The sequence below is a fragment of the Euphorbia lathyris genome, chromosome 5 (assembly GCF_963576675.1).
Source record: "Euphorbia lathyris chromosome 5, ddEupLath1.1, whole genome shotgun sequence".
NCBI classification, from domain to species: Eukaryota; Viridiplantae; Streptophyta; class Magnoliopsida; order Malpighiales; family Euphorbiaceae; genus Euphorbia; species Euphorbia lathyris.
The window spans coordinates 25,019,621-25,091,709 of record NC_088914.1 but is presented as its reverse complement, the minus strand read 5'-3'; the positions used below and the strand labels follow the sequence as shown (position 1 = coordinate 25,091,709).

Below are 72,089 nucleotides of genomic sequence, written 5' to 3'. Positions count from 1 at the left end.
CAAGGCTCTGAAACCCAAAGTCATAGACTTATTGGATGAATCTCCGCTGAGGGACCCAATCACTGATCTCACTGGGCTTCAATTCCAGTTCTTCACAGACATCATTGAACCCACTCCCGACCAAATGAAGGAAAAACAAGCCTCTGTTTCTCGACCTGAGGAACAAGCCGACCCAAAAGCTACTAAGGGTCCAATCTCTGCCGACACTTCTGATCATCCTTCCACTGAGCAAGTGCTCGAAGTCCATACTGCTCAACCCAATGAGTTAGCAAAGGAAACTCCTCCTGCTCAAGCCAGCTCTGAGTTGCCTCAACCTCAAAACTCTACTCAACCTCAGACTGACACTGTGCAGGTTAATAACTCTACTGATCAAACTCTTCCTACTCCTATCAAGCAGACAGAAAACCAGTCAGCTCATGTTGTTGGTGTAAATAAAAGTGCAGCTGCTGACCAAGCTGGCACCTCCACTTCCGGACAGCACCAAACACCTCCTCCATCCAGTGCTGACAATAATACGACCCCTAAGCATAACACTGATGAATCCTACACTTATCTGAATGCTTCTGAGTCTGGAAGGAAAATCATGTACTCAGCTCATGCTCTACTTCAAGATATTCATCAGTCTCACGCCGATGCTGCTGGGTCTATTCCTGCTGAGCCAACCCAATTCTCCTCTGTCACTCAACTTCTGACTGAACTTAAGGGTCTCAAAGAACTGATGAGTGTCATGACGTTTTTAGTCTCTCAGCAGGCCAAGCAAGAATTTATAATGAAGCTGGCTGAACTCCAGCTGATGATGGTGAATCACATGAACTCCATCCAAGGACAACTTAATGCCTTATCAGCTACGAACTCAACATCTGCAACCTCTGCTGAGGTCAATCAACTTTTCTCCCAGCTGTCCTCTGAGCTGACCGGAGCTCGTGACCTTATCTCCTCCTCTTCTCAATGCTCCATAGAATAGATTGGTGAAGCCATTCACCTACTCAACCTGAGCAAAGAGGAAATGGACACTGACCAAGCCAAGACCAACGAGATTCTGCAATGCACTCAATCAACACTTGCGCATGTCCGGCATATAAATGTTCAACGTCAGTCATATGATACTGCATTCCTCAGGATGTATCATCAATCCTATGCACGGATGACGGACTCAATCAGTTGGATTGGGAAGTCAATTGAGTACCTACTCAGCATGTTCAGCGCCAATATCAAGATCCCTGCTTCAAGTATGGCTGATGGCATGCAAGTGTTTAAAGGTCTTAGGGAAAGTACGGGTCATATGCAATACTATTCATCCATACTGACTCGTGCTGTTCAATAAGGGCAGTTCCTTGCTCCTCCCCTTCACTCTCCTGATGCTGGCAAAATGGGGGAGAAAAATCAAGCTAAGCAAGCTGCTGGAACTCAGTAGAAGCCGGGGGAGAATGACAAAACTAACTAGCCAGCTGCCAGAACTCAGCTAGTTCAACCTCTGTTGTCCCGGGTAATTAAAGTCAGCAACAAAGATCAGCCAAGGGCAAAGGCAAATCCAACCAAGTTCAAGTCAACATAAAGAGATATATTAGCAATAGTCTTAGCTTATGACTTGTGATTTTGTATCTGGCATATCTTTGTTAAACTGACTACCTATATATGCATCCTTTATCCAAACTGACTATATTTATGTGATGCTTACTTGCTGTGTTCATATGCTGAACTGTCTGATATAATTATCCATTGAACAACAATCAAACAAAGCTTGTGAACTCAAAAATTAAACAAGTTAATATACTCAGCACACTTCCAACTCTGATATCTATATTTGAAACTGAGTAATGACTAAATATTCCAAGCATTGACCTACTTCTGAAAACTGACCTTGGGCTCATCTGAATTAGATCTTAGAGGTCTATAATTGAACTAAGTCAGTAAAGGCATGCCTTAGTTTCACTCGATTAGATCTTAGAAGGTTTAGAGTTGAATTAAGTCAATAGATGCAACCCTTACGGAGGAGTAATTTCAGAAGAATAAGAAAGGTAAACTATCATGGGGAACCTCAACGCTGAGTTCCATAATTAAATACTTTTGCCAACATCAAAATGGGGGGGGGGGTTGTTGAAACACCTTTCCACATGATTTTGATTTAACAAAATTATTTAAGTTAATCCTATGATTAAGACAATTAAATTTAAGTGCTTTGATTTAATTGTACTATTGAGTTTGTTCAATGTTGAGTAAGTTTACTAACGAGAATAGGAACTAAGTGATAAATAAAAAGAAAGACAGAATGAAGTCAGCATGAGCAAAGACACACAACAGAAGCTGAGTAAAATATAACTCAGCCTAGTTGAAAGAAAAGTCTTCGCCAGAATAACGCTTGAAGGCGAAGCCGATCGAAGAAGCTGAGTAGAATGTAACTCAGCATAGATAAAGAAAAAGATTGAAGGCAAAGCCGATCAAGTCAAGCTGAGTAGTCGTCTGGACAGCACCAATGATACGTTGACCAGAAGACAAATTCCGACACAGGTCTGCAACAATTCAGAAGCCTGAAAAATCCGCCTAGAGACCTTTTCGAGATGCATGGATCAACTGGCATTTGGCAAGAAGACAAAACTGGCGCTAGAAGACGAACCTGACGAAAGAAGACGAAACTGGCAAGCCTGACGCCTGCTAAAATCAGACGACAGGATTGACCTGCGATTCTAGAAGCTGACCAATGAATGACGATAGAAGACTGTTACTCCCAACGGATATGTCGGAATTCAAATGATTTGAAGCTTCAGAATTCACTATAAAAGGACAAGTTCATCACTTGGATCCTGATGGCACATACAAGCAAATACAGACAGAAAAGCAAATCTTCACAAGAGTGAAAATCCAAAATAGAAGCTGTCTGAAAAGAAAGCAAGTTCTTACACCCAATTTCCAATCTTTGTGTAAAAGTCTAGAGTGAATTTGTATTCATCTAAAGTGTTCTTCGTTTTGAGAGAAAATTTTTGTATCAATTGTAAAGGTTAGAAGAGTGAAGCCGAGTACTCGGTTTTAGTACTCAGCGGTAGAGAAAATCTGAGTGTTCGGTTATAGCGCTCAGTAGGATTGAGTAGACGAATAGAGGACGGTACTCTTGCATACTCAATTGCTTTGTAAATGGTTTATGCTCTACCTTTAAAGAGCTCAGTAGTGGATTGAAAAATCCCGGAGGGATTCTGGGGACTAGACGTAGGCGGTGAGGCCGAACCAGGATAAGACTGTTGAGTAATCTCTAACCCTTTCTCTTGATATATATGTATGTGTTGCTTGCTTAAATTACTCAAAATATAATTTGTACAAGCCGACGCTGAGTAATCAGAGTGCTGAGTTGGAAGCTGATCCAAAGTGTTATTTCCCAACTCACAATTGAAACAGCTCCAGTCAGCATCTGATTAAAGCTGTCTCACACTTCACTCAGCCTTGTTGACCTAAAGCTGAGTTAAATTATCAAACATTTAAATAAGTCAGCATTATTAAGTGAAAAAGTTATATTAGTTCCTAACCCCCCTTTGGAACTAATCATATCAAGTTACACGGGACCAACAACTTTTCTATCTCAAAAATTTCCCGGACAATGGATGCCTAATACTCAAGAAACTGACCATCAGGTAATGATATGTGTTCCTCATATGGTTTTAAAACTGTATTCTATTACTTTATCTTTCTTTTCAATAGGTTTGTGGTGCTAGAATTAGAGGGAATACACCTTCATTTTATCAAGTGCCATCACATAACTCATCAAATTCAAGCCATGATCCATACTTTAGTTGAAATAAGTATGTTCTTAATTATTTTAGTACTAATTTGTTTGTTTCAACTTTTAATGTGGAATTAATAGTCATGATCCCTACAAAAGATACAATTACCTTGCTAATAGCAAAAAAGCTAACTAAATTGAGATTTACCACATAAAAAAACATAGTAGACAGTTAAGGTATGTCTATTTTATTTCTTAGTTATGAAAAAAAACAATGACAACCACAAAGTATGGTAAAACTAAGTAGGCTTTACATTGATTAGTCTGCATAATGCATGTCTAGTGTGCAAATTATTGAATTATGGAATTGCTGCACTGTTCTCTTGCCTTTTTCAGATTTACATATGAATTATTGTAGAGTTACTCATTGTATTAAAGGTCTAAAAGTCAATTTGTGGCTTGAACTTATCTATATCCAAATACTAGTAATGGATTGAAGCCAGTTATGTGCAAGTCCGGGGTGGACTTGATTGTCTATGGAGTTACTCTACTTTTTGACATTACTTTTAGGTATGATTATTGCGATAAGAATTATGATTTATTAATGGGGTGTGTATATATATGATTCCTTGGATTTGAATTAGATATACTAATTATGCTACACTACTCTTTTTTTTTTATTCTTTTTAGAATGAGGAAGCAAATGGGATTCCAGATTTCTCAATTCAACTTGTAGTTTTGCAAATCCTCTTAATCTCTTGGCGCTAATGATTTCTTACATATCATGGTTGTACTTTATTTCCACATGCAGAGTGGGACTGGATTTTCTTTAATGTTGTTGACACTTTTTTTTAAGTTGCATCAGATTGAGCTTCAGTTGAACTAAATCTGCATTGAATATATTCTTGCCATTTTATAATGTTTCTGGGTTGGAAATGGCATCAACAAGAATGAATCAGTATGGGCACTAAATGGTTATTGAAGAGTCGAGATGTGAGCGGATGAGGCGAAGTATCTTAGAAAGAATAGGAAATCTCAAGTTATATTTTTTGATATTGAATTGAAATGATCAATATAAAACTAATGATATTGAAATGGCATGTTCCATTAAGTTTAGTTTCTTTTTTGAATTTTAAAATCTTATATTGAATTATAATGTATCAAAATTTAAATATTTTGATATTATATGTTTTTTTATGAGTTCTTTATCTAAAATTAATCATAATTATTATTAGGTACCAATTGGAATATAAAACCTGTATATAAATAATAATAAAAATAAATAAATCACAAATAGAGGCGGTTAAAACCGTCCTTAAGATAAAAAGTAGACATTTTAAAATAAGGTGTAGGGGCGGTTTAAAACCGCCCCTATAAGTCCGTCGGTAAAAAAATCTACCCCGAATGAGACTATTTTCGTCGGTAATCTATAGCTCTGTACCTCTTTGGAGATGGATTTGGGGCAGTTAATAAGACCGCCCCTAGAGTTTGTAGGGGCGGTTAAAACCGCCCCCAGAGTGAAAAAAATGCCTCTATAGACACATTTTGTTGTAGTGAGTACTTTCCATTAATGTTATTCATTTCTGTTTCTTTTTAATTTTTGTTGGGAAAGTGATATTGTTGATATTAAACATAATGTTTGCAAAGGAAAGAAAGTTGAAGAATATTGTTTTGGAGGAATTAATGAATTTTCTTTTCAATATCAATTTTGGTTTATCTGCAATTTGTTTTCTTTTTAAGGCATGGAGAATTATTAGAAGATATACGTATTGGATGATTAACTGGATTGATGGCCTGGTATGTCATTGAGCAAGTGTGTTAGTGATTGGATTTTGAAGAATCCATTAAAAAGAATGAATAGATAATATTTTGTCATTATTATTATTATTATTTTAATTATTGTATGGTTTCAACAAAAATAATTTAATGTGTGTAGAGAAAAAAATGGTATAACCAAGTAATGGATTGGTATGGTGTATTTGTTAGAAATTGTGGCCTAGACCAATAATCGATTTTGTCATGTTGGTTATTTAAGTTTATAATAATATATATGAATGATAGTTCTAAATGTATCTAGCACTTGTTATTTTAGGAATGATAATAAATTAAGATTATTGTGACGGTTTATTGATGTTCATACGATGAACATAGTGTATAGAGATACAAATCAAACATACAAGTTTATACTGAAGAACATAATATTAGACTGACCCATTATAAGATTTAGTATTATTGAATCCTTAGATCTGAGGTTATTATAGATTCCTACACGAAGAGTAATATGTTTTGACACAATCTAACATTGTCTTTAATCGAACAACTATAAAGGTTGTGATTGGACATTGTATGATTCATGTAGAGAAAGATGAGTGACAAATATGAGATTTGTACCTTTCGATATGAGATTAATATCAATGGCCCCTCGATCAATGAGACTGGAAAATACATGGGCGTGCTTAAATAAATTAATAAGTGTATTAGTTAATTTGTTTTACAGCCTATTTGAAGATCGATAAACTATATAATTGAATAAGATAAAGATGACAAACACCGTGCCTTATGTATTTGTCTTGCTGCCAACATTATATGAAGGCCAATTAAGATGTATAAGAAAGGTATGAACTCATAATATTTGAATTTTGACCGGGTTCGATAATATTAGATATCCGCAATATTATAAGACTCAAAATTAAATCAGATATAAGATATTTTATTTAATAACTTTCAAATTTAAATAAACTCTATTCAGGTTAAAATTTTGAAATAATTATAATTAAATAATTAATATTTAATTATGATTATTTCTTGCATATAAATACACGATTAAGTGTGCCGTTGGAGTTGGATAATCACTTTTTCTGAATGCATTAATGTTCGAAAATCCTAGTATTCAAATTTAGGGGCTCTCATCGACATTCGATGTCGTGCTAGCATGTCATCATGTATGTCATTTTCATTCATATGGATACTAATAGAGGGTGTTCAATGCTATCTTTCCTATCGATTTAATTAAACGTATGGATCTTGTGTTTGGTTTTTAATTGCACCGAGAGTATTATAGATTTTTTCCCGGTTTCTTTCCAATTGGATCTTCACGTCTCCAAGAACATGGTAAGTGCATTAGAACATCTTCATCTCGTTGCATATTCAATCGTAAGGGAATTGTTAATACTTACATGGAGAGAGAAACGATTTAAACAATCTCATTTTAAATTTGTTTGTACTTGGAGGGAGAAATTGTCTCTCAAGTTTCAATTTTCTATATTATTTCTAAATAACGTTTTTCAGTGTTCGTTTTTCTATTACCGTTTCAGTCGAATATCGATGAATTATAATTAGGGTCTGGCCGACTATGTAGGCAAACTCAAAACAATATCATTATTTCCCACTACTTTACCATAATCATATTTCTGTCTAGTTATCAATTGAATAGAAAATAACAAAAAAAAAAAACCCTCAACTAGTATCATTTGAGAAAGAATAAATGGATATTTCAACTAAAATATAAAATATAAAATGTTAGCAGTACATTTCACGGTATGACACAAAATCAAGAATTAATGTTTTGTTAAATATGGATTGACATGAAATAGAAATTTTTAAATTGAATTAGTGTTAATTTATTAATTCGCAGGATTAAAAGTTTACTAAATGAATTCTGGATAAACTTTCGGATTATCACTAATATTCTTTATATTTTTTAACATCATAATTAAAAATGGGGAAAAGTTCAAAAAAAAAAAAAAAAATTACGTATTTTAATTCTTGGAGTTTTAAAGGTAGTTAATAGTTATTTTTATAGTGAAATTAAACAATCCTTGTTTAAAACGAAAATCGCAGTCCTTGTTTGAACCAATTTAATTTTTCAGGTCAGTTTGACAAAAAATGACAAGCAAATGTTTTTTTTTTTTTTTGGACTTTACCTTACTAAGCAAGGAAGGGATTGTAATAAAACAAAAAAAAAAAAATAGCAAGAATAATCAGAGATTGAGACAAATGAAATAATATTGTTGCCAAACAAAGCTATACAATTACAAACAAACAAATCATGAGTTTTCTCTTTCCAACCAACAAAACTAACCAATGTAATCTTCCTATCTCATCCTTCTGTTTTTTCAGGATGTAAAGTTGACTCTAACTACAGTATATTGGTATTTTCAGGATGGCAGTCCCTCAAGTGAAAAAGAACCAAGGGCTAGCCTGTGTGTGTGTGACCCTATTACAAAAATGTTAGCCACCATCTACACTCATCAACACAAAAAATGACTTTATTATCCTAGCATCCCAGAATGAATGCACGTATCTCAGCCCAACTGGAGACTGTATATAGCGTACCTGGCTTCCTGTTCCACGTAGGACAGCCGCCTTCAATGACTTCCTTCTGCTTCCGCACTGCACCAGAGAATAACGGAACGAAAGAGATGCCGAAGTGATCACCCAGTCTCCTCAGGCTTGGGCTTGAACCAATCACAATTCCTATATCTGCTTTCAGCAGGCAAAGTAAGTCACCCACTGAACCTCCAATGTACACACTTAACTGCTGCTTCTCGGTATTGTGGTTCTCTACAATGTCACTGAAAACTTGAACCTTTTCCGTTGGGCACTCAACTGTGCGAACCATTTCGCCAGTTGAAATAGATCCTTCATAAGCTAACTCATTTGAATGTACTTTCAGTGAATCAAATTCCGCTGTTCATAGAGAAAAACATCAAGATTACCTTATGTGCTGTTAAAAAAGATGCTGTGTTCTTATAAGGTTCTTATTTACGAACAAATTCTTGATTCAACCCTCAGTAGAATGTGACCAGGTGATAGGCAAGCTAAGACACGATTAAGGTATGACTAAAACCTTCTAAAAGAAAACTCAGATAGGAACACCCTACTGCTCTATATGTTGATTTTTTATCTACAGATATGGGATGGAAATTCATGATATGCGGTGTCTGTATTCAGGATTATTATGAGATTAGCACACATTTACGGAACGATCAAAAAAATAAATTGTTTATTTTCACTTTTCAACAACAGCTGAGAATGCATGTGAACTGATGATTAGTTGATACCTGGTGAAAAGGCCGATCTGATGAGATCACCGGACCAACAGTATGAAACGATATGCATATCAGTTTTTATATTTTCATCTCCTGCAATCTTCCGGAAAAACTCTTTACAGCCATCTTGAAAAACAAGTTGTTGACCAGCTCGTTCTATATCAGCAAGATTTAAACCCTTCAGAACTCCCGACTGAACCACTCTGGAATTTGCCTTTTTCTCGAAATCTGCAAGTTGTGCGAGAGCTTTACTCAGATCTTCATAACTAAAACTTTCCACTGCAACCATAGTAAAATTTTCATGTCAGTAACGGCTGCATCATTGCCAATATAAACGAACAACGCAAAATGATAATTCAATCACACAATAAACTAACCTTTTTCACTAGGTATGATGCTCTCTATGCATTGATCATGTTCCTCCACATACTGAGCTGAAATAACACCCCATGTGTGCCTCAAGTCAACTGATGACATTCTAGTGAGTTGGGTTCCAGATTCACTGGAATCCACCTTTGGTGCTGTGATTATTGCAATCTCAGCTAAAATGGAAGAGGAATCAACAGCAGTGCATGTCATGTCAAAATCACAAAACAAGGTGAGGTGAAGGTCGGAAGGGCTTTGCATCCGAGAAACAGGAACTATAGTTCGTTGCACAATTGGTTGACTGCAGAAAAATTCTACTTCATGTTTCAATGCTTGAAGATATAGCTTTTCTAAGACCTCAAGTTCTTCACCGGTTAGAGAGATACTTAGTTGACCGAGCAATTCCTCTATTTGCGTTGTTGATTCCTGAATACAGTAAAAGGACAGAAAAATAGGTAACTAGCATGAAAAACTCCCAATTAGCCAGAGGAAGTAACTTTCATTTTTCAGGAAGTAGTACAGAAAATCCAAGAAGAAATATAAATGCAAAATATTCTGACAAACCTCGAAGTTTTCAGAGCAATAATAACCAACCCACTTCCTGTATATATGATTGCTATCAAGAAACCGATGTATCTCTTTACATATAGTGGCAGTTAGTCTCATGCAAGGTGCCATCGCACCAAGCGTGTATGCAGCGAGTTTTATCCTCTCAAAAGGAGTTGCAATTTTACTAGGAACCTTTTCTCCTTCAACTTTCCCTGAGGCTGTAGCTAGCAAAAATTCCGTATATTTAGCAGTAGCAGCGAGAGGAGTGCTCCCTGCTGGAAGTTCAAATCCCCATTCCTGTAGAGTAACTTTTGCTTGAGAAAATAAAATATAATTCAAATGATCACTAATATGTACAAAGATCAGAATTCAGGGAAACTAGAACAGAATAATTACAGAAATAGTTTAGTATCTATCTTATCCTAGTAACATAAGCTTTCTGTTTTATCAAATGACACTGAAAACCGCTATTCCTTCATAAATTGAAAAAGCTTTACTGTCCCGCAACATGAACAGATTGGGGACTTCATAATAGATATCATAAATACAATCAATAACTGCACTTTTACAATTTGAATGAACTCAAATCTCAAGTAAGAAACGTTCATAAACAGTCAAAGAATCTCCGATATTAATGTTTTGGAAATGCAAAACAATAATAATAATTAGAACTAATTTACAAACTGATAGCTTCCATATTGAGATGTGATCAATTGTGAACTTGACATCTATGTTCCACTGACACGTTAACGGATACACACTGATACGGAAACAGACACAGGGAAAAGTTAGTGCTAAAACATAACCTTCCTAAAATAGCCTTCAAATAGAAATAGACACGTACCCGAACAGGCACAGACACCGACAATCGCAGAAAAGTGTCCGTGCAACCTAGCTTGACATATTTAACCACCCAATTTAGTAGTTCCACATACCAATTCCATATTGAGATGTTGACATTATGTTCCAGTGACGCGTTAATGGATGCACACTGACACGGAACCAAACACTGGGAAAAGTTATTGCTAAAACATAACCATCCTAAAATAGCCTTCAAATAGAAATAGACACGTACTCAAACGGGCACAGACACCGACAAGCGCAGAAAAGTGTCCGTGCAACATAGCTTAACATATTTTACCACCAATTTAATAGTGCCACATACCAATTAAATAACTACTTCATAATTTTTTACTCAAAACATAACAAACAAGCGAAATTTCACGATGATAATCCAAGAAAAGGCCCCAATGATTGATTTTCCGAAAGAAAATTATATAACTTATGATTCTTGCTCTTTATATAAAAAAGATCACATTAAACTAAGCGGATTTACGGTCAGACCTAAAGACGAAAAGTTAAAAGAAGATAAGTCGCAATTTGAATATGATCCAAAAGAAAAACAGGAAATAGTAAAACATACGCGAACAAGAGCGTCGTAATCCTTAAGCTTGGTGTTGACGCGTTTTCTCAATTTGCGTATTGAGCTCTTGTCTTCATCATCACCTGCGCATTCTTCTGCCAATTTATATCTGAAATTCACAACAACAATATTAATCATAGAAATTAAGCCATAAAAAAGGAAAGAAGAAAAGAAAGAGGAAAAGACTTACGCCTGAGCAAATGCAGAGAGAAAATGGACTTCTTGAGAGATAGAATGAAGGAAAGATTGAGAGTCCAAATTACCAGCAGCCAAGCTAACAAAGAAAGGACTGTAGATAGCGAAAAAGAAGTCAGTCTTGTACTTGATCAAAAACTTCGTTGCCATGTCTTCTTGAAGTGCATTCATCGCTGGCATTAGTGTTTGGTTCAAGTAGAAGAAACGATTTCCGAGCTCCGATGAAGATCAAAGGGAAGAAAGTAAAAAAGGAAGGAGAGTTGGTGAATGAAGGAAGGGATTGAATGGAGAGAATTTAGGCTTTGGATTCAAGAGAGGGAAATGTATATATAAAAAATGTATCTGAAAAAAGGGGGTCCAACTTTGCGGGAAATTGAGAATTTTGAGAGAGAGAGAGAGAGAAAGATGGGCCGGCGGTCAACGCAAAGGAAGAGAATGAAAGACGTGAGTCATGACGGTTGAGCAAGTAATATACTGAGTTGATTACTTGGAATCGTTCGAGTCGGAAATGTGAAACTCTACTACCTTTGGATCCATCTATCTTAAATAAATTTATAAAAAACGTCAAATTAATTTATTTTTAAAATTGTCCACTTGATATTACATAGAAATATGAAGTACTAAAATAATAATTTAATAAATGTTAACTAATTTTATCAGAATGAAATGATATACTATTTTATTTTAAATAATTCTTGCCGCATGATGGAAAATATATTCCAAAGTACCAAAAAATTATTGTTTTATTTTATTAAAAATTTAAGTGCAAAGATATATTAGCCATTAGCCAATTGTAACTTTCTTTAAAAACACATGAGCTAATGTATTTTTGGAAATCGCATAATAGGGTTCGGGTGTTCTGGAATCACCTGAGACATATTTTAATATAAGCTAAGGAGAAATATTTGTATATTGTTAGACGTTTGACAAAGATACAAAGATCAACTAGCATACGATCATCTGAATGTTTTATGTCGATGTATCTAGAATTTGGACGAGTCGTCGTGGATGAAAGTCATGCGATATGCTTTTAAGGGAGTTTAGTGTGAGTGCAACAAAAAAAATGATACACTTTGAGGTTTCCTATTGTCTAATAGGAAAATTACATCCTAAAACTCTAATAAAGACTAAGAGAATACTATAAATACATGATTAAATGAATCATCTAGGTATGCTCTATACTCAAGTCTCCATTGTTTTCCCATTTCTTAAGTGAAATATTGACTATGGTATTGGAGTGTCTACATTGGACAGTTTCAGACGGAAAAGAGCTTTGGGGATACATTAGAGATCTACGCAGAATATCATTGATGCGATGAGCATGGAGCTGAGATTTTCAGCTTTAATGACGACACATGTTGATGGTAGTTTCGAGAAGGAGACAGAGGAGGTTCTCATCGAAGACATTACAAATGGGGATGACTGTGATGTTCCTTCATGGACCACCCCTTTTCTATGGAATCAATTGATACATTCCTTCAAATGATCCAACCGGACATGAGGGAAGAAGATGCAAACACCTTCTCTATGGTGGTGGCCAAAATATCTTAACTAGGAAAGACAATGGAAATCCCTCATATGTCCACCAGTTTGATAGCTAGAGCGTAAGTGAGCAACGTGCTCCTAACCCCATTTGTTGGCAACACCCTAAGATTAGGTTACACCCTAGAATCTTATTCCCCTAACACCACTATGGGATAAATCCTTACCATGGGTAGAGAGCTAATGATTTATTTCCCTAGTTCAATGATCGGAGAACAGTTAAACACATCAATTCTCCCAACTTCTAAAATGACTATTGTGATCATTGGACCAAGGTTCAACATTCCATGAGAGACTCATCACAGATGAGAAGTCAATTCCAAGCATTCCTATATGTGAATTCGTACATGTAACATCCATTTGCTTTTTTTATATATAGTTCACTTCCTCGTCAGATAGTATCCCTCATATTCCTTGTTTACCTATATGTATGATTCGAACCTAGGATGGTGTAGGGAACCGTCACTTCCCAAGGGATCGTTTCATCCCCCACTACATGCACATCCACATAAGTTGGTATTCCCTAAGACACAACTAGACCAATCGGTATAACAAATGCATATCCTAATACTTGGATAGAAGGATTGGACAATGTCATTATTGCTAGCATAAAGAGATATGGAATGGTCATGAATCAACCACCATTAACAAGCCATTATTCACCCCATAGCTGCCCACATCCTTAGTTGGAAAATGGACCAGATGTCCAAGCCACCTAGTTTGCCAAAGTATAAAGGGGATGCGGATCCCATGGCCCATTTGAGAAATTATAAGAAGTTAATGGATGTGCGTGGAGATAATGAGGCGTCCATGTGTCAGATCTTTTCAATCACTTTGATAATGGTTCCAAGCTTTGTATGGGGGATCCATCCATAGTTTGGAACAACTAAAGAATGAGTTATGTACTAAGTTTTTGGCCTTCATTCCATCAGCAACAACTTGTCCAATGTTGTACAGCCTTCGTTAGAGGCTTGGTGAATTTTTGAGAGATTACGTGGATGTGTTTAATAAAACAAGTTTGAGCATTTAGAATGTTGATTTGGTGACTCCTCTCGAGTCTATAACTTAAAACACGGTTTGTGATCAACTTAGGGAGGATTTAGTCTTGAGCAAGCCTACAGACTTGGCCTAAAAAAGCAAAGATGTTTCTCGAGCTGTATAAGATTAGGGCAGAGGATAATCAGCCGAAAAATAATGATAAAGAGGGTCGAAACTACAGTTCTCGTAATGAATCCTTAAAAAGATCCATCAGAAAGCTAGAGAAGGAGTGGTAGTCACTATGGGCACTTGTCAACACAACAAAGAATGATGTGTTGATGTGGATTGAAAATAGTTTTGGCAAACAGGATATCAAATATCCCATTCAAATAACCGAGGAACAATATGAAAATAACATAAAAGCACATTGTCACATTCATAGGATGAACAACCATGATCCCGAGAACTGTAAGGAGTGGGGAAAGGAGATTGAAAAGTTGATAAATAAAAGGGCAAGTGATACTATTTTTGTTAAAAAAATCGGACCAAAAGGACCGATCCAAATGAGATACAGATCAACTAAAGTCTATGAAGTTGAAAGGGGTAATTAATATGATAGGCAAGGGCGGATTTTGAGTCTCACAATGAGAAGGCATGCCACTCGTGATCTAGCTTTCCGAATACCAAGAGGTATGATATCATGAATTACTCATTCTCTTTAGGTAACCCTATATCCAATCAACACGGAGATGCCTTAGTCCTTACGAAGGTGATAGAGGGATACTAGGTCAAACAGATCCTGGTAGATATGGGGAGCTCTATAAACATGATCATATGTAGCACTTTTAACAATATGTAAGTAGATTCCATCAAGGTTGGACCAATTTACATTTCATTTATATTCCTAACAGGACATTTGGCCCCCAAAGAGGGTCCATATGATGTTGGGTTGTCAGGTTGGCGATGGAGATGCAGTTTGGAGAGGTGAGTGTGAATTCGCCATAATGGACAAGCCCTTAGCATATAATATTATCATATGGAGTCCATTCCTATTCGATTCGGTGGTGGTAATTTCAATAAGGAATTTGACATTGCAGATCCTCATAGATAAGGGGACATCCATAGTAAGAGGAAATCAAAAGATGGTACAAGAAACATCCCTAGTGTCTTTACGCAATATGACATATGAGGACGGGGAGGATGAGGTTAGCATCGAGCTATGGATGAAATGGAATTGCTAGTCATAACATTTTGCATGGAGTTATGTATTACAAAAGACTTGTAGTTCTCGGTAAAGGAAGATCCTAAGAAGTTCCTAGTTGAGGAGAAAAATATATTTGTAAGGAAAACATAATAGGTAAAAGAGGATTAGTCTCGATGTCATAACACAAAAGTTGAACGTTGATCTATTAGCCAAGTGAGTGGCTAAGAAAGAGAGAAATTTTACACATGAAAGTCAGAAAAATGCAAAGTAGGAAATGAAAAAAATGTTTGGAAACTAATTTTACAAGAGAAATGGATTACCTAAAGTGGTTGGAGAATGTGATAGTGATGAAAAATTTCGAGGGCATGTATTGGATGTGTGTAGGCTTCACGGCGTTGGAAAGAATCATCTCATGTTCTACAAAAAGATGAATGTCTTTCTATGAAGCCACTAAAAAGGAAAAAAATATTTAAATGGAATGAGAAGTGACAAGTATCAGTCGAGAGTATCGAGAAGTTCCTCTTTGCTTTCTCATTGATGAATTGGATAAGAAAGGATGATACACTACATCTGCATCAACTCGCGGATGATACCGCATGAGTGTGACAGTGAGAGAAGGACTAGGCCACTAGTTCCTAATATATTACTCATCAAAGCATTCAAGGATAAAGAGTTGAAGTATTAAAAAATAGATAAGAGGACTTTGAAAATTATATCAACACCCATCAAGGTTTCATACTTCCAAGTACATGTAGTAGTGGTTCACACGAACGTGCCTCTGTGAAAATTTTTTAGGGAACAAAATATTTCTAAAATTTAGAAGGGACCGTCAAACTTGGGAGAAAGCCTCAGGTGCATAGAGAGGTCGAAAGCAGGGAAATGCATACTAACAACGCTTCTTAAATCAAAGGAGCCAAACTAAGAGTTATGATCGAGGGTCCAACTAAAATCTGGATCATATATGCAGTAAAGATTTCATTACCTTATACCAATGATGAAATATTATACGAGGATATAATTCAAGGGTCACCAAGTGATATGGTAGTCTTACACAATGAAGCCTAGAGCAACATAAGCTTAAGACATCATTTTTATGATATAGAATCCAATTAGGATAAGGTTTACATGATGAAGGTGACCTAAAAACAAAAGGTTTTACTTAGTTGATAGATCTGAACAATGAGGATCTGGTCTTGAGAAAAAACTGAATCCTCATAGTAAAACAAAATAGGAAAGATAAGTCTGGTACCAACTGGGATAACCTTATAAGATGATGAAGAAGATAGACCCAGAAATTCACAATATGGAAGATGATAAAGGAAAAGTATTTCCTCGAACATAGAATGTGCAAGAATCTTAAGAAACACCACCTCAAAGAGTGTTAGCACTCAAAATAAATTTGGTGTGTTTTTATGATTGGTCGCACTTTATGTTTTTTTAATTTCTAATGTAGTGTTTTATTTTTTAATGAAGGAGACTTTGTCCCATTTAAAAACTTAATGAAATCTCCAATAGAGAAATTTATAGCCATATTAAAGTTGTTTCGATTTTACTTAGTTGAATGTACAAATTATAAGCTAACTTGAAAATTGTAAAAACTTTAAGGTTGTTAAACGGACCTTGATATAGGAAGGCTAACCCTGTAAAGGGATGCCTGATGAGAGGAAGCATAGGACTTGAGAAAGCTCCTAGGCCCAAGGACGCGGTAGGGAGTCCAATGTCGAATTCCTCTTGCGAATAGAGGCAATATAGATTCTGTACATTGGCATACAAAGCCATAGTCCTGATGTTAAAGAATCGCAAACCTACATGAGAGAGTCTAGATTAGCATGATGAGATATTGTCCAACCTAGAGAAATAAACAAAATCCACCGAAAGTGTGGAAATAAGTTGTCCACAATGTTGAAAAGCCCAATGTGTGGACTTCACATCACGTCGTACGGTATCACGAACTATAACCTGAGCCACATTTACAGGTAAAACTAGTTTTTTCTTCAATGGTGTAGTCGATCGGCTACAAGTGGTGGCCGATATGCCACCATTTTAGAAAAGCACAAATCTGCCCCATTTACCTGTCTATGGTCGATCGGCCACAGGGTGTCGGCTACCACGATGGTTTTTCAAAAAATGATCCACTCTATCTCTCGAGATATGCTCTAAATCCTAGACTCCATTTTTTTTTTCATTTCTTCAGTAAAATACCAACTTTGACATTAGAGTGTCTACGTCGGACAGTCGACACTTCCCCTATTTTGTAGGAAATCGTTGAAACGACAATGAGCTTTAGGGATCCGTACATCGGAGATATACACAAAATATCACTAAGCTTATTATATAATTATACACCTAAACTTGTCACATTTTGTTGTTTATTACTCAGAACTTATACTTAGATCTATTACACATATATCTAAACTATCAATTTTGAATCTCAAATACCCTTATTTTCTAATTTGGTATATTTCAAAGTTAATATGATATCTCTAAGTCAAAGTTTGATCTAAACATTTTGTGTCTCATGTATAATATGTTCAAATATAATTTCAGAAAGCCAAATAACAAAATTGACAAATTTAGTTCGTTATGTATTAATCCTAAAAGAACAAACTAATAAATCATTTACCAAAAGAATATGATAAATTTAAATTCGAAAAGTTAGGTAGTTAATAGAATATTTGTATGTTAATAAAATAGTTATTATGATATGTTAAGGTTGGGGATGAGGGGACCCTAAGCCGTTTAATGATGATAAGTAGAGAATGCATGAATCCTGACTTTATAAAATCAAATACTACATTTCTAATTTTTAATGTTTGGTTTTGGTCTCCTTCAAACCACGCCAACATTTTCATTTTAATAATAATATAGTCAAGAATGTCATAATCTTTAATTTTAGCCAATTCTTTATGTTGTACTTCAATTCAATTCCTAATTGGCTTGCTTTTTTATGGAAATATTCCACCTCCAACAACATTTTCCAATTCAATTTTATCCAAAACAAATTAATATAAACACATGGGATAAAATATAAAAGTATCCTATAGTTTGTTTCCGTTTTATCCTTAACGTTATAAATAGTATAAGTTACAAACCTAACATTAACAGGGCAGTCTCCAGCATTTTGAAGGCCCTAAACGTATTGTATATTTTTTTTTCATATCTAAATCTAATACTATTTTAGAAATAATAAATATTAAATAGTAAAATCAATAAATTATTAACTACAATTCAAGTCGTATAATAATAACATAAAGCTAAGAAATTATTATTCTTTTTGCTTTTGTACATGTAAAATCGAGTTTTCTTTTATATATTTAAAAAAAAGTTTCTTCTCACCAGTCATGCGAGAAGCAAGCAGACGACAAAGTATTAATTTCTGGAAATTAATCTTGGACGGCTGAACTCGAACCTAATCGCAAGATTCTATGGAAAGAAAGATAAGAATTATCTTCGAGATTAAAAATTGGTTGAGTCGCGTATTTATTATGAATTACAGGCTTAAATCACTATTTGGATATCGATTGATCCAATGAATCTTGTCATTTTGATCTATCCAAAATTTTATTATTTGGCCACTGAACTATCCCAATTGGTGAAATTTCAATCCAATTTGGATGGAAACTTAATAGAATTATTGACATATGATGATATTTTGATAACTAGACTTGATAAATTTTAGTTTAGAGATTTTTTTTCTTGTTTTAATCTCATTAATTATTTGGGTAAATCAACTTTAAAACGTACGGCATATCAAGCCCATATATTAAAATATCATCACATATCATAAGGAAACAATTTTATCAAGACTTCATCAAAATTAAGTAGAATTTCATCAATTTGAATAGTATATGGTCCAAATGTGACCAAATGATAAATTAGTGGCCAAATATTAAAATTTTAAATAAATCAGAGTCTAAATAATATTTTATACCAAATTACAAATTGTAATTTATAAGTGCATTTCGTCTTGTAATTAAAAAAATGAAAAATTTAAAAATCACTACAATAACAAAATAATAATTTATACATTATTTCCAAATATGAAAAAAAAAATCCAGAAAAAATCAGTATAGGTGTTGTCAAAAGAAAAAAAAATAAGAGAAAAAATGAACTAATAAATGTTGATCCAAAGAATCATCAAAATTGAGTGAAATTTCATCAATTTAAATAGTTTATGGTCTAAATGTGATTAAATAATAAATTAGTAGTCAAATATTAAAATTTTAAATAAATCAGAGTCTAAATAACATTTTGTATCAAATTACAATTTATAAGTGAATTTCATCTTATAATTTATTTAAAAATAAAAAAGTTAAAAATAACTACAATAACAAAGTAATAATTTATACATTCGTGTTGTCAAAGAAAGAAAGAAAAAAGTAAGAGAAAATGTGAATAAAAAAATGTTAATCCAAGGAATCGAACCTTCACCCTTATAAACATCTCCACTATATCTTTACCATTCAACCTAGCAGTATCTTTTGTTATATATTTAAATTTATATACCTTTTAACCATAAATTTTTTTAATAATTATCAAATTTTAAAAAAATTATGATCGGAGGCCCCCGTAAGTCGGAGGCCCTAGGCGGCCTCCCCCTAGAGCCGGCCCTGAACGTTAATAAGTTGATCCAATTTTAAAGATCAATAAAAAAACTAAATTTTTTATTTATAGAATTTTATGTTTTTTGCTTTCAATTTCAAAATAGAGTTGGAGATTGAATGTCTTTAAATTTAAAAAAGTATTTGAATTTTTTTTAATATAGAATATGAAACTTAAAAGGATTTATGTGCGTTTTATATTTTCTCTCGGATCGATGAATGTACAGACGTCGTTTCTAGGAAAATGAGGAGGGAAGGAAGAAGCCGTGAAAATCAACGTAGAAAAATTTGGAGATTACAGAATCGAACAAGAAAATTGTGACTGAGTATTTAGAGCAAGACGAGGATGTTGGTGAGGATTTGGTGGAGGCATTAGAGGAGAAGAAGGTTGAACTGATTTTTTCCAAAAGTCGAGGAAGATCGTGAAATTGAGAGTAGTAGTCATGGGGTTTCGGTTTTCAGGAAGGGGAACTCTCAGACGTTTCTCCACAAAAGGTTGATGGTGTGTCTTCGCCTAAGAAGAAGAGTTCAGAGTAGAAAAATGAAAAGTGATAGGAATAAGCTTGGTTATGCTTCTGATACTCGCGCTCGGAGGAATGCTCTTTTAATAGAGCTTATGAAAATCCTTAAGATTGATATTATATAATACACAAAATATTTAGAATAATCTATGTGAGATAAATATTGAGAGCATGCAATATTCAGAAGTAATAAAGGCAAGTGAGGAAAAGAGGTTATTCAACACATTTATACTGGTTCAGCCATTTTGCAGTCTGTGTCTTTCCTTATTTTGGTGATGGAGAGAGTTGTGTAACTGAAAAGGTCTTCTGTCTTTTGAGCTTTTACTATAAATGGAACACCTGATTTGACTTCTTGTTATGGGCTTCTGGTTCCGGCTTCTAGATCTTAGACCAGTTTCGGCCTGGACCTTTAATTGCATAGCCTTTTTATTACTTATGCATTTATGCTTCTAATAATGTTAACACTTAAGAAACATATTAGCCATAAAACATAATTAATTTAACTCTAAATTTTAATACCTCGGGGAACTTATTCCTTAATTGTGATTTTTGTCATAATAAAAAAACTTAACAGAAATTGTGTTTCAACAATTTCTCCCATTTTAATGGTGACAAAAATGTTCAGAGGAAAGAATATATTTTACTTACTCCCCTAGAATTGATAAACTTACTTAGGTTCTGGATACTCCCTTATAAGGGTTGAGCTACTGAAATTTGCTAAAATTGACAACAGTGAGAAGGGTTAAATCGTTCAATAGCAAAATCGGTTCAGAGCTAAAACAAATTAATTAGTATCATAGGCATAATTATATCAGAGCTTAATAAGAGTAATCATCAGAGGTTAAATGTATCAGAGATGGAAATAATTATCAGAGCTTGATGTAAGTTTAGAGTTTTAAAATACTTCTTAATCATTTATCAGAGCATGACAACATGACACAATATGTTTCAAAAGCTATAGAATTTAAACATACGAGTAAATAATTGCAATCAGAAACAGAAGCATGTGAATTGAATGGATATTGAACTTAGAAACTTGTAAATTGAGATATAAAGCTAATTAACTTATACGCCTAATACAGTAACCTAGAACCTACTTAGAAGATTTTAGAGGTCTAGGAGCAAGTTTAGGATTGTGGTTCTTGCTTAAGGCTTCTTCCTGATATCATAAATAGTGCAATTGAGGGCCTAACACTGACAAGTTGGGCTTTGAAACCATGATTGGGAGATAAAAGTTATTCATACTAACCAAGTTATTGATTGGATGTTAGAATCATTGACAACAAATTGATGAAACTTCTACTAAATGCTTTCTTGATAAATAGATGATGTTGTAGGCTGGTAGTGGTAAATAATAGGAACATACACTATCGCATCAGTGCAGAATATGTTAAGGAAGAGAAAGCCTAAAGTGGCTTGGGAGAAATTAGTCTGGATCCTCCCCCAATTCCTAGAATGTGTTCTGTACTCTGGTTTATAATGCAAAAAGATTAGTGGTCAAAGCTCTTTTTCATTTTAATTTGGTTCCAGATGATTGTTGTGTGTTTTGCAACAGTTCCATTCTTTTAAAGCGATACAAAATTATTTCTAACTTAGCAGTTAAGAACAATTATATCCTTAATGTCGTAAATGGTGCAATTGAGGGCATAATGCGGAATCAGGTAATTGTCAGGACTGGCGCATAAAAATATCAACCCTGAACATTCTTATGCCTTATCATTAGTACACTTTCATGTATAGTTCAACCTCCCGAATCTGAAGAGGGTGTCATGCTGCTTCACATAGCTTTTACTTCTATGATCACTCCTCCTAAGGACATGGACAATATTATTCAGGTGGTGTCAGATTTCAAAATGAAATGAAATTGTTAGACCTGATTCTCCGATACCCTCATGGCTAAAAATAATTCTTATGGTTTTTGATATTTGACAAGAATAATAAGAAGCAAAGTCTAGCTCAGCGACGAGGGGCTGGGACATCAAGTGGAATTCAAACATTTGCTCTTTCCTAACAAGTTGGGATTTGAGATCGTGATTGGGAGATAAAAGTTATTCATATGTAAAATGAAGGGAATCAAGTTATTGATTGGATGACGAATTTTATATGTTCTTTTCTCTAGGTCATCATGAATGTGGTGCGCCTCCTGATACCTCAAATACATTCTCTTTGAAGATTATTGTGGTTCTTCGATGAGTAGAACCGTTCGTTCTTAGTTTTTTTTTTCTTTTTGCTTTCCGGGCATTTAAGCCCTCCTTTTAACAAAAAAAAAAAAGACATGGTTGACTAAGTTATCTTATTAGTCATGAATCCTATTATCTTCATTGCACATATGTGTTATGTTATCAATTATCAGTAATGTATTAAAAACTATATACACATGTGAATTAAAAAAAATCTAAATATTTCATCAAGTTTAAAAAGCGATTCTATTTCTAAATTTATTTTGAAATCACAAAAACGGAAAAATTATATATTTTTTCTAAAGAAACTAATAACAACTTGGACAAAATATGACAATAAAATATTTTTGTTTTTTTAGTGATATGCAAAATTGATCAAATTTTTCAACTTTAGACCTTCAATCATACCATTTTTTGTGATGTTAAAGATAAAATTACTCAAAAAAAAAATATTTTTCTAATGTATTCGTATTTAAAATTTATTATATTTTAAACATTTTGAAATATAAAGAATCGAAAATTCTCCAACATAATTGTTCATGGTATTTGTCCATGTAGTTATGGGTTGGGAAGTGGGTTTGGATAAGCCCAAAAGCAAAATAGAAATATGAAAGGCCCAAATGACATAAATATGCCACGTGTGAAGTGCCAGGTATGGCTGGTGCAGAGAGTAGCAATTATTTATCTGTATTGCCAGTTGATTGAGATACTAAGAATGTTTGGCTATCCTTGTTACACACCATCCCTTCACTCTTTTCCTATAAACAAAACAAAACCCCCTTTTCATCTTCACCTCTCCATTCTTCAATGGCTGTTTTACAATCTCTTGCATTGGCTTCTCCAGTCTCTCATTCTTCTTTGCTGCAGCCTCGCTCTTTCTCTGGTACCTTTTTCAATTTCAATTTGCATATGGCTTCTTCAATTGTTCTTACCTTTGATTCTTGGAATTTAAAGTTGTGTTTTTTTTTTCCTACTTTGTAATTAGGTCAGTTAATTAGTGTAATACTAATGCTCGTTGAGTAATGTTTTGGGAATTTCAGTGATTGAAGCTTTATGTTATGGTAAATGTGAGGACCTGAAAAATCTTCTGCCTCTTGTGCAGTTATGACATAGCATTCAAAATTACTAGCATTAGGCTAGGGCAGAATTTGGAATTTGAAGGCTCAGAGGCATATATGTGTGCTACTTTCATTACATGGACTTAAGATGAGGGTTGAGTTCCTAAATTCTAGTAAAAGAGGATACACCGTTTGTTTATGATGAATTCGAATTTGCTAGGTGATCATGGAATTTGTAGTTGAAAAAAAGCATGGACAAGTCACACTGTGCTTAGTCTTATTCTAGTAAAAGTGTGTTTATGTTGAGAAATTTAGCCTAACCCAGCCCGAAAGGCCAAAGCGCGCCTCAAACAGGAGGACTGCCTATCTCTCATAAAAATACACTTATATGAGATTGCCTCACACATATAAAAGTGCATTTTGACTGGTTCTGATACCAGAAGCTACTCCAAAAGATACCTCAAAGGGGAGGTTCGCCTCACATTGACGAATGAAATATTGTATCTCTAACTAGTCAATATGAGATACCTAATAGTTTCAATTCCTCATATATCTTACTGACATTGACATAGAATTAGATAACAAGAAATAAGGCAAGTTTTATCTTTCCCACTTTTGCAACAATGATGTTTGTCCTTGTGAAAATAACAAGATTGGAATTTGGTTACTTCCAAGATGATTTGGATAGTTTAATCATATTGACGGTAGGAAACTAAAGTTCAATCGGGATTGATATAACACGAATCCTTTTTTGTTTTCACTTCATCCTAATGTTAGTGACTTGATGACACAGTTATATAACTGAAAAGATGGTGATCTTATATCACTTTAATCTGCTAAGTAAAAGACCACTAATGTCTTCATTTTTTTGCAGGCTTAGTATCTTCGCCTATTCATCAGAGTGCCCGGTCAGCATTCAATGGCCAATCTTTGCGCCTACAACATCCACGGTTGGCTTCAATTAAGCAGAAACCATCAAGATTTATCACAATGATGGCCAAACCAACAATTCAATTCATCCAAGGAACTGATGAACAGACAATACCAGATATAAGGCTAACCAAGTCAAGAGATGGTACAAATGGCATGGCCATTTTCACCTTCGACGAGCCTTCTGTTTTTGACGCGTCCGGTGAGCTTGGTGATATAACTGGTTTTTACATGATTGATGAGGAAGGAGTTCTCCAATCAGTTGATGTTAGTGCTAAATTCGTAAACGGAAAGCCATCCCGGGTTGAGGCGAAATATGTCATGCGGACTCCAAGGGATTGGGACAGATTCATGAGATTCATGGAGAGATATGCTAATGCAAACGGTTTGCAATTCGTTAAAAGTTGAGGCAGTATATATTCTTCACATCTCTCTTTGTTTTGTATCCATCACATCTCTCTTTTAACAAATTTTGCAGTTCTTACTGATGTATGATTTCCACTCTCCATTTTTTTAAGATGTCCAAATGAGATAGCTCATATTATGTACACCATTTTCTTTTCCTCCATTAAAGCTCTCATTACATGTTCAGAAGAACTTCATAGTTGCTTCATATCTAGTAATTATTCAGTTGTTTGGTTTAGCTCTTATTACATACTCTTTGCATTAGGCCAACTCATGCATTACTCTGTTTCAGTAGGAAAAAAAGAGGGTAAATTTTATTTCTTTGAATAAATCAAATTAAGCAGCTGAGCTCTTAACTCAAAAGTCATCTTAAACTAGAAATTTAACTTCACTAAGCTAAGTTCCTTCACCAAATATGAGTCCACCATCATTTCCACCGAATCGCGAACTAGAGTATCTAGTTCATAACCATCAAGGATTCTGTAACTCTGCTAATGCTTCCATGTCACAGAGATGGGACTTCTAACTTTATAAAGATTATTTTGAGAGTTCACCCATGTTAAATGCCCCTGTCCAAAGCTTACTCTTTCTCTTTGCATTGTCTTCCTTGTTATGAACCATACTCTATAGCTCAAACTTTGGTTTAAACGCTTGAAAACTAGTCTTTGAGGCTTTACTTTGACTTTGACTCCCTCCGGAGATTTTACTTCCACTGAGTAGATGGAATTAGGACTCCCTACATTCGTTAATTGCCTTCTGATCATCTTACTTCTCATTCCATGCTTGAAACTGACTGAAATTGAAGGGTAATTGAGGCTGAAACCCTTGTTCACACGCAGTAGTTCGTTGCAGCTTGCATTCCTGTGTGTAATGGTGAAAATTTCTGATCTTGTATATCCAAGTGTGCATAGATGAGTAACGTAGTTGTCTGGCCTGATATCGTATATCAGTCCCGGATTTATTGCTCTTTCTGGGTTTATATGTCCAGAACCGATTGCGAAAAGTCCTGCTGGTTTGTTACCATCCATGATTGGATTTCCAGAATGGTCTGTTACATCTGCAGTTGTCATTATTGCTGACTTTACAGCAGCAGGAGTCCATGTTGGGTGAGCAGAACGGATCAGGGCAGAAATTCCACTAACATGGGGACAAGCCATGGATGTTCCTGACATAACTGTGAAATTTACCCTTCGAGGATCGTCCGGAAGGGCTGTGGGGCCTAAGTTTTGCGGCCATGCTGCAATGATGTTTACTCCAGGTGCAATTACATCAGGTTTGAGGATTGAAGGGTTGGTTAAACTTGGTCCTCTAGCTGAAAACTGGGCTACTGCTGGTGCCCTGGATTTCCCTATGACAGTTCCTCCGAATATGATTCGAGCTCTCGGTTTACTTGTAGAGTTTATGTAATACTTCAAGCGTACTGCTTCGTTGAATCCGATCAATGTTGCTGGCAATACATGAACATCAACTGAGTCTTCCTCAAGATTGATCTCTGTATTGGCTAGAATCATTGCAGCTCCGCCAGCTTCCTTCACAGCTTGACCTTTTTCTGCCCTTCCGTTGACACCTCGATCACAAATCACCATTTTGCCGCGTACTTTCTCCCTGGGAAGAGAGCCTCTGAAGCAAAATTCACCCCCCATGTCCCCGCCAGTTACGTAAACAAGTTCAAGCTCTCTTACAGTGTTTGCAAACTGGTTTCCTGGATACATGGATTCTCCGTACAGATATTGCCCGTTATTCAGTTGAACTATGGCAGGAAATTTTCGGTCAAGTGTGCTTGCGCCAACGGTAGCTATCCATGGAGCTTCATTGGCAACAGAATTTTGAAGAGGCCCGTTGTTTCCTGCTGCACATATAACCGAAATTCCATGCTCTATTGCTCGGAAACTGCCAATTGCAATGCTATCCGCAAAGAGCGGTAACGGAAAGCCACCCAGAGACAGTGACAGGACATCAACTCCATCTCTAATTGCTACATCCATTGCAGCTAAGATATCTGAGCTGTAGCAGCCATTGACCCAGCAAACTTTGTACACGGCAACATGAGCGCCAGGCGCCATTCCTCGTGCAATACCAGCTCCAATACCAAGCACACTTGCCATCCGAACTGAAGTTCCTGCTGCAGTGGAGGTCGTGTGAGTCCCATGCCCATGAGAATCTCTCGGCGACAAATATTCTTGAATAACATTCGACGATGAACTAGACGCTGCCACACGATGACCTTTAGTGAAGAATCGAGCTCCAATGAGCTTCTTGTTACAGTTTGAAGCATTAAAATCTTGCCCATCTTGGCAAACTCCTCTCCATTTGTTTGGAACAGGAGGCATCCCCGCATCATCAAAGCTCGGACTTTCAGGCCAAACTCCAGTATCAAGAACTCCAATTATCGTTCCGCGACCAAATTTAGCCTTATACCAAGCATCCCCCTCACTTGTAGGATCTAGTCCAAGGAACTTGTAAGAATAAGTAGTATGAACTTGGAGCCTCCTGTCAGGCCTAATTGCAATAACATCAGGTAACTTCTTCAACGACTCGACCTCCATCTCAGAGAGCTGAGCCGCAAAGCCTACCATAGCAGACCGGTAAGAATAGAGAAGGCGGGACGAGAAGTCTTCCTCAGACGAGACAGTCTGGCGAAGAAAGGAGAGATGCCAATCAAATTTGGAGGCGAAAGAAGCACTCGAAACACCATTCGGATGGAGCTGAACTATGTAAGTTGGGAGAGTGAGTGCTTGATGGAAAACAAAACTGATGATAAGAAGGGAAAAGAGAAGACATGTTTGAGGTTCCATTGAATAGAAAGTTGGTGTTGAAAGTGCATGATCTTGGAAAGGAAATGCAGGGTATTTGAAGGGAGATGAGAAGTGGGTACAGAAGTCTGAGTGAAAGAAGAAGAAACTCGTGAAATAGGAGAGCTCTTCATCACGAGGATCCTTTGTTTGGAGAGAAGCTCTGAAAATGGGTTAGTTTCCATGGAGGAGCTGAAGGAATATAGCATCACGAGATGTGATTTGGGAGCTTTAATAGAATGAATCTATGTTGGTCCTTGTCCCAGGAAGACATTAAATGCTACTAAGTTTCAAAAGTGCATTTATTTATTTATTCGTACGCTCTAATGGCTCCAATCTTCCCCGTGCTTCCTCTCACTCTAACATTTCGATTTTCTCACTGTCCTTTATTGCACAAATATATTCATGGGATAAGGCCAAATTTGAGCGTACTGAAGTGCATATTTGACTCTAAGCTAAATAGACCAAATTTAACCTTAATATAGGATCAATTTTAGTTTTGGAAAATTTTGAAAAATCAATTTATTGTGGTATCAGATCTTTCAAATATCAATTTTACTAAAATATTTAACGTGTTATAAAAAACTTGTTAAACTGTTAACAATTAAGTCCGCTACATACAAATTAATCACAACTTTTATTATCGATGTGTCTAAAATGTATATTGCGTTATTAATATAGTTACAAATAATCAACAAATTTTTTTTGTAAAACTGCTTTAATTTATCGACAAATTTATTTGGAAGGTGTGATGTGACAGTTAAATAACAGTCAAAGTAGTTTTTTCAAATTTTCGGTAACGTAGGGTTAAAATTGAGATCTTACTTGGAAATTATGGTTAAATTTGTACAATTTCATATGTTAATTGTATGGTCAAATTTATCTTTATCCCTATATTCATCAAGATCAATGTAATAGCTCTGTTTGGTAAAAAAAAAACTTTTTGGGGTAAAATTAGATGTTTAAGACACTTTAGATGTTTTGACTAGTCAAATCTCTAATAGTATTGTTTGGTGAATAGAGGTTTGAAGAGCTTATTGGATCCAAAAAGCTAATTTTGAAAAGACTCACCTTTTCAATTAGCTTATTGCTCCATCTCTTTTTATAGACATTTTTACCCCTAATTAATATTCTTTAATTCCAAATAAATGTTTTACTATGTACTTATTTATCATTTTACACAAACAGCTATTAGCAATCAGCTAAGTTTTACTAAACAAGTTCACACAATCTGATAGTTAAATCAGCTAATAAAAAAGGTAATCAGCTAACAGCTAATGTAATTAGCTATCAGCTAATTGCCAAACATGACCAATGTTATGTTTGAATTCTTCAAAGACAAATTACAAAATGTATACTAGATGTCATAATTGAGGAATAATTTATAAGTGTTTCATAGTGTCAGATAAATTTATCTAAATGTCACATCTGTTGGGTTTTTTTAAAAACTATTTTTTTTTCTTGAAATGAATAACTGAAAATTTTACAAAAGTAAAAATAAAGCTATGATATATATTAGGATTTAAAACCATGATAAAAAAAATATGTAATTGTTTTATAAATGTAAATAAAAGGTGAAATATGATTTTTAATGTAATTTCCTCTACATCTATTCATAGGTCCAAATATCTGCTTGGCCTGTCCAGGTCCACATCCAATGGGCCGGACTTGGATAAAGAGAATTAACATGAGACTCAAACATGGTTCAGGTTTGTTAAAACTGACTTATTTTTAAAGCGAGTTTCAGATTTATAAAAAAAATAAAATAATAAGATGGGCTAATCAGTCCTAATATGTCCTATTAATATTAATTACTTCTTTGTTCAATATTATTTATCATAAAGAGAAATTTTTTTTATTGTTTCATATTATTTATTACTTTATATTTTTAAGATAATTTTTTTCATATTCTACGCTTATTAATAATTTTAGCATGAATTACTCCTTTATCATTTAGGTTTTTAAGGTGTAATTTAATAAATATTATGAAAAATGAGAATTATTAACAAAAAGAGAAAAATAGTATTTTTATCTGTTTTCTATAAAATTAATGTATCAATCATTTTCTTAATATATGTAATTTGGTTAAATGTTACAGATATTATGAAATAAAGAGCGTATTAAATTTAGATATTTATTTTTAAGTATAACTTTTTTTTTACCAGAAAATAGGTAATCATATAGATGGTGGACTCGCGTCCATTTCAATAGTGTTCACAAGCCATTCCGGCACAACAGTTGAAAAAAAATCGCTAGCATTGGAACATGCAAGCCTAGCTACCAAATGAGCTGCATTGTTCGCTAAACGAGGAATAAAAGTTAATTTAAAATGTGGGTTGGATCCTAACAATACTCGACAGTCCTATATAATCATTCCGAACTCAGATATATCATGTTTTCCCGCTAGAATAGCATCGACCACAAGTTTAGCATCAGACTCGAACTCAATAGATGTATAACCCATATTAATAAGCAAAATCAAACTTGTTCGTATAGCAAGGGCTTCAATAATGCTAGGTTCTTTGATACCTGGAATAAAACTGTTGCTGCAGAGTAAGAAAGTACCCTTATCATCTCTGATTACCGCGCCCATGCCGCTGCTCTTTGATTCTTTGAAAATTGCACCATCGATGTTACATTTAACAGAACCTAGGTTGGGTGGCCTCCATTTCTGAACCGGAGCCGATTGCCTCATAGGCCTGATGAACGAAATCTCTTGGGCTCCTGATACAGTATTGCTGCGCGAAGCCGGGTGACACCTTGTTCCAGCTCCATACCGCGTCTGATCGGTGCTAAGCGACACTAGACGCTGCTGATCAGGAACGGGACCGAGTGCCGTCGGTTGTGTGTTGCGGAGGCCATGGTGCAGCTGCCCCTCCCTGCTTTGCGACGATGCCGCTACTGGTTGTCTGGATGGCTCTTGTTGTTGGTATGTTGTCCAATCATGAACCGCCTCCAAGCTGGTACGCCAGCTAGTATCTGCCGGCCACCTCCTCATGTGCCAAAGAACTCTGTTTCTGTGGTCCCATATTGCTTTCAAAGCACATCATGTTCTGACAATTATCTCCTGGTTTGAGCCACATAAAGCTTGCAAGAGCCACTCTGCCAGGTTCGAATTGTCCACAATCGGAGAAGGAACACCTGCAATTCGCCAAATATCACCTGCAAAACAACACTCAGTGAATAAATGGTTATCCGTCTCCTCCTACTCCACACAAACAGGAAATTCGATTGTAATAGGGACTCTTCTCTGGGCCAAACGAGCTCTAGTTGGTATACACTTCGAACAAATTCGCCAAATAAACTGTTTCAGCTTAGGGGGAATCATCAACCTCCATAATTTCTTCCAACCTTCCTGAGCCCTATTAACATCACCCAAACCCATACCAGCCAGATAGCCTGAATGCACATTATAGTGCCCATCCTTTGACCAATGCAAGATTCTCACATCTTCCCCAACATTGTATGGCAAAATAATATCACTGATGGCTTGCACTTCTATTTCACTGAAGCACCCATTCAATCTCTCTATATCCCACCCTCTCCCATTCTCCAATAATAGGTCATTAACTGTCAAGTTTTCCAATCCAGGGACTAAAAAGAAATTTATGCAAAAGCCCTCTAAATTAGGTACCCAAGCATCCTCCCAAACTCTAATAGATCTCCCATTCTCCACCCTCCATCTAATCCCTTTTCTCAGTATTTTAAGACCTTCCCATATACTTCTCCAAACCATACTAGGATTATTGCCTAATTTAGAGGAAAGTAAGTCATCCCTAGGAAAATATTTAGCTTTGAACATTCTACTTACTATAGTATTTGAGAACTTTAGCAATTTCCAACCCTGTTTACCTAACATTGCCAAATTAAACACATGTAAATCCTTAAAACCCATCCCACCTGAATCTTTTGGCATACATAGTTTACCCCAACCAAACCAATGAATGTTTTTCCTCCCCTCAGGTTTCAAGCCCCACCAAAAGAAATTCATTAATTTTTGCAATTCATCACAGATAGATAAAGGTAAAAGGAACGTACTCATACAGAAAGTTGGCAAGGCCTGAGCCACAAACTTTAGTAATACCTCTTTCCCCGCCTGGGAAAGGAATTTAAGGCCCCACGCACCAAATTTCTTTCGCAGCCTATCAATCAGAAAGGTGAAAATCCGACGTTTGGAACGTCCAATAAGAGAAGGCAACCCTAGATAGCGTCCCGTGTCTAGAGGAATGCACACCCCCAAAATCGTTTTAATCTCGTTTCTCACACCCTCTGGCGCATTTGAGCTGAAGAAAATTCCAGATTTGTTCAGATTCACAGCCTGCCCTGATGCCACTTCATATTCAGATAGAATTTCCATCACCTTTTTAGCCTCAGTTGCGGATGCCCCAAAAAATAACAAATTGTCGTCTGCAAAGAAAAGGTGTGAAATTGTCGGTGCCCTACTGCAAATCCGACATCCTGAGATAAGCCCTCCACCTTCGGCTTTCCTTATTAGTTTAGATAAGACTTCAGCACACAGGATAAATAGGTAAGGTGACAATGGATCTCCATGTCTTAGACCCCTTCCTGGGATGATCTGATCAGAACTGTCCCCATTCACTACAACTTTATACTTCACTGTTGTGATGCACAACATCATCCAACGGACCCAGATTTCGTGAAAGCCCATCCGAGTTATAACCTCTTTCAGAAATTCCCAATCAACTCTATCATAAGCTTTGCTAATATCAATCTTTAGGGCAACCTGGGCATTCTTCCCTCTATTCAATCTTTTCATGAAATGTATACTCTCAAAGGCCACCTGAACATTGTCAATTATGGATCTGCCTGGGACAAAAGCAGATTGAGTATCTCTAATAATTTAAGGGAGGATCTTTTTCAGACGATTAGCTAAGGCTTTGGCAATTATCTTGTAAATGACATTGCATAGAGAAATAGGGCGAAAATCCTTAAGCATTTGAGGATTGTCAATCTTTGGTATAAGGACAATTGTGGTGTCATTGATCCCATTAGGGAAATCTCCATCCTGGAGCCATTTTGCACAAGCAGCACCCAATTCCACTCCCAATGTGTCCCAAAATGCTTGAAAGAAACCAAAGTTTAGCCCATCAGGACCAGAGGATTTATTAGGACTCATTGAAAAAAGAGCTTGTTTGAATTCCTCCAATTCAAATGGAGCAGTAAGAAGATCGTTAGTTGGAGCGTCAATGAGTGTGTCAATTACCTGAACCGTTTCACCCCTAACCAAATTCGAAGCAGAGAAGACGGTCTAAAAATAATTATGTGCAAGTCCTAACATCGCAGCCTGACCCTCGGCCACTCCCCCCAACTCGTCAGTCAAAGATGCAATAGAATTCTGTTTAAGTATAACTTTTACTTTTTTTTATTACTTATATATATATATATATATAGGTGGATTTGAGATTTGATTTATAAATTTGAGCTCGACTTGGTGCAAGTTCATTAAAATTAACAATGGGTTAGGTTAAATTTAGACTGAGCATTTTTAAATAAAGTTATTGGACCTAATCCACATTTACCGATAAGCAAGTCTACTAGCCATTAACAATTTTGTTGTGATCATGCGAAATTATTTTATATTTTTAACTTATAAAAAAAGTAAAGCAAAAAAAACCTATAATTTGATTTTTTTTTTTTTCAAACACGGTCATATGATTTAAAAACTTGCAAATAAGGATTTTAATAGGTTGAAATACATAAAAAAAAAAAATTATTGCAGTTGCTGTTTATCCTAATAGGAAGTAGTTTGAAGCAATTAAAAATATTAATTTGCAAATTCACCCATATATAAGATTCGACTTTACAAATTCACTAAATCACAAGTATTTTTTATTGTAAAATTAATTCACATGTCATTTAACCGCAAACTGCATAAGTTGTAGACTCATTTTTACAAGTATTTAAACCGTGGGACTGTATTTGCAAATTGATCAAACTATATGTATTTTTTTACTTTACTTTGTTAGTTTTTTTGGTGTATACTTGTATTTATTTTATATTTATAAATTAGGTACGATGATTTTATTCTAGTGATTGCAAGCTTCGTCTAGTGTGATGGTAAAGGAAGTTCGTTCTTCAACTCCTAATCTTGAATCAGAGAAAGCTCAAACGACGCGAACATCTCTCATTCCATGGTGAAAGGTGATTTTATTCTATAGCTTTATTCTACATGTGTGATTCATAGGAATTATATGTTTCTGTGCTTTAAATCAAGTTTTCCACCGTTAAAGCACGTTCAAAAATCCGTTATTCCAGACTTAGCCAATCCTCACCCTTCGTCTATTGTTATTTTGTTTCTCCCGACGGGCCGAGTTCAGGATCTCCTTCTGACTGATGGATACAAGGGACTCAACTTTAATTCTCTATATTCCTAATAGATTCAAACGAGTTGTAGACTCATAGTTTTGGTCACCCATTACAGCTCGATTAGGAAACTTAAAACGACCCGAAGATCATGAATTGCATTTGGCGGCTTATGTGTCAATGCTGGCTAACTCTTAGCAATCTGTCACAATGCTTTTTCTAGTATCTACAATCCTGTTTTTTCTGAAGTTCTAGCTATTAAAGAAGGTCTCATTTGGATAGAGTCTTGCAATTTGAAGAAGGTGAAACTTCAGTCAGATTATTTAGTTGTTGTTCAAGCTATCAATCATTCGGAGTTAACTCATTCTTCTTACTTGATTGATGTTTTTTCTTGTTGTGTTACTCTTTTGATAGAATTAGATCATGGCTCTATCTCATTTGTTAGGCATTCAATGAATTTGGCAGCTCATTCTCTAGCGAGAGCAGTCACTTCTAAATCTGTTCACGGTGTATCGATATTCTTTTAGCTGATTTTGCTTAATAAAATTGTTTCTTAAAAAAAAAGGGGGTCTTTAGTACCTTTATTTCATTTCAATTTTCAACTCTTTGGAATTCACCAAATTTCTGCAAGGCTCTCTTTAATCTTTCGTTTCTAATATACAAAGGAAAATGATTTATTAATAGAATTCAATTATACTTATGTGTATGAATTCTTTTTCATATGAAACTATGGGTTAATTGCATCCATATCCTCCAAGTATTGGAAATGAAAATTTTCAATGTTATAAAATTTCATTTATGAAAAACTTATCCAATTTTGGATTTGATTTTTCTCGTAGTTCTTTTATTCAGATTTTGGCAATATCAGTCACAGTCACTAGAATGGAAAAGTAGACGACATGTGAAACTAACTTTTTACATGGATTAAATTTTAATGTTACCAGAACCAACCGATTAAACAAACCTGATCCGCACTAAAAATGGATCAGGTTCGGGTCGACTCTTTTTTGGCATAACATGTCATTTTTATTTTTAATCCACGTAAAACTTGTTTGACGCATCGTCCATATGTACATTCAAGTGATTGCTATGGTCAGAATTTGGTCAAAACTACTACAGCAGTTGTGTTCACATGGACCCTGATGACCACGTAAATTTGATCATTCACCATTAGATTTAGGCGGATTAAAATCCTAAGGTGGAGATTCAAAATATCCTAAGACTTATATTTAATCCGCCTAGATCTAACGGTGAATGGCCAAATTTACGTGGTCATCAGGGTCCATGTGAACGTAACTGTACTACTTGGTATAAATCAAATTGCAAAGTTGGATGGTTTTAAGGGGTAAAGGCCTTTTCTTTTTGAGGTGATTGAGAGGACCACATAGTTTATTTGGGTTGGACTCTAATGCCAGAATGTAAATCTCAGTTCTTACTTATGCATTTTTTCAGAATATCATAATGTTAATTTATTGTACCCAAATAGCTACAGAGCTTCATCTTATTCATATATGCCAAAAAGTTATACCTACTAGAAACATACAAAGACAAAAAAAAATGTGATACATCTCAAATGAATGCTAATGAGTAAAATACAATTATTTTATTCTAAAAATGGCAACTTTCACATTACTATAACCGCATATTCACAACAAAATCATATCCTCTGTAATTTTTACCTTTCTTTTAGCTGATACAGGATATAAATTTGAAAACCACAATACAACCTCAATCACACTGAAAGCATTTTGTAGCATAAATATAACAAAGTTTACTTGAGAACTAAATATAACAAAATTTATTTGAACCGAACAGCCTCTAAATATAACAAAATTGAGCACGAAAAGTACGATTTTGACAAAGGATAAGTGAAATTTTACTTGAGAAAGAAAGGAAAATGAATCAGAATTGTTCTCAATATAAAGAGAAATAACTTGAATATAAAACACTCAAGATTTCAATCCCTCCTCTACCAAGCATGATCAGTGTCACTCATCCAGTGACGGATCCAGGGTGTTTGTGGTGGTCTTTCGTGATTTATGAATTCCAAAGTGATGTTTTACTTAAAAGAAATGTAAAACCCCGTACACAGTTTCCATAGAATTTTTGGTGTTTTCCAACAACCAGTGAGTGTTCAAACCCCCCACTCTCCCCGGATCCGTCCCTGCACTCATCCATTACTTTTTCCACAATATCATTCACCAGTTTCTTATAAGCTAAAGAAACTAGTAAAGATTGTGTATAACAAGATAAAAGGAAATAAAAAAGAAAAGCAGATTCACAGTTTAGGTAGTGTACTAAAGCTCAACATCTTTTATCACAAATAATTGCTATCATATTTTATTATATGCAATAATAGGAAAAGAAACAAATCATGATGGTACTTCACCTACAAAAGAATTGCTAAGCAAAAGGTGAACCTTTTTGAAAGAAAATTTCCATTATAGATGTATACTAGAAGCAGAATCTATCTTTCTATTTAAAACAAGGAACCTCGCTTGTTACACTTGACAGTAAATTTCTACAATGTTTTAATTACTAGCTCCTCACAACGATCCATTCCTGACCTACACAAAAGCCAAAATTGGACACCCTTGTTCTATTCCATTATCGCACATAACTAAAAACTCGATTTCTATTACCTGAATCTCATGATTGATGTCTCTGTTCATTCTTCCATGAATTCTTTGCAGCTTCTGCAGATGATCCACTAGAATCGCTGCTGGCTTCCCCTTTCGGTTTTGAGAAGAAAGGATCCCATTTGTGACCTCCCACTTCACGCTGTCCTTCATCCAGCAACGCGTATTTCCAACTGTTCTCCTCCACAAAGTTATCATATTCTGTCCTTCCTTCGATAATATTTCTCCTCAGCCTAGTGACTTTGTCGATAACTGCCTGTACAGCAACATCAAAAGCATCGCTAAGAGTCTCCAACTTCGAGCGAGGATCAGCATATATAAGCCTTGGAATGAGTCGTATAACATTCTCCCTCATGATTTTCACTTGCTCAGGAGATATCTGATTAAGCCGTTCCTCTATGGTAAAATTGCTTTTCTGGATATCATCTTCTGGTATGAATACCGAGTAAGTTGTATAGTTCTTCGGGAGATGCCAAGTATATTGTGTGTATGCTGATCCAGGATGGAAAAAGACAGGAATGCAACCTGCCAACATTGAGTCGAAAGCTGATCTTCTTGTGTACGAATCACCCTGAGGTTGAAGGCAAAAGAGGGAGCTTTGAAACATCTGCATTATACTGCTAGGCGAATGACACTTGCTCTCCCCAAAATCACATTCCAACAGCTTTCCCACCTTCGACTTCTTGCACTGCTCTATGATCTGCCCTCTAATTGACTTAGGGTTACCAGGACGTGGTGCCCCGGCAAAAGAGAAAAGCCATTTTCTTTCTAAGTTCCTCATTCGCTCTTGCCAAATGAACACATCATCATCCTTTGCAGGATGGAAATAAGTTGGGTACGGAATGCCAAAATCATTGGCATTCCAAGGACTAGACTCCACCACAAGCATTGACATATTCTTTGCAGCAGGCAAGAAGAGAAGTTTATTGCCCCAGTCACCTTCTTGCTCACTTAGCCTCCTGAAATCCCAAGTTATCCTCCCGGCCACCAGAAAATGATCCCTGCCTCCCATAATCCCCCACTCTGGCCGTTTCGAAAGCCAATCAACCAAATCAAGAGATGCAGCATCCCTTACTGAGATATTATATCCCCAAAGGTACCTAGCAATATCAAACCCTGCATAAAAGGGGACAAAAATTGCTGCAGCAAGGGAAGAGTCATTGGTCAAGCACTTGTACTGCTTCATCCTATTACTGAATATCACATCCACCGCAAACTGATTTGTAGCATACCAACCAGTATTCGAAAACACACCTTCAACATTCTCCAGCGGGGGTCCCATCCCGGCATTGGTAGTGAACTTACACATATTGGTCCAAAGACTTAAACTCCTACATTCCTTCAACATATCCTCATTGAACCTAGGAGGCAAATCATGAACATAAATATACTTCCCTCCACAGGGATCACTCTTATTCTCACTAGTTTTCAAAGCCCTAATGAACTGGAACTCCTCCTTCTTTTCACTGCTACTGCTACTGGGGGTACTTTTGGTGGAGGTATCTACTGAAGGGGTAGATTTTGATGGGAGGTTTGTATAACGGGCATCGGTTACAAAGGTAGAAGTTTGTGAATCTCTGTTTAGAGGATAAGGCTCTAATTTAACAGAATCATCAACAGCATTACGCCCTAAAACTGCAAAATGAAAGTATAATAGCAAAATCCAGAAAAAACCAGATAAAGATGCCAATAAGCAAAGCCGATGTTGTTGACTCTTCCCCGTCCCTTTATCCATTTGATCAAAAGAGACAGACGCCGATGACCGGCGTCTCATTCGGATCCTCACTACAAAATTAACCCCTCACTAAAACCCACATTAAGCAAGAAATACCAGTTCCCAAATTCAACACTCAAAATCAAAGATCAACGAAAACCCAAATCTCAGAAAACAAACACTAAACCTTAATTGGCAAAGACCATCTAGTGCCCCCCGAGTAGAGATCTTAACAATTGCAGCTGATGATGCGTTTAGTATTAATAGAGGAAAAAAAAGAAAAGGGCGCGACTTTCGAGAAGAAAATCCAAAGATTCAATCAGCACGAATCACCACCATTTACAGAAATCTAGCAATCAATTACGGATCTTCATCCACCGAATTGAGAAGGGGAAAAACAATAAAATGTCTATTGGAAATCAACTGAAACCAGTTCAAGCAGAATCAATAGGAAGAGAAAGAGATAGAGATTGGTATATGAACTTACAGAGATTCGATTCACTGTAGATAGATAGGAGCCATGCTCGTTGAGCAGAGAAAAGAGCGAGAGAGAAAGACAGAAGAGAAACAGAAAGAAATACTGAACGCGTAAATCATATGAGAACAATTTCACATTAGGCAAAAGGCGACAAAAGTAGGCGCAGTTTATTAGCGTGCGCCGGGGGTTTCCCTGTTGTCGGTAGCCGGTGGGATGGTGCCACGTAGGCAACGTGGATGACATGTCGGTCTTTGAAGATGATGTCAGGCTCCTGGAATTGCGTTATTGATTTTTTACTGTTTTCGTCAAAAAAATAAAAATGAAATGAAATTATGTTAATGTAATTGGACATGAAATCTATGAGATTTTGACCCTACACGTAGAGGATGCGTAGATGTAGGTTTAGAGGCAATAAATATCCGATCCAAAATGTGGATTGCAATTACTAGATACAGTTAAATTTTAGATACGCTCATTAAGTTATTTATTTATTTATTTTACTCATTAAGCTATTTAGATTGGGTTATTTTACATAATAACACTATTACAATAGTTTACTATGAATTTTACCCAAAAAAGAAAAAAAATGAAAAAGTAAGAAAAAACGTCATAAAGTCTAAGACTATCATTAGATTGGACCGACTGACCTAATGCATGGACCAGTCTATTTGCTTGTCTTTTCAAAAAACGGATCGAGAACCCGTTGTTGTTGATGAGGATGAGTTTGCATCTTCTAATAATGTCATCGAACTTGGAGCAATTGGCTTCCAGACAGCCAATCGCATCACAAACTGATTTAGAGTCGGTTTCAAAAGTAATCCAGGTGAGACCACGCTCAATTACCCATCGAAAGGCTTGTAAAAGTGTCATAGCCTCGCCTTCACGAACTTCCATCAGCCCTTCTAACGCCACTGTTCTGCTAGCAATAAATTGTCCCCTCAACATCCCGAATTGTTCCACTTAAGCCTATAAGCCCCTATCTTGCAAATAAGGCCATATATGTGCAGCACGAGAGATTATCCAAGGGAGCCCGATGCCAAGACGATGCACAACCCGGAGCAGCAGTAGAGCTCGGACTTATAAGTCGCTGACTAAGTCGCATATAACACCAATCAGCCAAGCACCGATTTGCGTCAAACACGATCTCGTCTGCTGATTGAATCGTATTCATCCACGCTGATGCGTTTTGAGCTCGCCACCAAGTCCAAAGTATCACCATCACCTTCGTAGACATATCGGTTGAAGTAAAACAGAAGAAAAATTCAACAAAATTTTGTGTTCCCAATGAATGATCACGGACCACATCCCCCAAGCCTGCCTTGCGCCAGACATCAGAAACCAGAGAGCAAAGAATGAAGAGGTGCTAGAAATCTTCAATGTCCCCCGAGCACATCACATAACGTCCGTCAATATCGATTCCGTGCCCCCTCAGCTTCACCCGGTTGGTAAACAATCCCGAACTAATCGCCAGCAAAAGTACCAGACTTTGAACGGGACCTCCGTCTTCCAAATCTGACGCTAATCACCCTCAATTCGTTGGTTCGAGTTATCTTCCAACTCCTCCGTGGGAAGGCGATATGCGCTTTTTATTGAGTAGGATCCAGAATAATCCCAAATCCTAATATCGTCTGAGTCAGACCAACACACTAGAGTTTTACAGATAGTCCTCACCTCTTATTGTGAAAAGAGCTCCTAAATTAACTCGATATCCTAATCAAGCGAATTTTGAATGAAAAGATCACTAACCTTGAGATTTTCGAGACCCATGATTATGAGAGAGGTTGTGTAGTGGAGATGCTTATCTCTAATCATGGGGTCATGCCACCCTCTAATAGATTCTCCATTACCAACTTTCCAGCGGTAACCACGGTTAAGCAGAAGTTGGGAATTCCAGCTACTCTTCTAAATATAGCTAGGTGAAGAACCCAACCTAGCGGACATAAAATCCCATTTCGGATAATATTTAGTTTTGAAGACTTTACTAACAAGAGAGTCTAGAGATGTTGCCATATTTGTTTACCCAACATAGCTAGATTGAAAGCAGTGAAGTTCCTAAAATTCAGCCCCCCTCCCCCTTCATGCGCAATATACATCTTCTCCCAAGACAACTAATTAATTCCTCGAGCTCCAGATGACTTATTCCCCCACCAAAACAAGTTCAGCATTCTCTGAAGCTCTTCAGCAGTTGAAACGGGAAGAAGGAACACATTCATAAAATAGACTGGGATTGTTTGTCCAGCTGCACGAATCAATACTGCTCTCCCAGCCTTCAATAATGGCTTGCCCCTCTAAAGTTGTAACTTCTTCCAAAGTCGGTCCCGAAAATGAGAAAAAAAATGGCCCTCTTTTTCCTTCCAACAAGCGATGGAAGACCAAGATACCTTCCAGTATTAATCGGGGCATGAACTCTAATGATGTTAGAGATTGCCTCGGCTAATAGCGAGTGGATGAATAGGATTCCAGATTTGTTGTGGTTGATTGCTTGCCCCGAGGCATGTTCATAAACTGTTAAAAGACGCTTCAATTCTCTCCCTTCTTCAATACTTACCTAAAAAAATAAGAAAGAATCATCTATAAATAGCAGGTTAGAAATCGACAGGGCCTATCGGCTAACCCGAACTCCATGTAACCGACCATTCTGCTCCGCATCAGATAGCAACGTGGTAAGACCCTCGATACAAAATAGGAAAAGATATAGAGATAACGGGTCCCCCTGTCTCAACCCCTTTTTAGGTACAAATGGGCCGACAATTTCATCATTCACCTTAACAAAATATTGGCCTGAAGTAACATACAACATGATATACTTGACCCATTGATCAAAGAAACCCAACTTGAGCAAAACAGGAGATAAATAATTTTAGTCAACCCTATGATAGGCTTTACTAATATTAATCTTCAATGCAACCTCCCATTTTTTCTTATTCACATTCTTTTTCATACTATGAATTGTTTCAAATGCGATAAGAACATTATCATAAATTGAGCGGCCCTTAATAAAAAGCTGATTGATTCTTAGAAATTAGGTTTGGTAAAAAAGTTTTCAATCTATTAGAAAGCACCTTCGAGATAATTTTGTAGACCACATTGCAAAGTGCAATTGGCCTAAGGTCCCTCATGGAAGATGGATCATCACACTTAGGAATAAGTGAAATAATGGAATCATTCAAACTGGAAGGAGAGCCAATCACGGCCTACTACAAAAATATCTTGCCCAATAGCCGGCCAGAAGCATTGAAAAAAGCCTGGGTTGAACCCATCGGGGCCAGACGCTTTGTCAGTGTGCATTTCAAAACATGTCGTTCTAAACTCAGTTACCGTAAACAGTCGTATCAATTGTGAAAGTTGTGCATTAGCCTCATCAGTTACTTTAGGTTGGATTAGATTGGTAACCAGATTAAAGTTACTGTTGCTACCTAAAAATAATTCACTGAAATAGTTTGTCGCTACCTTACCCAGATCCCCTTCCTCCGTGACCCAAGTGTCATCATCCCTCTGAAGCCGACAAATTCTGATTTCTCTTTCGACGCCCATTTGCCACCTAATGGTAAAATTTGGTATTGGAATCCCCTTCAGACAACCACTAGACTTTAGACTTTTGCTTATAGTGATCCTCATCCTATACTAACCGATCAAGTAACTGATTACAGGTACTGTCATAATCAGCCGCAGCATCAGCCGAAGTCGAAGTCTGAATTTTTTTGAGGCATGTGGTGCAACGATTAATCTCCCACCGACCTGACACCATCAACTCTCTACCCTAATTAGATAGTTTCTCCGCCAGAAACTGAAGTCGATCAACCACCCTCCGATTTTTGGCTGCTGCCCAGCCAGACTTCACTAGACCATGTAGCTCCGCCTCTCTTAACCACTTATTTTCAAACATGAAACGTCGATTCTGATTTGTCGTGATAGGTGTTGGTCCCTAGTAATTAGTTTCAAGGGGGGGTTAGGAACTAATATAACTTTTTCGCGTTTAGTAATGCTGACTAGAAGTTACTTTAGGAGTTTGTTAACTCAACTTTTGGTCAGCTTGGTGAGATATGTTTTAAGACAGCTTTAGTCAAATGTTGACTAAAGTTATTTTCTTGTAAGTTAGGAATTGACACTCTTGGAGGTCAGCTTCTAACTCAGCACCACTTATTTACTCAAGGTCAGCTTTGACAATTTATATGCTGAGTAAATAAAGCAAACAACACATGCAATATGAGAGAGAGTTTAGAAATTACTCAGTATCACTTATCCTGGTTCGGCCTCTCTGCCTACATCTAGTCCCCAGAGTCCTCCGGGCTTTTTGAATCCAATACTGAGCTCTTTAACGGTAGAGCACAAACCAATTATAAGGCAGTTGAATATGCAAGAGTACCTTCCTCTATTCGTCTACTCAACTCCTACTAAGTGTTACAACCCAGCACCTAGATTTCTCTACCACTGAATGCTTACAACCAAGCACTCAGCTTAACACTCTCAATATTCCTATTGATCACAGACTTGTTCTTTTTCAACTAAAGAACACTTTAGATGATTACAAAACAATCAATCTAGCATTTACACAGAGAATAGAAAAGTTGGTGTAAGATCTTTTTGTATTTGAGTGCTTTCAAGATTTTCTCTCTTTGTATTTTTCTCTTGATGCTTCAGTGATTATCCAAGGTTCTTCATTGTCCTTTTATAGAAGGAAAACTGCATATTTGGATCGTTTGAATTGTTGTTACCGTTAACACCAAAACGGCTTTTTTGGGGGACAAATTCTGGTCAGCTTCAGTCTGTTCCGCCATTCCCTTCCTCTGTTTTCTTCAGGCGTCAGGTTTTGTCTTATTGCACCAGACTTGTCTTTTTGCGCCAGTTGTCTTTTACCAATAATCCAATGTCCCATGTTTCTTGGAATTAGTCTTTTATGTGTCTTCGAGGTTCCAATTATTGGTGCAGAGGATTGGCAGACTTTGTCTTGTAGTGAACGGATCCTTCATGCTGTCCTGACTGTCACTCAGCTTTATTCGTTATCTTCGGATGTTCAACTTCTAAGCTGAGTTCCTTCTTGGTTAGCTCCGTTCTGTTTAAACGCTTCTTAAGAAGTCTTCAAATTTAGTTAGCTTCGTTTTGCTTCTGAGTTCTACTCCACTCAGCTTCCATTCTGTCATGCTGAGTTCCGTTCTACTCAGCTTTGCTTGTGCTGACTTTTGTCCTGTCTTTGCTTTATATATATATTTTTGCACTCAATATTGAACAAACACATTAGTACAATTAAATCAAAGCATTTAAATTTAATTGCCTCTTAATCATGGATGATTTTGTCAAATCAAAATCTTGTGGAAAAGGTGTTTCAACAAACTCCCCCATTTTGATGTTGGCAAAATACATAATTATGGAACTCAGTTATAAGTTATCCCATGATTGACATTTTTAAAATGACTCCCCCGTAAGGGTTGCACATATTGTCTTAACTTAATTCTAAACCTTCCAATGTTTAATTGAATTATTTTTAAGACACTTGTGTATGCTGACTTAGTTTAATGTTGGATTTTTCAAGATCTGATCTTTTTTAATTTTAAGTCAGCTTTCAAGTATGTTGTTACTCAGTTTATTACTTAAGTGTTTTAGTGTTAATGTATACTGAGTATTCTTTACTTCTTAATTTGTTTGTTCAATTTTTCCGACTATATTGAGAAAATAATACTTGGCATAGATTGAACACAGAAAAAAAAGCAAACACATATGTGGAGGTTTCTATGCTAAGTTCTAAACAATTACTAGACTATATCTAGTTCTTCTTTTTCTTCTTCTGAGCTTGGTGGTCATCTTGAGCTATTCCTTTCCCTTTGTCTTTACTTCCTGAAGCATTACCTGCAGGCTGAGTTCCTCCGTGACTAGTCTCCCCCGTTTTGCCATCATCGGGCTTATACAGGAAGGTTTCATTGCGAGCTGCAGTGGAGAGATAATGGGAGTAGCGCTGAAGCCTCTTTGTGCTTTCACCCAAACCATCAATAACAGGAACATTGTCATCCTGGACATGTCGAGGAACCCGGAGGGAGCTGCTGATCATGCTAAGTAGGCATTCATGGGATTTACTCAGCCAGGTGAGCGAGCTTGTGATCTGACCAAAGGATTGATGGTACAGCTTTAGCAAGGCAGAGTCATAAAACATGCGCTGGGCATTGTTGATGCGTATTGCCTTCATTATAGCTTGTGAAAAGCTCAAGAGTTCACTGTTGGAGACTGGATCAACATCCATTTGTGCTCTGTTGATATTGAGTAGGCTGACTGCTTCACTCAGTTGGTCAATAGTACACTGAGAAGAGGAGGATACTAAGTCACGTGTACTGGTCAGCTCAGCATTAAGCTTGGTAAAGCATAGTTGAAGTTCGGCAGAGGTGGCAAACTCAGCATTGCCGGGTGCACTCGATTTGGTCAATTCTTCAGTTAACTTGGTAAAATATCCTTGAAGTTCAGTAGAAGTGGCATACCTTGGATTGACTGCCGTCAGCTGTTGAATTTTGCCTTCAAGCGAATTCATATGGTTCGCCATTGTGAGCACCAATTCGGTCAGTTTTGCTATTTGATCTTGATTGGGTTGCCGAGTTTGAACCGTAGTTATGATACTGACCAGATCCTTCAGTCCTCTGAGTTCATTTAGAAGCTGAGTGATACCTGACAATTGGGAGGACGCAGCTTGAGTAGATGGATTAGCATTATCTTGAAGAAGGTTTAAATCTTGAAGCAAGGACTGAGCAGAAGCAATGATACGGCGTCCTGACTCAGTGGCATTCAAGTATGTGAATGTAGCAGCATGAGACTCAGAGGCTGGTATTGAGCTTGATGGTGGTGGAGGAGTTGGCTCTCTGCCAGATTGAGTACCTTGATTGGTACCTGGACTTCGATTGATTTCATGAGCTGAGTCGTCAACATGCTAAGTTGCAGGTGGAGTTTGATTAGGCATGTTGACCTGCTCATCTTGAATGGGTGAAGTTGAGGCAGGATTTGATCCATCGTGATCAGCCTGGATTGGATCGTCAGGGGTTTTGGCTTGTTCCTCATCCTGAGTAACAAAGGCTTACTTTTGTACGGTATCTGCTGGAGGTGACTCAGTCTCAGCATCATTCGAGAAGTACTGGAACTGGATTTTGGAGAGGTCAGTATCAATCTCATCAACAGGAAAGTCGTCTATAAGATCAATTTGCTTTTGTGCCTTCTTTTTGAGTCTCCGTCATGTCGGAGCTTTTGGGGATGAAGGGTCAGCTGGGATACCTTCACTGGACTTAGTAGCAATTGTCTCCTCTTCTACATATGGATTCTCAAGTTGCTCAACATGATCCATAACAGTAACATTTTCTTCTTCCTCAACTGTTTCCTCAGTATTACCCTGATGTTGCTCAACATTAGTGGGTTCTTCCTCAGCATGAGTTTCATCTTCCCTTTCTTTCTCAGCTTGTTGCTCAGTTTCTTTCTCAGCTTCCTTCTCTTTTTCATGTCTTTGCTCAGTTTCCTTTTCTAGGTCAGTTCCATGCCCTTTGGAGGATACAACCCAATCTAGGGGATCCGCTTCAACTGGCTTTAAGGTGTTGACTTTCTTCCTTTTCATCAAGGGTGATTCCGGTGTTTCCTCTTCTTCATCTTCAGGCCCTTCTGCCCTTTTTCTCTTCTCTGCTGACTCAGCTTTTTCCTTAGCTTTGTCAGCTTTAACCTTTTCTTGAGACAACAGCCTCACTTTCTTTGGGACAGCATGAATGTCTTTGGAGCAAATTTCAAGAGCCTTCCTTTTCTTCTTCTTCTTCTCGGGCTGAGCTGTCTTAGGGGACTCAGCATGAGCCTCCACTTCTCTTTCAGGCTCATTTTCAGGCACAACTTCTTGTTGTTCAGCTTCCTCATCTTCCTTAGTATCTACAACATCTTCATACCCTTTCAAGGGTTGATTGTACAGCAATCCCTCCAGCAAAACTGCTGTGATTTCACTTCCCAAGCTACTAGTTTCATTGAATGTCTCAATCTGTTTGTCCTCAATGATCTTAGTGATCAGAGAACCCAAACGGAGTTTCTTACCACCTCGTTGAAGAGCTCCAACTAAGAAGACGGGAAGATTGAGCGGAGTGTAGGTCAGCATGTGCTAGATGAAGCACTGCTCGAAGTTAGAGGCGGATGAGGCTGAGTTGAGTTTGGGGAAGATAAAATTAGTCAGTATGTAGTGGGCCATCTTTTGTTCTTGCCCCATACAAGTGCTGGGTATTTCACCCTTATGATCCTTGGGTTTACAGAACCCCTTGATCTTCTCAAGCTTCTCTTTTGGTACCTTCTCCTTAGTCATCCTAAACTCAATTCCTTCGTCTGGTAAATCTAGTAAGGTGGCTAGATAGGTAGGGGTTATGGTGATTTTCTGACCTTTAACTGAGGTCTCCAAATAATCAGAATCATCTTCATCAACATGTAGATTTGAATAGAATTCCCATACTAACCTAGGATAGGTTGTTTCTGAGAGAGAGAAGAGACCAGTCCACTTGTTCTTCTCGATCCAGTCACAGAATGGTTTCTCAGAGGTGACGAATCCTGGAGAGAACCATCTGCATTTCAGAACCTCCAGATTGTTGACCTTTTTGTTTACTTTGATCATCTTTCTTTCTATTTGCGTCGAAGGACCCGCGGGGTCAGCCTGAGTGGGTTTGCTTGAGGTTTGAGTTGTGAGTTTAGGGGTTTCATTCTTCCCGGAAGCCATTGTTACAAATGAAGGTTTTGAGGTTTTAGGGAGAGAGAGGAGTTCGATTACAGGAGATTGCAAGCGTAAAGAGTGAAGAGTGGGGATTCTTCCACTTTTTATATAGATTTATGGCGGCCCCTATTCATTAACTAGTCGTTTTACCTAGGGACGTTCAACCGACAAAGATTCTGTCATTTATGACATCTTCGGCGCATGGGATTTGCCATTAATGTGCGTCTTTCCAAGGTGCCAGAGGTTACACGTGTAGGTATTTATTTTACGCGAGTGGGTTTCTTTTTGGTTTCGCTAGAATTCGAAGCATTCGTGATGTTGAGTGCCTAGTTTTTGTAAACATGATTTTTTCTATCTCTAAATAACTCAACATACATTTGATCACTCAGTATGTGCATCTACTCAGCATAAGGTGATTACTCAATATGTTTATCTACTCAGCATAATCACTCAATGTATATGTCAACTCAGCCTAGGGTGATCATTTCAAGCTTTGGTGAGTACAAGTTTCTTATTGTTAATTTACTCAGCATGGCATTTGCACAACCATTCAACTTTTCACTCAACATGGCAATCACTCAGCATTTAATTTTTTATATAGATTTATCTAGAGTGGATTTGACATACCGATGGCTTCCTTTAGTATGTTGAATTGTTCTCGTGCCAAGGGCTTAGTGAAGATATCTGCAAGCTGATCATTTGTTGGCACATAGGTCAGCTTGATCTCATCTTTTAGTACATGGTCTCTGATGAAGTGATGTCTTATGCTAACATGCTTCATCCTGCTGTGTTGGACTGGATTCTTGGATAGATCAATGGCACTTTTGTTGTCACATTTGATCTCTATTGTCTTTGTTTTGACTCCATAATCCTCAAGCTGTTGCTTTATCCATAGGACTTGTGCAACACAGCTTCCAGCAGCCACGTACTCAGCTTCGGTTGTAGACAGGGCTACGGATGATTGCTTCTTGCTGAACCAAGATACTAGACAGCTTCCGAGGAAATGACATCCTCCCGAAGTACTCTTCCGTTCTAGCTTATCTCGTCCATAGTCAGCATCAGTATATCCAATGAGTGTGAAGTCATTTGAAGTTGGATACCATAGACCTGCATCAACTGAGCTCTGCAGGTATCTAAAAATTCTTTTTACAGCAGTTAGATGAGATTCCCTGGGGTCAGCTTGATATCTAGCACAATAGCATACTGAGTACTGAATATCAGGTCTACTAGCTGTGAGATAGAGTAAGGAACCTATCATACCTCGATAGAGTTTACTATCAACTGACTTACTCTTCTCATCCTTGCATAGGATAGTATCAGTACCCATGGGGGTTGATATTGGTTTGCAATCTACCATGTTGAATTTCTTTAACATTTCCTTAGTGTACTTAGAGTGACTTATAAAGATGCCATTCTTACCTTGCTTGATTTGAAGTCCAAGGAAGAAGTTGAGTTCACCCATCATGGACATTTCAAACTCAGTTTGCATCTGTTGGCTAAATTCTTTGCACAAAGATTCGTCAGTAGCACCAAAAATTATATCATCTACATATATCTGTGCAAGTAGGGTATGCTTACCCTTTTTCTTAATGAACAAGATTGTGTCAGCTTTTCCCCTGACATAGTTCCTGGTCAGCAGAAAATTGGTCAATCTCTCATACCAAGCTCTTGGAGCTTGCTTTAGGTCGTACAAAGCCTTTTTGAGTTTATAAACGTGGTTTGGAAACTTTGAATCTTCAAACCCAGGAGGTTGATTAACATATACCTCTTCATTTATAAAACCATTAAGAAATGCACTTTTTACATCCATTTGGTATAGTTTAAAATTCATAAAGCTAGCATAGGCACACAATATACGTATAGCTTCTAGCTTAGCAACTGGTGCAAACGTTTCTCCATAGTCTATACCCTCTTGCTGACTATAGCCTTGGGCTACAAGTCAAGCTTTGTTTCTAATTACATTTCCATGCTCATCGAGTTTATTTCTAAAGACCCACTTGGTTCCTATAGGTTTTTGATTTCTAGGTCTAGGTACTAGATCCCATACCTCATTTCTGGCGAATTGGTCAAGTTCTTCTTGCATGGCATTTATCCAATATTCATCTTACTCAGCATCAGCAAAATTCTTTGGCTCAAGCATTGAGACGAAGGCAACATTGCTAAGGTATTTTCTAAGATGATCTCTGGTCATCAGCTTGTTGTTGGTAGCATCAAGAATGGCATGTTCTGTATGTCCTCTTGGGATCTTTATTTCCTTGGGCAATGTTGAGTTGTTTGGAAGAGGTGTTTCTACAATCTCTACAGGAATAGATTGGTCAGCAAATGATATTTCAATTTCTTGCTTAGCTTGGGCCAGCTTCTGTATAGATGACACAGAGGCTTCTGATTGATCAGCGGAAGCTGAGCTTGGTTCATCTTCTTCAAGCTGAGCTGACTTACCTGTAGGGTCAGTTTCATCGAACTCAACATGTACAGACTCTTCTACAACCTGAGTTCTTTTATTAAATACTCTATATGCTTTACTGTTTGTTGAGTACCCTAAAAAGATCGCTTCGTCAGCTTTAGCATCAAATTTTGCGAGGTTGTCTTTTGTATTGAGTATAAAGCATTTACACCCAAAGGCACGAAAGTGTCCAATGTTGGGCTTTCGTCCTTTCCAAAGCTCATATGGAGTTTTCTTAAGTATAGGTCTAACTAGAGCCCTATTCAATATGTAACATGCTGTGTGAACAGCTTCACCCCAGAAGTACTTTGGAAGCCTATTTTCACTCAACATTGTCCTAGCTATTTCGACAATGGTTCTATTTTTCCTTTCAACAACCCCATTTTGTTGAGGTGTTCTAGGAGCGGAGAAGTTGTGGTCAATACCACTGGTTTTACAGAATTCATCAAGCTGTTGGTTTTTGAATTCTCCACCATTGTCGCTTCTAATGTGAGCTACTCTTAGGTCTTTGTCATTTTCAAGCTTTTTAATCAGTGTGGTAAACATCTCAAAAGTTTCATCCTTGCTACTCAGTAAGATGATCCAAGTGTACCGAGAGAAATCATCTACAATAACCAAGGAAAATTTCTTACCTCCCAAGCTGAGTGGCTGGATAGGTCCGAAAAGATCCAAGTGTAGTAATTCCAATGGTCTTTTGGTTGAGACAATATTTTTGCTATGAAATGACTTTTTAGTTTGTTTGCCTTGCTGATAAGCTTTACACAGTTGATCTTTTTCAAACTTTAATTTGGGTAATCCCTCAACTAATTGCTTTCTAGCTAATTTGGCAAGAAGGTCCATGCTGACATGCCCAAGTATTCTATGCCATAGCCAGGAGTTGTCCTCTTTAGACACTAAGCATATGTTTTTAGAAAACTGTTTTTCTAAGTTTAACATGTATACATTTTCTACGCGAGGGGCAGTTAAAATCAATTCATTTGTATTTCCCTCGAGTATTTGACACTTAGTATCATCAAATACAACCTTTCTGCCACTCTTGCAAAGCTGAGCTACACTCAGCAGATTGTATTTGAGACCTTTAACTAAGGAGACAGACTTAATGGTTGGGTTACCTCCGATAGTACCTGAGCCGACTATCTTACCCTTCTTGTTGTCTCCAAAGCTTACGCTTCCACCTCGTTTAAGCTCTAGTGTGATGAACTGAGTTTCATCACCTGTCATATGCCTTGAGCATGCGCTGTCTATATACTATAGTTTTGACTTCTCCACGCATGTCAAGCTGACCTGCAGTTTAAACTATTCATTTTTAGGTACCCAATTCCTTTTGGGTCCTTTCTTGTTAGTATAAACAGGTGCAAAATCATATTTTAACTTGTGACGGCATACTTTTATGGTGTGGCCTGGCTTGCCACAGAAATCACAAAATGGTACCCCTTGAGGGTTGAACTGAGCATGGTCAGCATTGTTGTGTTGAGCATGCCAACATACTTTTGTGGTATGCCCTTTTCTTCCGCAGAAGTCACATTGGACAATTCGCTTGTTATACCAACACACATCCCTTATGTGCCCCCTTTTTCCACAGCATTCACATAGAGTGAATTGCTTACGCTGACTAGTACTTGCGTACTCAGCATGGGGTTTATTCTTTCTTGAGCCTTTTACTTGGCTTTGTAACGTTGTTACATCCTTTCTAAGTTTCTTTGACTCAGTTTGAACCTCCGTGACAAACTCATGTATGATTTTCATGTTGGTATGTAAGTCAGAGTTGTCCTGGAGGAGATATCGGAGGTCACTCAGCTTGACCTCTTCAATCTCGTCACACCTCCTGCTGAGTGATTTAATCTTTTTGTTACACTTCTTAGTTAGTGTATATAAGTCACTCAGGGCATTTACCATTTCGTTTCTAAGCAAAAGTATGGATGTTACTGTAGACACCGAGTCGGAGGACCTGTGACAAAAACCTGAAACAAGACGGTCGAAGCGATTGGTTCCGGAAGTTTTTGAAAAACTATAAAGAATAATAAGCAAAGAAAATTAACGGCAGGGCACGGGTGCTTAGCGGCATCCTGCACGCGGACGACAATGCTCGAACGCCCGCTCGGCGACACGGGACGTGCGTTCGGCATCCGTCGGATGCATCGCGAGTGGCACGCCCCTGACGTCCGAATAATGCCCGGGTCTGGTGGCACGGTGCGCGCTCTCGTGGGCCATTGAGCGTGCGCGCCCGGTGGCGCGAAGCGCGCGTTCGGCGGCCGTGACGTGTGAGCGTCCGACGGTGGGAAACGCGCGCTCGGCGGCCGCGGGGTGAGAGTGCCCGACGGCGCGAGGCGCGCCCCGAAGGTCGTCGGGCGAGCGCCCAACCATGTCGGGCGAACGCCCAACGAACGTTGGGCGAACGCCCAACGATGGTTGGGCGCGGGCGCCCCAACGTTGCGTTGGGCGCTCGCCCAACGTCGTTGGGCGATCGCCCAACGAATGTTGGGCGGCCGCCCAACTATTGTTGGGCGGCCGCCCAACTTAGTGTTGGGCGGCCGCCCAACATGCCTTGGGCGGCCGCCCAACAACTTTGGGCGACGCCCAATTTTATTTGGGCGTCGCCCAAAGTTCCGGGACCCGTTTCCCTATATAAGGGCACGGATCCCAAGGCAAAAAGGGGGGGCATTTTGGGAAAACTTTCTCACTCTAAACATTTTTAGAGAGAGAGTGGAATTTTTTTGAGAAAAATATTTTTTTTCTCAAAAATTCTAAATTTCCTAAGTTCAATTTTTTACTAAATTTTCATTAAAAAACGGAAGCTCGCGGTTCGTGGAATCAATCGGCTTCGACTGTCAGATACCGAATTAAAGGTATTATCCGAGGACTAGACTCTTTATTTTATTTAATTTATTTCTCTCCTTCTATTTATTTATTTTTATGCTATAGTTTTTATTCCTTTAGTCATTTATTTATTTTGTCACGTTTTATTTAGTTAGTGTATTTATTTAATTTTCGTTTCGTGTTAGATAAAATTCGGTTTTGTTTTAAAATAAAAAAAACCTCGTCTTGATATCCCAATACGAACCGTGATCCGATAAAAAGGTAGTTCGGGTGTCGAAAACGTTGTAATTATAAGTTTTTTAATTTAAAAGAAATTTCCAAATAATGTTTTAAAATAAAAACATCGTTTTAGGAACTTCCGTTTTCGACTATGATCCATTTTCGGTAGTTCGGAAGTCCAAAACGATTGAATTAGATTTAATTTAAGGCTTTTGAACAAATCTAGAAAATATTGGAGTGCTGCTGTAATTTGCCAATTCTGTCACTAAAGGCTGTTTACCGACGGATTTTCCGTCGGTAAATCTGCCAAAATGTAAAAAATGTCATTTCGGTCCCTTTTTCTTAACTTTTAGACTTTCAATCCTTAGTATATATATATATAATTATGTAATATATTCTTTTCAAATTATTTTAGAATTTTAGCATCTATAATTATTTTAGGATATGTGTATATTATTATTTATCCCATTTCACAATATAAATATAAGTATATATATGTATTCTTTTTATTAATTTGGATTATGTTTTAAATATTAGTTATTTAGTATTTTGGGGGAAATAATTAATATATATTAGCATATGGTATTTGTGGTATTTAAAACTATATTAGTTATGTATATGTATAGTTTTGAAACATTTGGGTTATTTTGGTGATTATTGAATAAAACTATTTTTGGTTAAGAATTATTTCATTAATTATAGGATTTGTTTCCTATTTTCCTATTTTTAAAGTATATATATATATTGTACTCGTTATTTTTATATACATATAGTTCATTTTGTATTAGCTTTTATTCTCATATTCTATTTTTGATTTTAAATGTATATATGTATGCATAAATTACTTTCTTTATTCTTTTGGGCCTAATCTTATGTCCATATTTCAAGTGGACTTTGTTTGAATATGGGTGGTGGTTTAAATGGGTTGTTAATATAATTATAATAGTTAGAGAGTCCATTAAATAAGTGGGGAAAATAAATCACAAAAAGAGAGTTTTCAATTAAATTATTTAAGCTAATGAGCTTTCTTAGATTTCTAATGTAGATAAATAGAGTCATTTTTGTTGATATTTCAAATCGTCTTCAAAACACCACGTTTTAAAACCTTAGTCCGTTCCAACGACGGATTAAGCGAACATTGTAATCAAAATCGTTTTCTTTGTTAATAATAAGAGTTTTGAACCATTTTCTTAAAGAATTTGTACAAAATAAAATTGACTTGTATGTTTAACCATGTTTTCTTATTAAAAGGCTTTTACTTTAACGTTTTCAATTACTCGAGTCGTTCCAACGGCGATTCGGGTAAGCTTCATCGAACGGGGTTTTAAAACGCACCTAAATCGTTCCAACGGCGATTAAGGTGCGAACCATGTAATAAACATCGTTTTGGAGAAATAAGTTAATAGACACACAACATAACATTTAAAAACGGTTGTAAATAAATTACTTCTTTCTTCCCCCTCTCTGTGTATGTATAAACATAAATGGGTGATTCTTTACTGATGTGGCTTTTCAATATCATATGCTCAAAATGATTTCCAAAGAGAGAAAAAAAAGGGTTTCAAACGAATTTTAAACTTAAAGAAGTATACGATTAGTCCGTTATCGCCTAACATGCTGAGTAGGAGGCCGGTGGTTCATAACCGGGCGATGTCGGGGTGCCTAGTAGCCTTTCTCCGGAAAGGAGCTAGCCTTCTCGGCTCGTACCTAAGTTTCCCGAACCCACACCGGTCTCCCGCAAGGGATCGGTGTTCATTTTCCCATTCGTGGGTGGCGACTCTTCCATATCTCCGAGCTTCGGTCCTGCCGAGCAGCTTGATTCCACGATTGGTTGCTTTCGGCGCCAATCACCGCTTACGTCGCCATGAGGTTGTCCACCCCCCGGTCCGCCCGGGAGATTAGGCTGCGGCACCTCGTCTAACAAGTGGCGACTCTGCTGGGGAAGCGAGAAATTTGATTCCGGAAGGCGTGCACTAAGCCCTTAACGGGGACAGATCGTTTTACTTCTTTTCGTATGCATACATGTGCATTATTGCAAACCCTTTGGGTAATTTCCGTGAAACCTCTAGCGAGAGTCCATTCGTCGCTCGAAAGAGGCTAGCGTAAGTTCCCCCTTACAGTAAGGCGCCAGAGGGTCCCCATCCATTCGTTAGGGGCGAATCTGTGCGGTCCTGTGAGGTCCCGCGGTCAGCCGTGTCAGCATATAGTAGCCTTAGAAGTTGCCATAGGATTACCCATTACCATTTTTGATGTGATAAATGAATCAGTTCGTGTTTTCGAACCGCCATGATACGTGTCTAATCCTAAGTTATGTAAAGAAAATGAGACGATGCGTTAATATATGCTCATGAATCGACATACTAATTACCCTGAAACATCGAAACGATTTGAACTAAAGACGACTTAGTCATCTCATATGAATGAACATGTGCGACCCGCCTTGTCCCTTTCAGTGTCCCGAAGAAGGCACGTGTTCAGGAAATGCGTTATGACGTAAGCACGTATTAGTATGAATCGGTTTGGTATTAAGGATAATTACATTTCGATACAAAAGACTATATTAACAATAGCCGTTATTCACATTCTTTAAATAAATTAGGATAAAACGAGATCATGACGAAACGAAAACAAAGAACATTTCTGTCTTGAATGACCCTGTCGTAACGTGAAAAGTTTCGCACAAGTAGCCCGTCCCTTCCGAATAAAAGACGAGCTTTTACATTATGCCTCGTGTCGTTCTTAAGAGAAATGGATGTGTCCGCAAAGGTGACTAGAAAAACAAAAGAAAAGTAAACTAAACGACCAAAATCATTCCGAGTCTATGATATATATCAATACCGAGGGTAGTTAAAGGAAATAAACCAATGCCGTTGAATACGTGTCTCGAACGAATATATACCCCGTTTAAAATCTCGAAGCCGAATTGAGCCAAACCATATAATTGCACCATATGGACGAGACTGCGGGTTTTGACTAACGACTCGATCATTTCGACCGTTACCAAAACTGCAAGAAATATGGCCCGATGTACGTGTTTGCTTAAATTCGCGCCTAAAGGAAAGAGAACGGTGATATCCTCGCCTCGAATAAACATGCGATTCAACGAAACGTTGATTTTCTATAACCACACTAAGGTGATATATCCCGTGAATTGGAAAGAATGAAGGATTGTTGTTAGCCGAAAGATTACCGTGCGCTCAAATAAGACTCGCCGTCTTTTCAGGAGCAAACGAATCCTCGACGCTAAAAACAAACACATTACGCGATGAGTCCGTTCCCTAAATTCAAAAATGATTCCATCACTAAATAAACGCGTGGTTACGTCTCTCGATAGATCCAAAAAGATCCCGTTGTAATCCAAAAATCGAGACACGAATCCACGTGAATAAAAGGGAACGAATTATAGACGATAACGAACGATTGAACTAGAAGAGTAACTCGGACCGTGTCTAAAAACTGAGATGCGCTCAAAGGGAGTCAAAACCCGAATTAATGCGTCTCACAAAAGGACAAAAGACGAGTTATTCTGAAAGAACAATCCAACTTGGTCGATTTCTTAGTCACTAAACGTGGATGCGTCAAAACGAACTGTATTGTCTGATGGATGATTTACTTTTCTGCAATAATCGACGGCATCACGCGTCCCCTGGACCACGATGTGAGCCCATACCAAAATCCTAGGAAAGAGACTTGGACCAACGAGTGTGTGGAGAAATAAGGATGGAAGAGAGATGATGTGATGAATGTGATTGTTATCTAACGTTTTCTTTCTCTTATTGCGATCTACTTACGCGTTATGTACGATTTTTCGCTAACTAGTTTGTTTGTATAGATTTATATATTGTTGTACATCAGTCAAGTCAAATTTAAGTTATAATACATTCTATGCTTAACAAATCATTGCAGTCATACCATGTAGAGCGTTGCATGCTAACCAAATTGCGTGCAGCCATTCTAGGTTTCGTAGACTTAGGACGTATTTATTAGGAATGTGAGAAAGAGTCGACCCCGGCGTCGTGTGTCATTCAGGAGGCATACCAGTTATGTCGTGACGTATCCCATACGTCTTTGCCTTGTCATACCTATGTATTGGGACGCATCCTATGCATCCTTGGCATATCTCATGCGTCTTCACCGTGTCGTTTGTATTCTAGCTAGGAGGCATGTCCATTATGTCATGACGTATCCTATGCGTCTTCGCCTTCGCATACTATGCGTATAGTAGCATACCTCGTACATTTGTCCAGTATCGTAGGCACCGATCAGAAGGTACAAACATTATGTCATGGCGTATCCCCTACGCCTTGGTTTTGGTTTACCCCGTATGTCGCGTCATCTCCTGTATATCCTTGCCCGGTTAAGAGGCATACCGTTCTCTCATGACAAATCCCCTATGGCCTGGCTGCATTGTGTCATCATGTGTCCACCCGTCAGGAGTCCCACCTGTCGTGTGGTGACATATTCCTTGTATCTTCACTTTGTTGTACCCCGTAGGACGTAATGCGCCCCATGCATCTTCCATTAGTCGTCCGGGCACCAATCAAGAGGCATACCTGTCATGTCGCGACATATTCCATATGTCTTTTCCCTGTTGAGCCCCGCTTATTGGGACTCATTCCTGGTGTCTCCACCATGTCATTACACACCGTTCAAAAGGTATACTATGTGTGACATAATGCCTCCCGTACATCTTCGCCTCTTCCCTTACACCAAGCGAGAGGCATGAGATTCATGTCCCGCATGTCATGGTGTATCAGGCGCTTTTTCACCATGTTATATGCGTTTGACAGAGACATACCAGTTGGGTTGTGACGTATCCCATACGTCCTTGCCTCGTTCCGCCTTCCATATCATGAATTGTCTCGTACGTCTCCATCGCGTCAACTATACACTAGTCACAGCATGTACTTAATGCGCCACCGTGCATCGCGTACATCCGGGTATTGTCAAGGTTATACATCGCGATAGGTCGCATATGCGTCTTTCATGTCGGATACGCTAGTCTAGAGCCATACACTATATAGCATGACCTGAGTCCTCGCCTTGCTAGGTGCCTAACGGAAGACACATCTCGTATATCGCAATGTATCTCATGTCATTACCATGTCTCGCATGCCCGTCAAAAGTTCTACCCCGCATGTGTGATGTGTCTTACATATTAGTCCAGAGGAGCACCTTTAGACCTCGAGGTACTCCCTACGTCTTCGTCGTGTTATACTTTGTGTGGGATACGCCACGCCCATCTTTATCGTCCCGTTCATACCATTAGGGGGTATACCGCCTGCATCGTGACCTGCCACACGCACCTTCACCATCGTGTTTAAGTCATCCGGAGACATATCCCATATGTCGTGACGTACTCCGCCTCCCTCTGTCATGGTTAACAATACCAAACTGCTTGGTGGTCGTACCTTGTTGTCCTAACATTCACATCGTGGGGAAAATTCCGTTCACTTTCCATATGGTCGACTCGAGACATACTATGTGTGTCGCCACGTCACTTACAACTTATCGATAGTTCAAAAAAAAAACATTGTCATGGCATCGGTTCTCCCCGAGACTCGAATTAACCATTCGTCACATGTCTCACACACCTCCTACTTATGTCTCAAGATATACCATGTATGTCGCTACGCCTTAGCCAACACATCTCAAGATTATGACTGGTACCTTGATCTCAAATAGAACCATAATCTCATGGGTCATCGTCACCTCCCTTTCGTATCTCAAAACATACCCACGAATGTCGCCACGCTATGCATAATGCCCAAGTGATTCCAAATATATGTTGTTATATTATCCATGCCCCTCACCTCGTAGGTTGCCATCATGACCTTCGCACACTAAGGCATGCCACGCGTGTCGGTGTGCCGTGCACCTATACTCCAAAGTTACGTGGTCGTAAGATCAAAACCTTAGGGTCAAGTGAACTGTTTCACATGAATCTCGTTTACCTGTCATCATTCGCATCTGGGGAGGTAGTCCATACGTAGCACCTCCGTATTTCCAAAATTATGGGCAATACCCTAAGCTTCGAAACGAACCCTTGACTGGTATATTGTCCACGCTTCCCATTTGTACCTTTAGGTGCGCCATGTGGGTCATCATAGTGTCCCCTCGTATTTACACCATCCTACTGTCCGGACCCCAGGTTCGCATTAACCCTCTGACACACGCTTCACACAAAGTCATGGTGTCACATCCGCGTTTTAACTGGCACCTTATATGGCACCTCGTCACATCTAATAAATCCATGTGTCATTGCACTAAACTCTTAGCTAGTAGGTCATCCTCATGCCCCCATTGGTACCCTCGACCGTACTTTGTATATCGATACGTCACTGTACTAAGGTAACCCGCGCATCCTCGGCCTTCTTGAGACACACTGTCGCATCTTCAAAAATGGGCAAATCGATATGAGACATACCAGGTGTGTCATCATATATCGTAACACATCAGTATTCCAAACATGTGACACTAGTCCTTCGAACACGTATCAGCTTTCGGTGCGTATCCCGTATGTCACCACTTGCGCTTTAGTCATACGTTGGGCCTTGTCAAAATGTGCCCCATATGTCCCCTTGTCAATATTTGTAGCCCACGAGTATGTCATTAGGCTATCCAATTCTGGACCGACCTTTGACGCGTGTTCCGTAGGTCATCCCTCGCACCTTACTCACATGTCGAAAACTGAGTCGTTTATACCATCCAGTTAGGGTTAAGCTTGTGGCACACACCCACATACGTGGTTCGGTACGTCTTGTTCGCATGTCAAATGTCGAGTCACTCATGTCATTGAGTTCCAGTCGAATCTGGGGCAAGTTCATATATGTCATCACGTGCATCTTGCTTACACCCCCAATGTCGAGTCATTTGTATCGACAAGTTCAAGTTGAACTTTTGGCCCGTACCTGTCATATAGAGTGATTCATGTCATCGAGTCCAAGTCACACCCTTAGGCACGTACCCTATGGGACATCTCGGGCATCCCGCCCATACCTTGACACACTGAGTCGTTCATGTCATGAGGTTCCTATCAAACTCTTGACGTACGCCCTGTAAATTGTCACTCATATCTGGAGTACGTCTCAAACATCGGTTTGTTTCTATTGTCAAATCCTCGACACGCTCTCCCTACATCATTGGTACCGCTGTCCATGTGCCCCCAAACTCTGAATTGCCTTATCCACGAGTCTGAGACACACGCCCTATGTGTCGCTATTTGAGTCTCACTCATATCAGTAGTATCGAGTTGTTCATACAGCGGCTAAGTCCAACATTTGGCACTTACCTCGAAGGTCTTGGTTCGCGTCCTCGTTGTTCCTCGAGTTGTTCATAGTAATAGGTTCCCGTCGAACTATGGATGTCCACCCTGTGTGTCATCGTTGGTATCTCAAATATCAATGATGGACCGAATACGTCAGACATATCCGCGTAAGATCTTTAGTGATTCTCATAAAACATATCTTCATCGGGTTTGCGCTATGAAACAAATTGACCTTCGACACGTACCAGGTAAGTCTTCATTTCCGTCTCATTGATACCTCGATCGGATTAGGACACCTCTCATTCTACCGGACGCACTGATGTCCGCAAATCCATCGAGGTATTTGGGTCCCTAGCTTAAGTTAATCCTGGAACCACACCCTGCGTGTCGGTATCGTGTCGAGCTTACACCTCCAATATTGTTAGAAGGTACCTCTCGAGTCATCTCTGTGCCCAAAGTTGGTCAGATAATACGTGTGTCATATGCATACCCTATTCGTGTCTCGTACCTAGCATATTGGATTTCCCCCACAATGGTCGAAATCCCAAAATCAAGCCATCACATCGTTCGTGAGTCACGTATAAGTCAATCGTGGGGGCACATCAAGTGGGACTCCCATCATGCCTTTTGGCTACCTCTAAGGCATACCAAGTACGTCATCGTGTTTCCTGAACGCACCACGTTTCAAACCACTATGTCAAGATGCTAGTGAGCCAAGTAGGAGTTAATAATTGACACGTACCTCGTACGTTGACATATGCATCCTACTCGTACCTCGAGTGTCGGGAATTCCGTGTTCATTATCCCGTCAGATAATACCCATCATCGTAATAGCTGCTTTCCAGGAGAAGCTGACGATTAGCGCACATCACATATGTCACTTGAGCCTCTCCTATGCCTTAACCTATTTAGGGCATATCCCGTGCATCACCACTTTCTGCATAACACGCCAAGGTTCCATTGGTACACCTACGTATTCGTGTCTTGGGTGTAAACTAACCCTTGACCCACACCCCATATGCGGTGGTCTCATCCCGCTTGCTTCTAGTTTAGGACACGCCCTCTACGTCGGTCTGTTTCAGGAAACTTGTGTTTCCCAGAAAGACGGTTCCCTGTTATCAGTATCGATATCAAGTAAACTATGGACGAATGCCCCGCATGCCTCCATCACGGTCTGTTTGAGTCTCGGACATACCATGAGCGTCACATCAGTCCGTATAACACCTCCTATCTTCGAAGTACGTCATTGCCACCAAGGATGGCAATCCCTCACATACACCTCATGCATGGTCACTTAGGTTGTTCTTTTTAGATCGTGAGTCGTATCAATGTACCAAGTATGTCATTCCCACCACTCATGTCGCTACCCCTCCAATACCTAGCGTCCTAGGGAACTTTACTCATCATGAGGGTCGTCTCAATCTCACAAGTTTCAGTCGTGTCAAGCGTCATTCAACATTGTACATCTTGTAAAGCATTGCAAGGTGAACTTGTAGGGTTCGTACTAATGTGTGTATAACAGTTGAAATGGTTTTAGGCATCGGCACTTCCAAACAGGTAAGTTAGCACAAAACGACCAAAGTACTGCCGACGGCTCTGGTAAAAAAAAAAAAGAAAAAAAGAAAAAAGAAAAAAGAAGAAGGGGTTTAGCTCTAGTCAAATTGTGTTTATGTTGTAAGAAATAAAGCGCAGACCACGAATCATGCATAAATCACACATCCATCTATAGGAGGCACAAGTAGATAGCTTTAGCATTCGCATCGCACGTGCATCATCAAAATTCATAATGCCTAAAAAGCTCCACTCACCGATCCTTTCTCTTTCCTTGTTAGAAACCCAACTCATGGCCCAGTCCAGCAATTCAAACCACAATCTTGAGAGCCGTGTGCAAGGGGCTTTAGCCAAATACATCTTTTCTGATGAGTTCAAACGTGCTCTTAATGATCCGGAGAATACTAAGCATGAGGGGGTTGAAAATTCCCAAGAGATGATAGGAGATTTCAATCTCAGAGCAGAAATCGAGCGAGTTCTTCCCGATATCCTTGCTTCAGATGAATTCAAGATAGAGCTGAAAAGGTTGGTCAGGGAGGTCCTAAGCGAGTCACTGGTTGCGGAGATCCCGAAAGCTGCTATCGAGAAACCTATGTTCCAGCTTGCGTCACAAGTTAATCCATAAATATTCACTCCACCAAGGGTAGTCTCACACCATATTTCACGAACACAACCAGATCCACGCCATCGGGGACATGAGATTACCAAGGTTGTTCGCCCTCCGTCGCCCACTCAGTATAGAAGGGAGGGAAGGGAATTCTCCACTTTCACTCAACCCTTATTAGAAGTATTGGAGGGCCTACAAATGCATGACTTACTTCACCCTCTACCAGCCACGGGAGGTCACACCACTGAATTAGTCAAACGCAGGGGCTACTGCCACTTCCACCAGAAATATGGTCACGAAACAAGCACTTGCATGAAGTTGAAGCATGAAATCCAAGATCTCATCAAAGCTGGGAAGATAAGTGATCCAGATCCTTCTCACCGGATGAAGTCTTCGACTTGTTCCTTGAACGGTGAGGTCTATCACGGATCAGGATAAGCGAGAGAAGAAGTTCTCTAGATTGAGGACACTTAGGAAGCAGGTGAACTTGAAGCTTCCTGAAGTAGTATGAGAGAGAGGATTGCACTTGTAGTCTTTATCCTTGTCTTTTATTTTATCTTCTATTCCACAAGATGTTATTAACCTCCTTTTGAATTCAATGAAATTTCATTTCCGCAAATTTATCCTAAACATACGTACTTACATTTGATATCTACTCAATTGAGATATTCCCGCTTCTATCATAGCACGGACGTAAGATCTAGAATATACTTATTGCTCAATACTTAACCACTGAAGAGAGAAAATTAAGAGAGTAAAAAAAAAGAAAAAAAAATGCAAAATAAATCATGAGAAACGATTCCCTGACTCTACGATGATAAGTCGGGCGTAGACCCATCAAACGAAGGGTTCTCATCGGCTTTTGGCAGAAAGAAGATTGAGCGACAATCAACAAAGTCCAAAAGAGAGAAAAAGAAAAGAAAATATGGAGCAAGCAACAAGCCCTCAGAGCCATACTTACACTGAGGCACCGACAAAGATTTCTCCCCCCAAAGGGGGACACAAGTACAGGAGTGCGCCATTTAGAACGAGGCGGGGGCAACTAACCTATCAGCGATAAAGTATTTTGTTCCAGGATCAACGAAAGGGTTTAGACCTATGATGACTCAAAGTTAAACAAAGGAAGAAGAAAAAAGAAAAAAATGATGCTAAAAAGGCCCTGGGGCAAAGTCAAGTCAATCGGAAGTAAAAGAAAATAAATCAAAAGCTGACGTGATCAGCCAAGAGGCGTCAAGGTGGCAAAAGCGGTTGACATTACCCAGCAAATGTGTAATCAAATGTACGAGAAAAGCTCACTGTAACGAAGAAAGATCAAATGCGTAGTCAAGTGAAGCCGAAGGCGGCAACAAAGTTCAGAACTTTAATCAATCTCGAGGGAACCGAGGAATCCTTCTCATGAAAAAAAAAAAAAAAAAGAAAGAAAATCCCGATAGGTTGAAAATCCGCAAAGGACGGCCTATGCAACAATAAAGGACACCCCAATAAGTGAAAACCCCACGGGGCGCTTATTTGAAAATTCCGGGGTAAAAGGAGAGAGTTAAAATAACTGAAGTGTGAAAACCCGAAAGGGCATGCTTTGGTGACAGTGGTTAATAAACTGAGCAGTAAACAATTCAATGTATCTTTGCCAGGTGCTTTATTTAAGCTAGACGGTTGCATTTGTAATGAAAACACCCGCATCAATAGACACCCCATCTCAACTGAAATCACCCCAACACCCATAAACCAATCCAAAATCTATAAAAAAGAAAAACTAAAAAAAAAAAAGAAGACTATTCCTCTCTCTCAGGCTCCATGAAGTTTGGTTCCTCTGCTCCTATGTGGTCCTCTCAAGGGTCAAACTTCGACCGAAGCGTCTCTCCTCCATAGCTACTCCCAACGGCAGTATCCCTAGTTTGGCGCACATGAAATCTCACCTCGAGTTGGCAGGGGCATACGCCCGCATCAACTTCTAACCTACACCAAGACGGTAACTTTAATCGGGGGCACGGCCCTTCAATCAGATCAACATCCATCTCACTCCGGAAGCTTCTCCATTAACGAAGGCATCGGGCATGAACTCATTAGCATAGAAATGGCCCGTGAATATAAACCCCCTGTGCTATCCGGTATCATTCACAATCAAGAAAGAAAGAAAAAGAGAAGAAAAATTGAACAAAAAGGATGGATTGAAAACCTCCAAAGAGGCGATCCAAGCAAAAGGAGAGATAGAGAAAATCAGTGAGATATAGAAAAGATGAATTGAAAACCCCTAGGGGCAGTTCATGCAAAAGGAGAGATAGAGAATATCGGAGAGATCCCGTTGAGTTGAAAACCCGAAAAGGGCAGCTCAGGCAAAAATTAGGGAGAAAATGAATACGTCAAACTCTGGTTAAAAGCGAGAGCCCCTTTGACACGAGCTCATCAAGACCAAATCCTCATCCTTACAACCCTTGGTTTCAAACTTAACCTCGCCCTCATCCTCGCGCTCCTTGGGGACGGCCCGAACCATCATTTCTCGATCTGAAGCTACAAAAATCCTCCAAGCCTATGAAAAGGGAATCCATCCGAGCATTTCATCCACATGTACATAGTTCGCATACACACATGTCCATACATCCGCATAAAGCAAAACACATAAGCCACACTTATGCACATTCAAACACACGCACAGTCACCTACACACACACATAGGTGTTTACATGCATCCATAGACTAGGCTACATTCATCCATCTATATGCATCACTACACACCTGCGGTCGATTTAGAGACCAGGGTTGCTTTTGAGCCATTTTGACTCACGGTCGCAGACCGGAGTTGCTTTTGAGCCATCTGACTCGCGGTCGCAGACCGGAGTTGCTTTTGAGCCATTTGACTCACGGTCGCAGACCGGAGTTGCTTTTGAGCCATCTGACTCACGGTCGCAGACCGGAGTTGCTTTTGAGCCATCTGACTCACGGTCACAGACCGGAGTTGCTTTTGAGCCATCTGACTCACGGTCGCAGACCGGAGTTGCTTTTGAGCCATCTGACTCACGGTCGCAGACCGGAGTTGCTTTTGAGCCATCTGACTCACGGTCGCAGATCGAAGTTGCTTTTGAGCCATCTGACTCACGGTCGCAGACCGGAGTTGCTTTTGAGCCATCTGACTCACGGTCGCAGACCGGAGTTGCTTTTGAGCCATCTGACTCACGGTCGCAGATCGGAGTTGCTTTTGAGCCATCTGACTCATGGTCGCAGACCGGAGTTGCTTTTGAGCCATATTTACCTAAGATCGTAGACTAGGGTAGCTGTTTAGCCATTATCCCCGCGATCTTGAAATGGGGTAGCTGTTTAGCCATTATCCCCGCAATCTTGAAATAGGGTAGCTGTTTAGCCATTATCCCCACAGTCGTAAATCAGGGTAGCTGTTTAGCCATTATCCCCGCAATCTTGAAATAGGGTAGCTGTTTAGCCATTATCCCCACACCACAGTCGTAAATCAGGGTAGCTGTTTAGCCATTATCCCCGTGATCTTGAAATAGGGTAGCTGTTTAGCCATTATCCCCGCAATCTTGAAATAGGGTAGCTGTTTAGCCATTATCCCCACAGTCGTAAATCAGGGTAGCTATTTAGCCATTATCCCCGCAATCTTGAAATAGGGTAGCTGTTTAGCCATTATCCCCGCAATCTTGAAATGGGGTAGCTGTTTAGCCATTATCCCCGCAATCTTGAAATAGGGTAGCTGTTTAGCCATTATCCCCGCAATCTTGAAATAGGGTAGCTATTTAGCCATTATCCCCGCAGTCGTAAATCAGGGTAGCTATTTAGCCATTATCCCCGCAATATTGAAATAGGGTAGCTGTTTAGCCATTATCCCCGCGGTCGTAAACTAGGGTAGCTATTTAGCCATTATCCCCGCGGTCGTGAACTAGGGTGCAGCCCGAAGCAGAGTCTGATGCAGTCAGAGAGCAACGCCGGAGCGTGCAGCGCAAAGGTCAGGTATGTTTCCTCCTACTCGTTACGTGTCTTTTACTTTTATATGTTTTACATTGCATGTGTTACGTTAGTAAAAAAACGTTTTCGAACCACACACGTCACTGTCAAAATAGAAAAGTAGGGGCAACTGTAGACACCGAGTCGGAGGACCTGTGACGAAAACCTGAAATAAGACGGTCGAAGCGATTGGTTCCGGAAGTTTTTGAAAAAATATAAAGAATAATAAGCAAAGAAAATTAACGGCAGGGCACGGGTGCTTAGCGGCATCCTGCACGCGGACGACAATGGTCGAACGCCCGCTCGACGACACGGGACGTGCGCTCGGCGTCCGTCGGATGCATCGCGAGTGGCACGCCCCTGACGTCCGAATAATGCCCGGGTCTGGTGGCACGGTGCGCGCTCTCGTGGGCCATTGAGCGTGCGCGCCCGGTGGCGCGAAGCGCGCGTTCGGCGGCCGCGACGTGTGAGCGTCCGACGGCGGGAAACGCGCGCTCGGCGGCCGCGGGGTGCGCGTTCCCGACGGCGCGAGGCGCGCCCCGAAGGTCGTCGGGCGAGCGCCCAACCACGTCGGGCGAACGCCCAACGATGGTTGGGCGCGGGCGCCCCAACGTTGCGTTGGGCGCTCGCCCAACGAATGTTGGGCGGCCGCCCAACATGCCTTGGGCGGCCGCCCAACAACTTTGGGCGACGCCCAATTTTATTTGGGCGTCGCCCAAAGTTCCGGGACCCGTTTCCCTATATAAGGGCACGGATCCCAAGGCAAAAAGGGGGGGCATTTTGGGAAAACTTTCTCACTCTAAACATTTTTAGAGAGAGAGAGTGGATTTGAGAAAAATATTTTTTTTCTCAAAAATTCTAAATTTTCTAAGTTCAATTTTTTACTAAATTTTCATTAAAAAACGGAAGCTCGCGGTTCGTGGAATCAATCGGCTTCGACTGTCAGATACCGAATTAAAGGTATTATCCGAGGACTAGACTCTTTATTTTATTTAATTTATTTCTCTCCTTCTATTTTTTTTTATGCTATAGTTTTTATTCCTTTAGTCATTTATTTATTTTGTCACGTTTTATTTAGTTAGTGTATTTATTTAATTTTCGTTTCGTGTTAGATAAAATTCGGTTTTGTTTTAAAATAAAAAAAACCTCGTCTTGATATCCCAATACGAACCGTGATCCGATAAAAAGGTAGTTCGGGTGTCGAAAACGTTGTAATTATAAGTTTTTTAATTTAAAAGAAATTTCCAAATAATGTTTTAAAATAAAAACATCGTTTTAGGAACTTCCGTTTTCGACTATGATCCATTTTCGGTAGTTCGGAAGTCCAAAACGATTGAATTAGATTTAATTTAAGGCTTTTGAACAAATCTGGAAAATATTGGAGTGCTGCTGTAATTTGCCAATTCTGTCACTAAAGGCTGTTTACCGACGGAATTTCCGTCGGTAAATCTGCCAAAATGTAAAAAATGTCATTTCGGTCCCTTTTTCTTAACTTTTAGACTTTCAATCCTTAGTATATATATATATATAATTATGTAATATATTCTTTTCAAATTATTTTAGAATTTTAGCATCTATAATTATTTTAGGATATGTGTATATTATTATTTATCCCATTTCACAATATAAATATAAGTATATATATGTATTGTTTTTATTAATTTGGATTATGTTTTAAATATTAGTTATTTAGTATTTTGGGGGAAATAATTAATATATATTAGCATATGGTATTTGTGGTATTTAAAACTATATTAGTTATGTATATGTATAGTTTTGAAACATTTGGGTTATTTTGGTGATTATTGAATAAAACTATTTTTGGTTAAGAATTATTTCATTAATTATAGGATTTGTTTCCTATTTTCCTATTTTTAAAGTATATATATATATTGTACTCGTTATTTTTATATACATATAGTTCATTTTGTATTAGCTTTTATTCTCATATTCTTTTTTTGATTTTAAATGTATATATGTAAGCATAAATTACTTTCTTTATTCTTTTGGGCCTAATCTTATGTCCATATTTCAAGTGGGCTTTGTTTGAATATGGGTGGTGGTTTAAATGGGATGTTAATATAATTATAATAGTTAGAGAGTCCATTAAATAAGTGGGGAAAATAAATCACAAAAAGAGAGTTTTCAATTAAATTATTTAAGCTAATGAGCTTTCTTAGATTTCTAATGTAGATAAATAGAGTCATTTTTGTTGATATTTCAAATCGTCTTCAAAACACCACGTTTTAAAACCTTAGTCCGTTCCAACGACGGATTAAGCGAACATTGTAATCAAAATCGTTTTCTTTGTTAATAATAAGAGTTTTGAACCATTTTCTTAAAGAATTTGTACAAAATAAAATTGACTTGTATGTTTAACCATGTTTTCTTATTAAAAGGCTTTTACTTTAACGTTTTCAATTACTCGAGTCGTTCTAACGGCGATTCGGGTAAGCTTCATCGAACGGGGTTTTAAAACGCACCTAAATCGTTCCAACGGCGATTAAGGTGCGAACCATGTAATAAACATCGTTTTGGAGAAATAAGTTAATAGACACACAACATAACATTTAAAAACGGTTGTAAATAAATTACTTCTTTCTTCCCCCTCTCTGTGTATGTATAAACATAAATGGGTGATTCTTTACTGATGTGGCTTTTCAATATCATATGCTCAAAATGATTTCCAAAAAGAGAAAAAAAAAGGGTTTCAAACGAATTTTAAACTTAAAGAAGTATACGATTAGTCTGTTATCGCCTAACATGCTGAGTAGGAGGCCGGTGGTTCATAACCGGGCGATGTCGGGGTGCCTAGTAGCCTTTCTCCGGAAAGGAGCTAGCCTTCTCGGCTCGTACCTAAGTTTCCCGAACCCACACCGGTCTCCCGCAAGGGATCGGTGTTCATTTTCCCATTCGTGGGTGGCGACTCTTCCATATCTCCGAGCTCCGGTCCTGCCGAGCAGCTTGATTCCACGATTGGTTGCTTTCGGCGCCAATCACCGCTTACGTCGCCATGAGGTTGTCCACCCCCCAGTCCGTCCGGGAGATTAGGCCGCGGCACCTCGTCTAACAGTTACCTCATTGTTATTTTCCTCCTGCTCGGAATCTCCAGAGAGGTCAGCTTGCTCAGATTGGGATTGGTCAGCTCCATCATCTGCCATGAAACATATGTTGGCTGTTTCATTTTACTCAGCTTCAGATGATGTTGACACATCACTGTCACTCCATGTGGCTACTATAGCCTTTTTGCTCCCCTTCTTCTCTTTCTTGAGGTTGGGACAGCTTGACTTGATGTGCCCAGTTTAATGACAATCAAAACATGTGACAGATTTCGAGCTGTCCTTCTTGTACTTGTCACTTGACTCGGCCTTATACTTGTCATTTCTTCTAAATGACCTTTTGCCGTTTCTATCATTTCTCCTGAACAGCTTCTTCATCTTTCTGGTGAACATGGCCATTTCCTCATCATCAGTTGACTCAGCTTCAGTCGAGTCAGCTTTCATGACAAGTGACTTTTGTTTCTTATCTTCTGATTTTTCTTTCTCTTTGGCTTCAAAGTTTTTCATAGAGATTTCATGGGTCAGCAGGGATCCGATCAGCTCATCATATTTATAGGTAGTCAAGTCTTGGGCTTCTTCTACAGCTGTTTTCTTTGCTTGCCAGCTCTTAGGCAGACTTCTCAGGATTTTCTTCACCTGTTCTTCTTCAGTGAAGTTCTTTCCAAGCCTTTTTAGCTCGTTTATAATGTTTGTGAACCTTGCGTTCATTTCTGAGATGTCTTCATTCTCATTCATCTCAAACAGCTCGTAGAGTCTCATATGTTGATTGACTTTAAACTCTTTAACTTTGCTTGTGCCTTCATAGGTTACTTCAAGCTTCTTCCAAATCTCATGTGCTGACTCACAACCTGAAATCTTATTGTATTCTGCAGCATCTAACGCACAGTGAAGCATATTTATAGCCGAAGCATTATTTTGTAATTTTCTGAGGTCATCCTCTGTCCACTCAGCCTCACTTTTAACAATTTTCTCATTGTTAACAGTTTTGTATGGCACGTGTGGACCTTGAACAATTGCAAGCCATGCACTCATGTTTGTGGCTTGTATAAAGTTCTTCATCCTATTCTTCCAGAATGTATAGTTTGACCCAAAGAATAGGGGAGGTTTGGTGATTGATAATCCCTCTGGGAGTATCTGTGTTGTTTGGTTTCCTGGAAGAAACCGAGTGCTATTCTCACCCATTTTAAGGGATCAGCTCAAGATTGTTAGATCTTTGAGTAGAGAGCTTAGGCTCTGATACCACTTGTTGGTCCCTAGTAATTAGTTCCAAGGGGGGGTTAGGAACTAATATAACTTGTTCGCGTTTAGTAATGCTGACTAGAAGTTACTTTAGGAGTTTGTTAACTCAGCTTTTGGTCAGCTTGGTGAGATATGTTTTAAGACAGCTTTAGTCAAATGTTGACTAAAGTTATTTTCTTGTAAGTTAGGAATTGACACTCTTGGAGGTCAGCTTCTAACTCAGCACCACTTATTTACTCAAGGTCAGCTTTGGCAATTTATATGTTGAGTAAATAAAGCAAACAACACATGCAATATGAGAGAGAGTTTAGAAATTACTCAGTATCACTTATCCCGGTTTGGCCTCTCTGTCTACGTCCAGTCCCCAGAGTCCTCCGGGCTTTTTGAATCCAATACTGAGCTCTTTAACGGTAGAGCACAAACCAATTACAAGGTAGTTGAATATGCAAGAGTACCTTCCTCTATTCGTCTACTCAACTCCTACTAAGTGCTACAACCCAGCACCTAGATTTCTCTACCACTGAATGCTTACAACCAAGCACTCAGCTTAACACTCTCAATATTCCTATTGATCACAGACTTGTTCTTTTTCAACTAAAGAACACTTTAGATGATTACAAAATAATCAATCTAGCATTTACACAGAGAATAGAAAAGTTGGTGTAAGATCTTTTTGTATTTGAGTGCTTTCAAGATTTTCTCTCTTTGTATTTTTCTCTTGATGCTTCAGTGATTATCCAAAGTTCTTCATTGTCCTTTTATAGAAGGAAAACTGCAGATTTGGATCGTTTGAATTGTTGTTACCGTTAACACCAAAACGGCTCTTTTGGGGGACAAATTCTGGTCAGCTTCAGTCTGTTCCGTCATTCCCTTCCTCTGTTTTCTTCAGGCGTCAGGTTTTGTCTTATTGCACCAGACTTGTCTTTTTGCGCCAGTTGTCTTTTACCAATAATCCAATGTCCCATGTTTCTTGGAATTAGTCTTTTGTGTGTCTTCGAGGTTCCAATTATTGGTGCAGAGGATTGGCAGACTTTGTCTTGTAGTGAACAGATCCTTCATGCTGTCCTGACTGTCACTCAGCTTTATTCGTTATCTTCGGATGTTCAACTTCTAAGTTGAGTTCCTTCTTGGTTAGCTCCGTTCTGTTTAAACGTTTCTTAAGAAGTCTTCAAATTTAGTTAGCTTCGTTTTGCTTCTGAGTTCTACTCCACTCAGCTTCCATTCTGTCATGCTGAGTTCCGTTCTACTCAGCTTTGCTTGTGCTGACTTTTGTCCTGTCTTTACTTTATATATATATTTTTGCACTCAATATTGAACAAACACATTAGTACAATTAAATCAAAGCATTTAAATTTAATTGCCTCTTAATCATGGATGATTTTGTCAAATCAAAATCTTGTGGAAAAAGTGTTTCAATAATAGGCACATCTGTTTGAAGAATTACCAGGCTATGATCAGACAATGGAGCAATGGTATTAATCGAGGATCTAGTAGGGAAAACATCAAGCTGATTGTCTGAAACAAAGACTCTATCTAATTTCTCTTAAACTTCATTCGGCTTGCCACAGTGTCTAAT

The 72,089-nt window shown here is 38.4% G+C and overlaps 4 protein-coding genes across 5 annotated transcripts; 1 reads left to right on the top strand and 3 right to left on the bottom strand.

The window, feature by feature from the left end:
• Positions 1-7,696: 7,696 nt before the first annotated feature.
• Positions 7,697-11,703, bottom strand: LOC136231326 (bifunctional TH2 protein, mitochondrial-like). 2 transcript variants are annotated; one of them, XM_066020670.1, is made up of 7 exons: positions 11,289-11,703; positions 11,099-11,207; positions 10,520-10,666; positions 9,691-9,972; positions 9,138-9,552; positions 8,773-9,039; positions 7,697-8,398 (listed from the first exon to the last, which is right to left on the bottom strand). In XM_066020670.1, the coding sequence occupies exons 1-7, from the start codon at positions 11,471-11,473 to the stop codon at positions 7,986-7,988; spliced, it is 1,818 nt and encodes a 605-aa protein (XP_065876742.1). In that variant the 5' UTR covers positions 11,474-11,703; the 3' UTR covers positions 7,697-7,985. The 2 variants fall into 2 exon arrangements, with proteins under 2 accessions (XP_065876742.1, XP_065876743.1); XM_066020671.1 differs by lacking the exon at positions 10,520-10,666 and having other exon boundaries at positions 11,289-11,699.
• Positions 11,704-23,045: 11,342 nt separating this feature from the next.
• On the top strand, positions 23,046-24,950 carry LOC136231165 (photosystem II reaction center PSB28 protein, chloroplastic). Its single transcript, XM_066020456.1, has 2 exons — positions 23,046-23,202; positions 24,252-24,950. Exons 1-2 carry the CDS (start codon positions 23,127-23,129, stop codon positions 24,713-24,715), a joined length of 540 nt encoding a protein of 179 aa, XP_065876528.1. The 5' UTR covers positions 23,046-23,126; the 3' UTR covers positions 24,716-24,950.
• Positions 24,951-25,203: 253 nt separating this feature from the next.
• Positions 25,204-27,507, bottom strand: LOC136231164 (subtilisin-like protease SBT1.2). The gene has a single exon (XM_066020455.1). It carries the CDS (start codon positions 27,505-27,507, stop codon positions 25,204-25,206), a length of 2,304 nt encoding a protein of 767 aa, XP_065876527.1.
• Positions 27,508-36,228: 8,721 nt separating this feature from the next.
• On the bottom strand, positions 36,229-38,765 carry LOC136229135 (xyloglucan galactosyltransferase MUR3). Its single transcript, XM_066017713.1, has one exon. The coding sequence runs from the start codon at positions 38,239-38,241 to the stop codon at positions 36,478-36,480; it is 1,764 nt and encodes a 587-aa protein (XP_065873785.1). The 5' UTR covers positions 38,242-38,765; the 3' UTR covers positions 36,229-36,477.
• Positions 38,766-72,089: the final 33,324 nt, after the last annotated feature.

What these genes read in the sequence shown, in the direction of transcription:
- LOC136231326 (XM_066020670.1), bottom strand. Translation starts at nt 11,473, where the DNA reads ATGCCAGCGATGAATGCACTTCAAGAAGACATGGCAACGAAGTTTTTG. An exon ending in ATTACGACGCTCTTGTTCGC is followed by an intron (nt 10,667 to 11,098) that starts GTATGTTTTACT and finishes GTTCCGTGTCAG; the next exon opens with TGTGCATCCATTAACGCGTC. An exon ending in CATCATACCTAGTGAAAAAG is followed by an intron (nt 9,040 to 9,137) that starts GTTAGTTTATTG and finishes CTATGGTTGCAG; the next exon opens with TGGAAAGTTTTAGTTATGAA.
- LOC136231165 (XM_066020456.1), top strand. Translation starts at nt 23,127, where the DNA reads ATGGCTGTTTTACAATCTCTTGCATTGGCTTCTCCAGTCTCTCATTCT. An exon ending in GCAGCCTCGCTCTTTCTCTG is followed by an intron (nt 23,203 to 24,251) that starts GTACCTTTTTCA and finishes ATTTTTTTGCAG; the next exon opens with GCTTAGTATCTTCGCCTATT.
- LOC136231164 (XM_066020455.1), bottom strand. Translation starts at nt 27,507, where the DNA reads ATGGAACCTCAAACATGTCTTCTCTTTTCCCTTCTTATCATCAGTTTT.
- LOC136229135 (XM_066017713.1), bottom strand. Translation starts at nt 38,241, where the DNA reads ATGAGACGCCGGTCATCGGCGTCTGTCTCTTTTGATCAAATGGATAAA.